We start from the raw sequence: 72089 nt of genomic DNA, 5'->3' as shown, positions 1-72089 counted from the left end.
ATTTTATTTTGTTTTTTACTTATGCTTATTGGCACTTTATGATTTAAGCTGCGCTGAAAGGCCGAGTGAAATCACTTACTAAGTTGCCTCCAACATAGCAACTCGGCCTACCATAGGCTCAACAAATTGCCGAGGTAAAAAGGTTACAAGATTACTTCCAATAAAGAAACCCGACCATATAAAAATAATAATAATAATAATAATAATAATAATAATAATAATAATAATAATAATAATAATAATAATAATAAAGAAACTGACTTAAGTCAGAGATGAATGTCCGTCGCAATCCAGGACGGATAGTGAAGCAAGGGTATCTTGAAATTGTGAAATACAAGTGTCCCTTACAAATAGGGCAAGGGCATACCTAGGCACCTAGCCCAGCCGAGCCAAGAAATTTCTAAGTTGAGATAATACTTGGGATTTCTCGAGTGTGTCTGAGCGATAGTTTCAACGGACCACTCACATAATGCCAATTGAACGGCCGATTAAATCTAATTGATTCGGCGTTTCACCTAGTCCAAGGGCAATCATTACTATGATTTGATTAACTTGCTAGTTGTCATACCCTTCAAGGCATAAAAACTACCAAGTCACTCAAACCACTCAGAGTATGGACTAGGCGAACGCCGAATAAAGGGGCATACCCCCAAGTTCATACGAAAGCATCAAAAAGCAAAAAACTGCGAAAAATTTGCTAAGTATGAAACAGATATAAAAAACCGCTCAAAAGGCAGACAGATTAGCATTGAAATAAGACCGCTCAGAAGGCGACCGAAATTTTTTACATTACCGCTCAAAACAGGCGGCTTCAAACAAAAATTAAAAAAAAATTGTTCAACAAAAGCTAAGGGAAACAAACTAAAAGCTGATAAAAGAAAAGCTGGAAAGCTGGGCAGACGGCCGATGTAGGACCTGAGCTCTATTTAGCCGTATCATCTTTGGCAAGCTCCTCCATCACAGACTTCTCTTCCTTAGCCGGGGTTGGGACAAACTTCTCGTCTTCTGGCTTTTCAGCACCATCGTCCGCCTCCTCCTCCTCATCACCTTCAACTTCCTCTTCGTCCTCTCTAGACTCTGGGGAAGTGACCACTAGCTCGGGAGGAGGTTGGTCGGTCTTCTTTGCCTCTTCCCTGAGGTAGACGTACGCCAGGAGCTTAGCAAAGCGTTCTTGGTAGTAGGCCGCCTCATCGTCGGCCACCATTAGCTCAAAGGCGTCGAAGAAGTGAGCCTTAAGCCGCTCTTCAGCGTTGTGCTCAATGCGAACAATTTCTTCGGCGCTAGGCGATCGAGGAGCCTTCAGCTTCTCAGTTAAGTCCGAGACGGACTTCTTCAAGGTTTCCACCTCGGCCCTCAGCACATCCACCTCATCCATAGCTGACTGAAGATTAGCCTGTGCCAAGGCTAAGTCGCTCTTCAGCTTCTCGGACGCCTCAAACCCAGCTTTCCACTTCTCTCCCTCTAGGACGGTCGTCCCTCTCTTGGCTCATAGTCTCCCTGGCCAAAGATTCTTTTCGAGAGCTTTGCCCAATTTGACTAGGTCTTCATTTTGCCACGCCGCCTTGTCGGACAGCGCAGTAATCTGGGTCTCCAGATGGACCCTTTGAATGGCGGTCGTCCCGGTGACAGCATCCTCGGCCTTCCTCACCTCGAGCCAGACCTTGTTCAACCGCTCATTTTCTTTATCCTTCCAGTCAAGGAAGGCGTTTAGGCGAAAGAAGAGCTACGGACGAGAAAAAAAAAAGAGTTAGCCAAAGGAAGAAAACATATGCTAAGTATTGAGAAAAAAGAATATGGTATAAAGAAGGAATACCTCGGCACTGCAGTTGATCATGGGGCCGAGAAACCCTTCGTTGATTCCCTGCAGCTTGTCTCGCTGCGCCTAGGGAACCGCGCAGACCATGGCCTCGCGCATGGCCTTCCTGTCCGCACCAGTAAGAGACTGGCCGGGCAGCTTCATGTGCATCTCCTCCGAGATATCTGCAAACGATCGTACAAAATGGTCAGATTAAATGAACATGTGAAACGAACAAAGACGTATAAAAAAGATAGAGATAACTAACCAGTTGAGAAACTCGGAGGAGAGAGATTGAAGAGAGGGGGCGGCGGTGGAGCGTCCCCCTCATTTCCTGAGCGGCCAGGAGTGTCGCTGGCCGACTGACTGGCGCGCAGCCAGTTAGATTTTTGAACTCTCTCGACATGCGGAGTCGAGAAGGGGCCGGTCGTTTTTATAGGGGACGACTTTCCCCCGTCGTCCGATTAGATGGACGCATCGTGGACCTGCTCAACAACAGGTGCCACGGACTTGGAGGCCCCGCTTTGTCCCAGCCGGGGTTGATCTCCTTGAGACTACGTAGGAGCAGTCTGCGACTTTGTCTTGGCCGCGATTTTGGAAGGGATCTTTGCAGCGACCGTCTTCCTCCTTTTGGATGCATCCGCATCCTGAGCCGACGTAGGCGGCTGCTTCCTCCTCGCCCTTGGAGTGGGGGTGGACTGCTTAAAAATATAAGTACAAATGTTAGCAAGGGCATAAGAAAAGCAATTTGTCCACGTCTGTGCAAAGTCAGGAAGTATGCACTTCCCAATACATCAAGGCTGACAATGAAAAAAAAAAGAGAGAGAACAATTGTTTACCTCCTTGGCTTGCTCGTACATCTTTTGCCGAGCCTTGTATCGAGCTAAGTCGATTTCGGACATCTCCACCTCACCCTTTTGTTCAGGGTCAAGCATAGTGTACGCCTCCGCTGCAAAAGGAAGAAGAAAGTGTTAGAAAATTTTCTAAGTAAAAAATTCATGTGCGTACAAAGAGTATATCTAAGCGTCCACCTTGGGGCAAGTTCTGGTACAGGCCGTACGCAGACATAAATGTAGAATCCCGGAGCCAACTGGATAGAGGAACCCAGTGGCGAGGAACGCGTACAGTATTGCCGCCTTGCTTGACCCTATTGACCTTAAAGTAGTCAAGTTGGTATTCTTGACTGGGGTGGACGGGTGGCTTGTCAGGTTTATGGTCCCCGCGTCAGAACTGGATTGGCTCGGGATTGCACCTATTCATCCGCAAGTTGAACTCAACGTCCTTAGTCTTGATGCGGTAAAAAAAGTGCTTCCATTCCCTCCATTTGCTGACACGGTCGACCACTACCATGTAGTCTCTGGTTGAACTCAAGATAAGCCAACCGTCCGTGTCCTATAGCCGTGTTAGTGAGTACATCTCACAAAAAACGGCAAAGTTTGGCTTGAAGCCCTTGCAGATGCACGTCACTAAATACCCAAAAACATCCAACCAACTGTTTGGCGACAGTTGGAAGAGAGCAATATCATACTCGTCCAGCAAGGTGCGAACGAAAGGGTGGAGGGGAAAACGCAGGCCGACGTCTAAAGCAGCCCGGTAGACGCAAAAAGATCTTTTACGCGGCTTCTCTTCCTTCCAGGCGGCCACAGCAAGTGACTTTCTGGGAGGCTGTATCTCAAATCCCTGCCCAAGGTGGAGGGAAGCCTTGTACTTGTCAAATTTATGATTTAGGTAGCCCAAGGCCGTGCTACACATCGTACAGGCGTACGGGTCTCTGAAGTTGTCAATGTTGGCGATGTCCTCTGCGGCCACCACCTCACCTTCGGCCTCGGGAGCGGGAGCACTCCCAAACTCAGAGGACAGCACTCTGTCCAAGTCAGCTGCCTCGGCCGAGCTTTGACCTCTAGAGCTTAGTACGCCTCTAGATGAAGGAACATCCTCTTCGACTAAGGGACCTTTGCCCTTGTCTTTGGCAGTGACCGCCTCATTTCCCGAAGGAGGAGCACTGCGAATAAGCAGGGCGAACGGTTCTCTGATAGAGATTTCAGTCCTTGACCTGTCCGCCCTGCCCTGTTGGAGAAGAGGTTGTAAGGAAGTTGGAACAGACGAACCAGCAGCGTCCGCCCCAGAAGGGTTAGGATGGTTGTTGCGAAGTAGCAACTCGGCCTCATCCATGACCGAGTTGGCATATTGAGGGAACCTAAGTTCCGGAATTGGTGCGGACGAGGCGCCTTGAGCTCTTTGGCGTTCCTCGAAAGATGAAGTTACCTCCACGGCCAGATGTTGAGAGCTCGTGGAGGTAGTTGTACGCGTGGTGGAGGCGGTCTCCACATCGGTACTGTTAGGGTTGTTCGGGTCATAAGGGACCCTAGGGTGAACCAGACTGCCGTCAGGGTTCCTGGCCGCATGAAATTCACGCGTACGCATGATCCTAGCCATATTCGCCTATAGGGACTGATGTGTTCATTTTATATATATATTTATCCCCGTCCCTTGGTCGTAATTAGTAGTGTTTTTGGCTCCTATGAGCCACTTTTATTACTAATTTGTGCTTTCCAGTGCTTTGGTAGTTTTGCTTGTGTTTTGTAGGAAATTGCATGCTTGGAGCATTTTCCCGGGTTTTTAGAGGAGCATCTACAAGTATTGGAAGACCGCGACCCAGTTCAATAGCCCAAGACCGATTGGAGGCATCAAATCGGTGATTAAGGGCTCGAGTATGAAGATCCAAGGAAGAAACTCGGATTGGGCCGAGGAGAAGAGGCCCAATCGAGTTGTTGGTGGCCCAAAAGAAGCCGCCCAAGAACCATGGGCTCCGCCCGGTGCACGCGCCCGGCCGGGCGGGCCAGATCAAGAAGCGCCCGGTGCACGCGCCCGGCCGGGCGCGAGAAAGCTTTTGGGGGAAGAAAGCGGGCCCGGTCGGGCGGCCCCTTGCCCGGCCGGGCCCGTGTGTTCCCTAGGGACGTTTAGCCTTCCGTTCAATTTTGTTTAGCGTTTAGAGCTTGCTTAGTATTAATGTAATTTTTATTAGGCAAGATGACTATCTCTGATCATTATTATTATTCTAGTTTTAGTTTTCTCTCCTTCTTCTCTCTACTTAACTTTCTCTCTCTAGATTTTATGTTCTTCCCTTGTTCCTCACACTCTTGTAATTCCGCCGTCTTGGTACGATTTCTCCTTTAATTAATCTCAGTATTTTATTCTTTCCGATCTCTGTTATGTCTTGCTTTATTATTATGCTTTGTTTAGTTTTAATTATGTCCGAGTAGTTTAATTCTAGGGTTTATAAATTGCGAGAGCCTGTTAATCATGTTATCTGTGCAATGTTAATTATTGATTGTTATGTTTTATCCCGGAATATAAATTATTGGTGAACCTATGACCCTAGGCCTTCTTATATCTGATTTTCTCCTTAAACTTGATCTTCGTAGTATAGTTTCATAATATAACAACAATTTGGTCACCTTGATAATTTAGACTATATTAATTAATTAGGAGTAGAAAGACTAGTTTCCCTGTGGATTCGACCCTACTTCCCTATCTACTTTAGTTAGAGGATTTAGGTATTACTTTTGATTAGGGGATACGACTTTACCCTGTCAAAATTTGGCGCCGTTGCCGGGGAAACGGTTTTATTTGTATTTCTAATTGTTTTTGTAGTCTAGATTATTTTCCTTCGTCCCGGAGAACATAAGTTCTTTGGGACAGTTCTCATATTTGTTGTCTAGTTCTTTGTTTATGCCCAGGTGTTCCAGATCAGGCTACATACCATTCGATCCTGAGATCGAACGCTCGTTTCATAGACAAAAGAATCTTTACAGGCAGATTTTAGCAGATTCCGGGAGTAGTGATATTCCTGGAAATCCATTACCTTCCTCTAGTGATTCGGAGCATTCTTCTGATTCAGAACTAGAGATGGGTACACCACCACCTCCACCTCGTAAGCTTAGCGATTATTCGCAACCATCGCTGACAGATTTTCCGCATCTTTCTCCTACGCCCGATCTCGAGGGAGTCCAGTTCGAGATCAAGCCCCAATTCATAACAATGATAGAAAGAAAGCAATTCAGTGGAGCGAAGGGTGAAGATCCTAATCTTCACATTGCAGATTTCTGTCAATACTGCAATACTATTAGGCAGAATGGGGTAACGCAGGATCAAATCAGGGAGATTCTTTTTCCCTTTTCTTTATGTGGAAAAGCTAAATTATGGTTTAATGGTTTGAATAAAGCTGCACTTGGTATTACTAACTGGGAGACTCTTGCATTGAATTTTTATAATAAATATTACCCTGCAGAGAAAACAGCTTTATTAAGAAGCGCCATCCAGAACTTTGCCCAGGAAAAAGATGAAGCATTATATGAAGCTTGGGAAAGATTTAAAGATCTGCAGAGAGAATGTCCTCACCACAATTTGGCTAAGTGGCAACTGATTCAAGCTTTTTACAACGGATTAGGAAATGCATCTAGGACAATTTTAGACTCCGCAGCTAGCGGTAGATTTATGAATCTAAATGTTGATGATGCAGGTCAGGTTATTGAAGATATGGCAATCCATAATTCCCAATATGGGAATGCTAGAGGTTTTGCTAACAAGGGAAAGCATCATGTTGATTCAGTCACTCTATTGCAGGCCCAGCTTACCTCTATTTGTCAGAAATTAGATAATCTTACCACTAACAATTCCAATTCTGTTGCTAATGTTTCTGCTGTTGCTAATAATGCTAATGATGCTTTTTGTGAAAATTGTGGAGTTGTAGGTCATTATGAACAAGATTGCAGGAGTTCAATGGAGCAAGTTAATGCTTTCCAAACTTACAAGCAAAATAACCCATACTCCAATTCCTACAATCCTGGCTACCGGAACCATCCCTACCTATCTTACCGTAGCACTAATGTTCAAAATCCGCCACCTCTACAACAACCACAACAAGCACCCCCTCCACAGCAGAAATATTACCATCCTCATGCCAATCAGAAACCCCCATCACAACCCCCTACTACATCTTCTGACCCTGCTTTATCAGAAATTAGGGCAATGCTGACTAATATGCAAAAACATATGGAGAGTAGAGACCAACAAATTGACTCGATTGTAGCCCACAATAAAGTCATAGATACTCAAATTGCACAGTTAGCCGCTGCTCTTCAGGTTCGCCCACAAGGAGCCCTACCATCGCAACCAATACAACCCACAGATCAGGCGTTTGCAATTACCCTCAGGAGTGGTTCACGCTATGATGGGCCTCCTATGCCCAAAGAAGATGAACCTATTTCCATAAAAATTGCTAATCCCGATTCCTTTATACCAAGGGATATTAACCCTAGCCCTGCAGGGCTAAAAGGTAGTACTAATATTTCTGATGTTATATTGCAGGGTAAAACTCCAGGGAAGGTTGTAACTCAAGACAGGAGTAATGATGTGCAACAACCAATTATCAAACTACCATTCCCAAATCGAAATTTGAAAACCAAGGTGGATAAGCAGTTTGGTAAGTTCCTTGACATGGTGAAGGATTTGCAGGTAACAGTTCCCTTTACAGAATTAATCACGCAAATACCTTCATATGCAAAATTCATGAAAGAAATATTGACTAGGAAAAGGTCTATTAGTGAGGTAGAGACTGTCGCTTTTACTGCTGAATGCAGTGCCGTATTACAAAATAAATCTCCACCCAAACTAAAAGATCCCGGTAGTTTTTCTATCCCTTGTCATATTGGCAATTTAATGATTGATAATGCATTGTGTGATTTGGGCGCTAGCGTTAGTGTCATGCCATTATCTGTGTGTTTAAAGCTAAAAATGGGTAAATTAAAGTCTACTAATATTACTCTGCAAATGGCAGATCGTTCTTCTAAATACCCCATAGGCATTCTAGAAGACGTCCCTGTTAGAGTAGGTAAATTTTATATACCTGTGGATTTTGTTGTTCTTGATATGGCTGAGGATTTGCATACCCCAATTATCTTGGGTAGACCCTTCCTTAATACTGCTGGAGCAATTATAGATGTGAAATGTGGTAAATTGACACTATCAGTAGGGGATGATAAAATTGTTTTTAATTTGAATAATACCCCTAAAAGCCCCATGCTAGAGGAGAAGTGTTATAAAATCGATGTGGTTGGTAATTGTTCTAATAAGCCCCAAGCGTTTGTTAAAGATCCCTTGGAGGCGGTATCGTGTGTTGCATCTTCTACAGGTACAACTAACCAATGGAAAGAGGAAGTGGACGCAATAGAGAAAGCCTTATACTGTGAAGGTCTTGCTTTCGAAGATGAGATGGTGGAAATGAGTACACAAGTTGCGGAAACTAAACCTATAGTGAGAGTGCCCCCAGATCGTGTTGTAATAGCTCAACAAAGTGATAAATCGAGGCAACCAATGGTCAAAAAGGGTTCTCAATCGAACAAGAGCAAAGAACCACCAGTTCAAGCCAATGAGGATCCACCCAAGAGGGTGAATTGGCGCCTTACAGGGCGTGTTAGGAAGCCGAGTCATGGTTTAAAAATCGCTCAACCGGGTGAAGAACCACCCGACCAGGCGATAGGCCAAGGGGCTTAACTTCCCGACATGTAGTAAGAGGGTCGTGCGGGACCTAAATAAACCAGCGCTTTGCGGGAGGCAACCCGTATTTTACTTGTTTTTATTTTTGTTTTTCTTCTTTTTCTTATGAGAGAGGAGAGGAGGGAATTTAATGAGTTTTATGAGTTTTTTGGTACAGTTTACAGGAAAAGAGTTAGCCAAATTTGGAGAAAGAAGAATCGTCAACCTTACTCTCGGGCCCGGCCGGGCGGAGCTTCGCCCGACCGGGCGCGAGAGTTGACGTATACGGACATTATTGTCGCCCGACCGGGCGGGATGGCGCCCGACCGGGCGCGAGAGCAAGGTTGGAAAAGCTTGACATTGGCCCGACCGGGCGGAGCTTCGCCCGACCGGGCGCGAGAGTGAGCTTAAAATTTGCTTAATAATCGCCCGGCCGGGCGAAGGAGCGCCCGACCGGGCGCGAGAGGAGATTCTGGAAACGGGTTGATCGCCCGACCGGGCGAAGGGGCGCCCGACCGGGCGCGAGCGATAAAAATAAACAGACAACAGATCGCCCGACCGGGCGAACGTCCGCCCGACCGGGCGCGACACCCCAGCCGCCCCCTTATCTTCCTTCTTCTCCTTTCTTTTTCTTCTTTCCTTCATTCTTCCTTCTTTTCCTTCACTTTCTCTCTCTAAAACTCTAAATTTCCTCTGACTTCTCTCTAAGATTTCTCCTCCTTCTCTTACCCAAATCCAAAAATTTTTACATTTTCTTACTCCTCTCTTCATCCTCTACATTCCTACAAAAAAAATTTTCACTTTCCACAAAAATTAATTTTTCGACTACTACCTAATGGCGGCTAAAAGGGCTCGAAGTTTGCTCGGGGGTAGCTCCAGCTCGTCCCAACAGTACGATCCAGCTCTTCAACTCGTTCAGTGGCCGACGATCAAGATCGCGACGGCAGAGCAAAAGGAGAAATTGGAGGTGCTCTACGGAAGAGAGGTAATTCCCTCACGGTGGTTACACCGTCCCACTGTAGAAGCTTTAGGTATTTATGGTTTTGTTAGAAGATTTTTAAATGATATTGGTATGCGTAAATTTGTAGATATGCATTATGCCACATACCGTGAATTAACTTGTGAATTTTTGTCTTCTCTTGTTATTCAAAACCATAAAAGTGGTCCTAAATTAATATTTAGGCTTAACAATAAAAATATCACTCTTTCTTTTGTGGAATTTTGTAAATTATTTGAACTGGAACCTGATTTGAACAGACAGTGGAATGCTGAATTTAAAATGGAGGATGTTTATTTAGCTTTAACTGGTATTCCACATGTGAACGCCCAACATGCTAGTGCTAGGCCTATTCACCACCCCATCCCCAAATTGTGGCAAAGATTTGCCGGTGTATGTTTCCTAGGTAGAAATGAACCCCATAACTGTCAGACCAATGAACTTGCTGTGATTGGCCATTACATTTCTAGGTATGAAAAACTGAACATCGCAAGGTACATTATTCACCACCTAGGTAGGCATGCTACGGCCAGCAACCACCACACTACCCCCATCCGTCTTGGTGGCCTTATCACTAGGATAGCCATCAAGAAGGCCGGTTTTGTAGAGAGTGGACCCCACCGGATGACTAACATGGGACCCGACACCTATATGACCTCTAGGTACCTTGAGGAGCTTGGGTGGTTGCGGGTAGACAAGAACCAGGTCACCCATTGGTGCATTAGGACAGGGACTGAACAACCCTTGCCCATTTTTCCTTTGCCCAACCCAGACCTGACCGCTTTTCCCCCAGGGCAAGAGTCTTACACTTATGCCCTGTTAGTTGCCCAGGCCAGGGGTGGGGATCCACAGCAGGCCCAACCACAGCTTGTAGGCCAACCCATTCCACACCCACCATCACCACCCCGACAGTCCTATTCCGTCCCTCACGGTGACTCTGACCCAGTTTGGGACTTGCAGAGTATTGGCCAGGCCTTAGGTCGCATAGAGCAGACCCAGACCGAGTTCAGACAGATGATTGGTTCTGTCGACCAGAGGTTAGGCTACCTAGAGAGGAACCAGGGTAGGGGACTCTACCCCATTTATGATGATTATGCTCGTCGGGGCAACATTCCCGACGATGCTATTTACCCAGACTGGTTCCAGCCCCCACCTCAGGGATACGATAGGGATCCCACTGCCCATGGTATTTACACAGACTATTCCTCGTTCCATGGGTACGGCCAGGACATTCCTTTTGGGGGACCGCCGGGGGGGACTTTTCAGGCTAACTATTTTGGTGGTAGCTCTTTTGGTGCAGATGGTGCAGGTTCCAGTGGTGGAGCAGGTGGGTCCTCTCATATGGACCAGGATGAGGATGAGTAGCCAGCTGGGCTACTTTCGAGCCAATGAGGACATTGTCCGATCTTGGTTTGGGGGAGGATTTTTGGATTTGGTATATACTTTTCTCTTTCCTTTTCTTTATTTTTGTTTTTTTTTTGGTGTGTTTTGTTAGTTTAGATTTATTGCTTTTTAGTTTAGTTTATTGCTTTCCTTATATGAAAAATACAAAAAAATTGAAAAATCAAAAAAATAAAAAAATACGAACCAATGAACTGTAAATCATGCTTCCCTGTGCCCCATACTTGAGAAAAATTGTTTTGATTCTTGGTATTTGATTGTGAGCATTGTGGATTAGTTGATCATGATTTGAAGTTTAGTTACTTGGATTCCTTAACTTGCGTCAATTTTGCCCAACTACTTGTGAATATAGTGCTTGACTAGTTGATTTGGTTAGGAATGTGTGTTTAGTTCCTGGTATGTCAATGAATTTGAGTATTGATTTGCAACGATGAGTAGTGTTTCATAACTCATTATTATGCACATGAGGAGGACGAAGGCATTTGTTCTTTTAGGTGGCCTTCAGATTTATTTAGATACATTTGTTCCCTTCTTGCTACCCATGTTGTTGCCTTGACCTTTTGTTGTTTATTTGCCACATTACAAGCCTTATTTGCCCCATTGGTTACTAGTCCCAAGCTTGGCTTGGGGGAGCTATTAGTGAGTGAGGTGAGGGAGTTTGTAGTGTGCACTTTATTTGCACAATTTGGGTGGGTTTGAGAAGTTATTTGTTCTTGATCATATTTTTATTTTGATGAGTTTATATTGTGAATATTTTTTGGAAAATAAAAGTATGATGAAAAAGAAAAAAAAAGAGAAGTTCAAAAAAAATAGTGAGAAAATAAAAAAAAAAGAAAGTGAACTTCCAAAGAAAAAAAAAGAGCAAAAAAAAAGAAGAAAAAGTGTTTCATGTTCAATTTATCTAAGTGAAGGTTTATCAAAAGGAAAAAAATTGAGTTTCATTGTAAATATTTGAGTTTTGAGTTCAAAGTTTGTTATTCACTCTTGTTCCATATTATCATATTTTTATGAGTGAATTTTGTAAGTTTTGGGATTGATTTATATTGATTGGATTATAATTGGTGGATTTGTGTTGGAGTTAGTTTTGTTGGAGATGATTATGATTATTTTTTGGTCATGGGTTTATTAGGATATGGCTCCCTTTATGCATAGCTTTTCTCTCACATATTCCCAAATTTATCCTACCCTTTTCCCTAGCCTTACATTACAAGCTTTAAAAGACCTTTTGACCTTGTGCATAGAGTTGTGTAAATATGAAAGTGTTGTTTATCAATGCAAGTTATGATTTGACATATTCCGAGTCGACTATTAGGTTGAGTGTATGTCTTTTTAAACACACGAGAGTTGTGAGTTTGGGAGGGCATTGTTCACATTAAAGGGGTTGGGATGGAGAGCGATCGAGTACATCTTTTACTCGCCACATAAATGAGAGTTGAGTGTGTGAGCACTAGTCTTGAATTCTATATGCTCTTGTGGTTTGCTCTATTTGACAATTGTTGGGGATGAAGTGTGATTAGATGGATAGGATTGGTTGATTTTGAAGCATGTTCACTTGATTTGCCTTGAATCGTTTGTGCTTGATTTTTATATTGGGGTGAGGCATGTTTTATTTGTTCATTGAGGAGCTCTTTGCTTAAGGACAAGCAAAGGTTTGGCTTGGGGGAGTTTGATGTGTTCATTTTATATATATATTTATCCCCGTCCCTTGGTCGTAATTAGTAGTGTTTTTGGCTCCTATGAGCCACTTTTATTACTAATTTGTGCTTTCCAGTGCTTTGGTAGTTTTGCTTGTGTTTTGTAGGAAATTGCATGCTTGGAGCATTTTCCCGGGTTTTTAGAGGAGCATCTACAAGTATTGGAAGACCGCGACCCAGTTCAATAGCCCAAGACCGATTGGAGGCATCAAATCGGTGATTAAGGGCTCGAGTATGAAGATCCAAGGAAGAAACTCGGATTGGGCCGAGGAGAAGAGGCCCAATCGAGTTGTTGGTGGCCCAAAAGAAGCCGCCCAAGAACCATGGGCTCCGCCCGGTGCACGCGCCCGGCCGGGCGGGCCAGATCAAGAAGCGCCCGGTGCACGTGCCCGGCCGGGCGCGAGAAAGCTTTTGGGGGAAGAAAGCGGGCCCGGTCGGGCGGCCCCTTGCCCGGCCGGGCGCGTGTGTTCCCTAGGGACGTTTAGCCTTCCGTTCAATTTTGTTTAGCGTTTAGAGCTTGCTTAGTATTAATGTAATTTTTATTAGGCAAGATGACTATCTCTGATCATTATTATTATTCTAGTTTTAGTTTTCTCTCCTTCTTCTCTCTACTTAACTTTCTCTCTCTAGATTTTATGTTCTTCCCTTGTTCCTCACACTCTTGTAATTCCGCCGTCTTGGTACGATTTCTCCTTTAATTAATCTCAGTATTTTATTCTTTCCGATCTCTGTTATGTCTTGCTTTATTATTATGCTTTGTTTAGTTTTAATTATGTCCGAGTAGTTTAATTCTAGGGTTTATGGGGATCCATGATTAATATGAAGGGGTAATTTATTATTATTGATTATTGACTTTGCATGATAGTTTCTTATTGAATTGTTTTAATTCTTTGCAATTAGATTATGAATCGAGCAGATGTGATTTAATTGTGAATGTTAAGCAATATTGAATTGATGAATCGAGCAGATGTTAATTCGATATTAAAGGCTATTTTCAATAGGAACTTAGATCTAGTAAATTGCGAGAGCCTGTTAGATCTATGTTGGTTAATAAATTGCGAGAGCCTGTTAATCATGTTATCTGTGCAATGTTAATTATTGATTGTTATGTTTTATCCCGGAATATAAATTATTGGTGAACCTATGACCCTAGGCCTTCTTATATCTGATTTTCTCCTTAAACTTGATCTTCGTAGTATAGTTTCATAATATAACAACAACTTGGTCACCTTGATAATTTAGACTATATTAATTAATTAGGAGTAGAAAGACTAGTTTCCCTGTGGATTCGACCCTACTTCCCTATCTACTTTAGTTAGAGGATTTAGGTATTACTTTTGATTAGGGGATACGACTTTACCCTGTCAGGGACAGAGAAGAACAAGTGGGGGTGAGTACGTACGCACTTGACATAGGCTCACTCCAAGGAGGAGACAACTCTTCTCCGTCCACTCTAGTCTCCTTAGTCCCAGGCGAACGGTCGGCCTCATGAGGAGAGTCGGACGAAGGCGAGTATGGATCTAGAATTGAAGTAAAGAAAAAGACAAGTAAAGAATTAAAAAGGGGGGAAGATGTAGGCGGCCTACCTCTGTACGTGTTGAAAACCTTGAAATGTTCTTGGTGTTCTTGAAGATTGACCGGAAAACTCAAAAAAACGTCCGGAAAATTCAAACTCACGGCGGCGCTCTCGAAGTTTTAGGGGGAGGATAACTTTCTCTCTCTAAAATGCTCTGCCTTCTCTCTAGAATTTCCAAAGATGTAAAGTGCCAGAATGAAGTCAAAATCCTTGTATATATAGGCTGAATTTATGGGGGAAAAATAGTAAAATCATCTCTCCCGCCTATACATTCAAACGGTAATTTTTTGAAAAAATTACTCGAAAATTAGGCGGATGGCGTTAGGGTTCCGTCAGTTTAGATGAAAACTGAGACGGACGAGTAACGGCGCGTCTAAGATGGCTAAATAACATAATCAAGAGCTTACATCTCAAAGACTTAGTCTCCAGAATTCTCAATGATTTAGTTGAGAAATTGCGTCCGTCTAGCTCCCAGACGCTTAGTCCAAAGAAAGCTGTCAGGCGGACGCAACATGGCTTGAGTACCAGGGCGTACACCCCTTTGATGAACGGATGATAGGCGTCCGTCTCACCATAGATCTTAATCATCCGAGGACGATGCTTTAGGAAAAAGACCCAATATGTGGTCCCAGGAAATTGCCACCTTAATGGACGGACACAACCTGTGTGCCCCTTTTTCTAGCCCACTCCAGGGTATGTGGACGTCCAAAGTAAGTAGAAAATCAGAGGAGGCGGCCAGTAAGCGTACGAGCCACCCCCTCTGAGGGGCAAATGTTTAGGGTAAAACTACCCCTAGTACGTGGCCCAATCTCATAGTGACACGTGGCCTATTGAGAGGGCGACACGTGTCCCTATGAGAGGATGACACGTGTCAAATGCCCAAAAGGGCCACCTAAAATCAGTAAAGAGAAAAGGCCTTTATTACATCAGGCCCAAATCCCGAGAAATATCCTTGAAAGCCGCAAAACGGCGCCCCCCATGACACGTGGCGCTTTCTGATTGCACAGCCAATCACGTCACGGAATTCTAGGATACAAACCCTAAAGGGGCACATGTTCTCACCCCTATAAATACCCCAATCATTTATGATGGGAGGGGTGGATTGTGACATAATATCAAAAAGAGCATTAAAAGAGCTCCAACTTCTCTCTACTTTCTCTCTCTAAACTTTCCGTTTCCCAATCTCCAACTTGATCGTCGGAGGCGAATATTCTAATAAAGGAATATTCGTTATTTTGCAGGTGTACGAGTCTCGTTGCCGGAAGAGCGTGACCAGTATCCAAGGAGATCACAAAAAACCCCGAAACAGTTTATGTACAACAATTTGACATTAAGTAGAGAGAAAAAACTATATACCATGTACTTTATTACTTTCTCTCTCTACTTTTTTTACAAACCCCATGTAAATTTATCTTTCCATTTTACTTTTACTCTTAATTTAACTTTCTTAATACTCACGAAATCAGCCCAAAAGGGTCGTTCTTTCGGGGACGGAGGGAGTATAATTTATAATGTGTGTGTTTAGAATCACCTTAAAATAAACACCGATTTCCCGTCTAAGTTGGTACCGGTGGTCCTTGTTCAGTTTCTTTTAAGGGCGTTTATCTCTTTGATCATTCTCTGTTACCATGTAGAATAGTGTAATTCTCTTTAGTTGGAGTATTCTCATTAATCAAATATATATAGGTATGTACAACCTTAATTATGAGAACCCTAATTACACAAGATATATCTTTACAGAATATTAACAAGATACTCCCTCCGTTTTTAAATACTTGCTCCACTTTCCTTTTTCGGCCGTTTTTAAATACTTACTCCATTTCCTTTTTTGAAAAATTTTTATAATATTTAATTCATTATTAACCTATTATCGATCAATTCCCATACACTAAACCTTATACCAAGTTTCTTTATGTGTATATACCTTTGGTATTTTAGTTATATCCCTATTTCAAGGCATGTTTCCAATTTTAGAATTGGCTTTTTAATTGGTTTTACTAACTTTTACTGATTTTGGATGTTGCAAACGGGGACAACAATGTTACATTGTGGAAAGAAGGCGGTGGATGGAGAGTGGCAGCATGTTTCAACTTTAGAGCCATATGTTTTGCAAATTTCTCTTTGTAATTTCTACCTTGGAAAATTTGCAAATTGCAGTTATTTGAAACTTGTATTTTGTAAATTGCAGCCATTTAAAAAAACAACTTTTGAGCTTTAATTTGCAATTTACTTTTTAAATGGCTGCAATTTGCAAATTTTCCTTCTACCTTACTACAATCTACAATCTACAATTACTTTTCTTCTGGACTTGACTGAACTAGTTTTTTAATCCAATTCTGCTGCAGTTTTGTTGTGTGGTGAATACAGTTGATTGTATGCTTTACTATGATATTGTTTTACAATATTTTCATTCAAGGTAGAGAAAGACATACTTGTGATCCTCTCTGCTTTGGGTTTTATACATAATCCAAGTTTATTGTTTGCACATTTTTTTGATTTATTTATTTCATTTTCTCATTAGTAATACCTGCAAATTGGCATGTCGTGTTTATTATATTTTGCATCACAATTCCTGTAGTCTATGAAGGTCTAGACGTTGCTTCTACTCAATAATGCTGCCTACAAATCCATGGAATCGTCTCAATTTTGGTGTGTGTTTACGATAATCATACCTCTAAATTTTGGTGTGTGCTTACGATAATCATACCTCTAAATTCAGTTCGATTATCATCATTATTCACCTATTTTACTTTAACATTCAACTAACCTCATCTTCTATTGTTTCTACAAATCTACAATACCATACATTAATCTTGATGCATGTTATGCACTTTCTATATTGATTAATCATTATATATGCCAATAAAATTTGGCCTACAAAGATATAACAATGTTCTATACATAAACAACAAAAATGAAACGTACAAACTTAAAATAGCTCATGCATTATATGATTATATCAGTTTGGTGAACCTTTATTATGCATCTGAATGTACATAGACACAACTCAGACAAGTCATTGGTTTGATTACCTAAATCAAGTACAAGTGTTAGCTGTGAATGAAAGGGGTAGATATGTTTACAAGGGGCAGCAGTAAAGATATATCTTCCACTGATTATTCATAAGTCCTGATATTATGAGTAAGTTGTTTAGTTTTCATTCGTACATTATTATTATAATATGTATATTTCCACATCAATCCTACGAAAATAAATTAGAAGTGTATTGTCTTAATACTCTAATAGGCAATATATATTCTACATCATCTTTGCCCTCAAATATTTAATCTTACTAGTTGTTGGCCCGCGCGGTCCCCCAATGTGATTTCGTCTCGTGATTAGTGTGTAATTAGTCGTATTTTATGTGTTAATGTATTTTAATTTTGCTAATGATCACTTTAGTTATAGTACATAATGATGCAAACATAGAGGCTAGAGTGGGCAACATCGGATGAAGGCATATGAGCATGTTATTAAGGGGAATGATTGGCGAGATATTTAGCATTTTGTTATAACAGAAAGATTGTACGAAATGAGTTATTAATACAGTTTTAGCATTGTAATGGCTTTATCATCAACTAATCAAATCATTACAATTGTTCCCTAATATTTTCTTGAATACAGTCTTGTTTTTTTGGTGAACATTCTCGAGTATTCCTTTCTTTCTGTAATCATCAGGCTTGATCCTCATCACCTAAATTGCGCATAACTAATGCTTGAACTAAAACTGGAGTCGCGCGGTCCCCCAATTTGGTGATCTATCCTTGGTGATTAATGTGCAATTATGCGATGATATATGTGTAGATTATTTATAACGTTTTATTTGTAACAAGTTAGGTATAGATGTTGGCGTTGATCAAAGTTGAAATATGATATAATAGATTGTGCTGCTAAGGAATTAATGTAATATATGGGTATGTTGATTAAAATCATTGAAAAGTACAAATTACATCAATGTGATGAGCCAGTGAGTGTGTGATTAAAGGATTGGTAAATTAGGTGTTGTGATTGGGGAATTGGCAAACTGAATGATGCGATAAAGGAGATTAGAGGATTAGCAAACTGGGTGGTGCGATTAGGGCGATTGGAGGATTGGCAAATTGGGTGGTGCAATCAAGGTGATTGGAGGATGGAAAAACTGGGTGGAGCGATCAAGGTGATCGGAGGATTGGCAAAATGGGTGGTGCGATCAAGGCAATTGGAGGTTTGAGTGGAGGATTGAAAAACTGGGTGGTGTGATCAAACTGATGGAAGGATTGACAAACAGGGTGGTGCGATCAAGGTGATTGGAGGATTAGTAAAAGGGAAGTTGCTTGCATCAGTTTAATGTGTTAATACCAACCCTTACTCAAATTAAAATGAACATAGACAAGTGTGGTTAGACTCCTAATTTAAGTATATTGTATATAATACAAATACTTATTGAGATTAAGAGAGGGAGGTCGGAAGAAAGATGGAGATAGAGAGAAGCTGAGAAAGACAGAGGGATCAATTACTTCATTCTTTTCTCCTAGACCCTCCCCCGACCCCTTCTCAATCTAGCACAATATCTTTGTTAATAGTGCTTTTAATTTATATAATTCATTTTTCACTATGAGATAATCAATAAGGTTATTTTAAATAAATTCATCTCCTTCTAATCTCTCCTTTTAGCACTTATATCAAATAAATCAATCAGTTCAGTTCAGCTGAGTTCAACTAAATTCAGTGAATGTGAACATGCTTTACTCTTCTCCCAATCTCTGCTTTTAGCACTTATTTCAAATAAATCCATCTTCTTCTCCCTCTAGCCTTGAATCCTTTTTTTTTTTTTTTTTTGAAACCCCTTGAATCCTCTTTTAGATTGACATAATATTCTAACTGTATTATTTCACACTGCAAGATATCTTTAAAAAATGCTTTTGATACTTATTGCAAGCTAATAAATCAGTTGATGACGATGCTAAGTAAATAATTATTTTAGGATATTCGTTAATTATAACATGAGTAGTTAGTTGAAATTTAAAAAATGATTGATCACATAAAGTTTTTAACATGCTCCGATTAGCAAAATGTGACGGAAGTCATACTTGTTAACAATAATGAATTTATAAATTTTAGGTTGTACTTTTCCCCCCTCCCCCTCTAAATACATTGTGTATTCTTTTATCTTTTATTGTAACTTTTTACATGAATACACATTTTACATTACTTTTTCCCCGTCCCTCTCTCAATATATTGTTGAATAACTGATACTTGAATTATTGCAAGTGTTTGGTAGGCTAACAGCCAGGTGAACTGGGAAGAGCACTCGACGAAGCAACCACACTCAACTCCATTATTAGAATTGTCAAATTAGGCTCCAAAAATCATTTAAAGTTCTTGCTTGAAACATCAATTAAGTAACAAATTTACTTGAATTGCTAAAAACTCTCATAACCTTAGAATATATGACAAATATTTCAATAACTATGTACTCCGTATTATGTTATTCAGCTCTTAAACATTAGGTTCATGATTTTGAGCCCAAAAAAAAAAGAATAAAAACAGAATAAAAGCCTATATCAACACACAAATTTGAGGTTACACCATTTTTCAAGAACCCGACAAAAATACTATCCATAACAGAAAAAATAGGCATAACATACAGATAAATAAATGTAAGAACTCGGAATCATGTTGGTGCTAACTCTTACAGCTTTGACTATCCAACCATTCCATTGCAAATCATCCATAAAATAAACACATAATATCTGCAATATTAAAAATCAGTGATGTAACTTGGATAGCAACTGCGTGATGCTGCCCCCCCCCCCCTACACATGACATGAATTCATCATTTGTATACCGACATGACTAAATTGAGTTTAATTTTACTTGTACTTCAGTAAGCTCAAATTTGTGCTTAATCAATTAGGCTCCAAAAATCACATAAAATTCTTCTCACTTTAAAATATCAATAAATCACTCGTACACTCTTTACAAACTTCATTAATATGATACAGAATATTGGAAGAGTAGATTGTGAAAACAATATAAGGTGATTAACAAAGACATCTTCACATATCACAACTCAAAACACAGAGCACAAACTATGAAACAATCATCAAACAAACGACGTACCATGCCTTTTCTTGAACTTGACTTAGAATAGCTGAAAAAAGCTTTTCTTTTTGAGCTGTCTTGAATTCCTGCACAAACATATTACTATTAACCCAACTTATTTATGAAAATCTTATATCCTTATTATTCAGCAAAAATAGGTAGTTCAATAATTAAGCTGGGACAGTCAAAAGGGTAAAGGATGTCATCAAACCATCATGAGATTTTAAAATCATCAGGATCCTGCTTCTATAAGAAGTGCAGACAGTACAAAACACACAAACAATATAAGTATTTGACATCAAAGGTGAGAATATAATCCTAAAACTTACTTAAGTCTATCTCTACTTGCTTAGTTTTCCCTTGTTCTTGCAGCTTCCTATATCTTTCATGAGCCCTCTCTGTTTTTCCAATTCCTCCCTAAAAAATGAATACATATGATAGTCATATTATGAATAGTGTCGCCATCTTCACTCAAACTAACTCAAAATCATGCATCAGATATAACCAACTAATAACATCACTTTAAGTTGAGCAGATTTTCTTTCCAATCGATAAATCTAGGCTGGTTGTTGCAAAGTGTTACAAACATGCCAAGCTTCATACACAGGGTGGTAATTTATATAGCCACACAACATTCTCATGAAACTCAGTCCCAATCTTGTATATGAGATGCCTACTTCAATCCAATTTTGATCGGACAATATCATTCAAAGAATAAGGTGATAAGCACAAATTAAAAAAAATATATGACTTGGTTACATAGACCACCATAGGACATACCTACAAGGCTGCAAATGTCTGCCAACCAATTTAGTGGCTTTTGATAGCCTAACTTTAAGATCAATGGAATCCAACATATGTAACCGCTCCTCGAAGCTTATTTTAAAACTTTGCAACAAATATATCTGCCAGTGTTCAGTGACAGATTCTTAAAGAACTTTTTGTCTTCCCACCAGTCTTTTGTTTCTGGAGACATGAAAGCATAAGTTTAGTACCTTACCGAGCATACTTTTTGAACAAAAACACATTTTAAAAAAAGAATAAAAAATTTAAAGAGGGGGTGTGTATAGAGGGGATGAAGGGGCCGGCAATGGAATAAAAAGTCCAACTAAACAAAAGGATGCCAAAATAATTATATGCATAAACTGAATCCCGATCGAGGTCAAATCCCAAAAACAAAAATGTACAAGCAAAACCAATTAAAGCAGCCAGAATTTTTCTTGATTTGGATAAGAGCATGTAAGTCAAAAAGATAAAATCAAACCTTCAAGATACCCATCTCAAGCCCTTCTAAGTGCCTGAATCCAAGTATTCTTACTCAAACATCAATCCCTTCTCCATAAGACTTCTCAAGCTTATGGACGTCTTTATCAACCACGTCAGAAATTTGTAGAAATGAATCACCCTTGGCATCCAATGTATGCATAGATAGCTTTTAGAAATATTAGAAAAAAAAGACGCATACCGTCACATATGCAGGTGTGGGAGCTGGAAACGATGGGATTTCAAGCAAAAGGCCCCAATCTTTATCTACTCTGATTACTTTCGAGTGTTCATAAATCTCTTGTGTCTTGACATGTTGCATACCAGATACAAAATTCAATAAAAAAAACTTATATAAGAAATGTTTATGAACATCATAACAAATCCTACACTTGTACATTCCAAAAAGAATTCAAGTCTGTAAAATCTTGGCAAAGAAGATGCTTTAAATTATATTACTAATCTTGATATATGTAAAAAAAATTCTGAAAACAATCACTTTAAATTAACCAAATAGCAAAACTAAACAATCTTTTTCATACCAAACCTAGTACATTGGTGCACAATATTGAAAGCAGCAGCAACAAGAAGCAAGTTAGAAATGAATTTTTCCCAAAAACAAAATTAAACCTAAATTGTGAAATTCATATTCAGTGATTAAAAAGAACCGATAATAACACTAAAAAGCTAGTTATTACCTCAAAGGTGACCTTCAATGGAGGAGAAAGCTAGAATTTAATGGAGAACTCAAAACAACAAGTAAATTGGCGATGAGCCCTAGAATTAGATCATCAATCACCTGCAATTCATAATTAAGGGTCATATGAAAACCTAAAACCCCTAGATTAAATGAGAAAATACCCACAATCTATGTTCATTCAAGCAATTCATCGAACACTTTAAGAGCGCATATTTACATGACAAAAGCACATAATATAACATTAAATTAGATTCGAATGAACTCACATTGGCAGATACATTGACAACTCAATCAAGAATTTTTTTTAATTCAATCTTGAACATATGGGTTTCATACAAAATCCCCCAAAAAATAAAATCAGAAATAATTAAGCTTAAGAAGAACCCTAAATTGACAATAAAATTAATGATGAACCCTACAATTGGTATTTGACGAAAAAGAAAAATTCTTACCTCAGAAGTTGATGTATTCTTTTCCGTTTATCATAATTATAAGTTTCAGTTTTTAAACAATTATCTAAAAGGTTTTTCAATAATTATAACATAGATTTCTAGCTATTGTATTATTTTACAAATTAGGTCTTAGGGCTATAACCAGTGAGGTAAAAATCTTCTATTTATCATATTTATTTACTTGTACCCTGTTTACCTTTTTTAGTAATATCTTTTATTCAACAATCTCTTTTTAAGTGGTCTCTTCTCTTTTTATTTGTTTTAACAAATTTCATAGTTTATAGTTAAGTCCTACTTGCATATGTACCTTATTCATTTGGATTCATGTTTATAAGAAATTTATCTAACTCAATTTTACAGTTTCTATCTCTCTCTCATAAAAACATTAATGTGCAAATCTAGCATGATTTTATTATACTTCCTCCGTTAATGGTTATTTGCAACAAAGGGGTATTATTTGTGAGATATAAAATATTCCTTTGTTGCAAATAACCATTAACGGAGGAAGTAGATTCTTATTAGTGTTGTCGTCTTTTGACCCTACCTTGCCTCATTTCACTTGTTTAATTGATTTCTTTCTCCTTTACCTTCTCCCCCATTTTCTAAAGGTTTTACAAATTTCAAAAACTATTTTTGAATTTGATTTTTCCCTTCCCTTATTAAGTACTTTTCATACTTGTCTTTTACGATTTTGCATATTTCTTAACAAATTTCATTGTTGGTTTTCCTTTTACTTTGTGTTCCATAAAATAAACCATACACTATTGACGTTCTTTATAAAAATGATCAATATCTTGTCTTCAAATTTAATTTTAAAATGGTCATAATTTTTTTTTTCTTTTTGATAATCTTCCTCCTAGTTTTTAGATTTGTTAATATTATAAAGTCAGTTCCCACTTACTCTCCTCCTTATCTCTCCTTTTATCACTTATTTCAAATTTGTCCATCTCCTTCTCCCTCTTACCTTGAATCTTCTTTTAGATTGACATGGTTTGAAGTTATACAGACTATTTCATATTCTATACAAAGTTGTATTATTTCATATTACAAGATATCTTCAAAATAAAAAATGCTTTGAATACTTATTACAAGCTAATCATTAAGTCGATGACAATGCTAAGTAAATAATGATGATCTTTAAGGATTTTCATTAATTTTAACATGAGTAATTAGTTAAAACTTAAAACTGATTGATTTGTATTTTTTTCTTCAAATTTTCCTCATATATTAAGAATTTTATTTAAATGTTCAACGAATGAGAAAAAAAGGTTAATTTTTAAAAACTTACATAATATTTTTTTTATAAAAAATAAGAATTTATTGAATTGAACAGCTAAGGAAAAATCGAAAAATTATAAAAGTTGTTTACATTACTAATGGCACATGTTATTTACAATTTTTCCTCAATTTTTCAAATTGAAATCTACAAAATTTCTTCTACTCAATACAATATGACCAGACCCCATCAATCTCCAAATAAATAACCAACTTTCTGACATAAACACCTCTTGGTTGCTCAATTAAATTGGCAGAATAATGTGAGTAGAAAAACCTGAAATATTGCAAAGAGGCAATTAGTCTTTATGTAGCTACAATATAACTTAGGAAACTCCAACTATTCACCTTAAGAATGGCTTAAGACATACTTCAACAACCACTAAGTTGTCACTGAACAATTAAGATATGAGTCTTCCAAAAAAAATAAATAAAAAAATAATAATAATAATAATAAAAAATGATGAAGATATGTTGTTAGCTTTTGCTACAGCTAGATATGTAGAATAAATTGTCCTTATTCATTTCCATAAGGAAGAAAGATATTGTTGTTCAAAATTCCAAAATGAAAACAAGTTTCGAAAAGAAGCAACCACGCACATAAACATATTTTTTTTCAAAAAAGACTTATCAGTTGAAGTAAGAAAAAGCTCTGGAGTCTTGAACTTGTGAACCAATTAATAATTATAAGAACATCAAGGTTAGTAAGGTATTACCTTTTTCTCTATTTTTTTTATACCCCAAAGCCTGGTTATATCATCACCACAAACAAAAGTTAGCCTTTTAACTCTTACACACACTTGGATCCACCTATACACATTTGCTTGCACTTGATCTTGAGAACTTAGACAACAACCCTGTATATATTTGTCTGTCGTACGACATAGCGTGTGCTATTAGAGCAACAATACACTTGTTCCTGATTCCAATCTTTGAATCTCTTTCGTTGCTTCATAGCTAAACCATTGTGTAATCTGCAGTCACAAGACATTATATTGTATATATATATAGAAGTGTATTACCTGACAGTCCGTCAGAATAAAGTCAAATGGAGGGAAGTTCGGCTTAGAGTTGAAGTTATACTTGCTGCTCCGCATCCTTCGGCATTTAGAGAGGATTTGAGAGTGTTTAGTGCATGTAATCCATATCCGACAGCCATCAGTCCAGCTCCTACTTTGTCCAGTATTATTGTAGCCACTCTCTGAAGATCTGTCTTTTGCAAGGAGGATCTTAATTCCTTCTAAGGATTTCTTCTGTTCACTCGAATTCGTTACAAAATGCACATCCCTCCTTTCTTTAGAACTACTGCTGATCAAAGTGCTTCAATTCTCGTCCTTAGAATTATCACACCCCCCACCCCCCCTCATCCTCCCTCTCTCTCAGACTAAGTATGACCCTCCCCCTCTCTCCCCCTCCCTCTCTCTTTACCTATCTCCTCCTTGCCCCTTTATATCTCTCAGCTTCTCTCTATCTTCCTCTTTGTTCAAACCTCACTTTCTCTCACTTTCTTTCTTCCTATTTTCCTCCGACCCATCTCTCTCTCTCTCTCTCTCTCTCTCTCTCTCTCTCTCTCTCTCTCTCTCTCTCTCTCTCTCTCTCTCTCTCTCTGCCATGTTTTTTCTTTACATATATGTATATATATATATATATATATTTCTCTCTCCTCCCTAGCCCTTTAGATCTTATTCAATCAATCACAAACAAGGATAGTACGCATTACAGAGTTAACTAAAAAAAACACAGCAAATAAGGTCTGATAGACCAACCTTTAGCCACAACTCCAAGTCATGAGGATCAGGCACTGCAGTTTTGGGGATCTGCAGGGAATTGACAAACCAAAGATAAATAATCCTGTCATATCATGTCCTAATAATGTATTGAATTCGATATAAGAGAGTTTGAAAACATGAATGTAATTATTCAAATCATATCTTACCATTTCACTGATGGGTGTAAGCGTGTCGAGTCCCTTAGCTAGCAGCCAGAAGAAAATGTGAAACATAAAGTTAGAGAAGCATCTTAAAGTTTGTTACAGAATTTCATGACAGGACCTTTTATGTTAATATAATTAATTTCCAATCTGATATTTGATAGAAATACAAGTTAATGTTATAATTTGTTAATGTTAAAAAATGAGAATATTACCTTGATAGTAGCTTGGAGTTCCTTTGCTGTCATATCAAGTCCAAGAGCATAACCTGAAAAGTCAAGATCACTGCAATTAGCTTTCTTTCCAAATTAAGAACAATTGTAGTTTTAGTTCATTAGGATACTAAAGAAGGATTCTAATTCAAAAGGATGTTGAAAAAGTTTTAAGTGGACTACTTTCACTCTTCCTACGAATTACTCGTATGCTCTTAAATAGTATGTGTATGATGTCACATGTTTCTCGTACCCCTTCCCCAAAAGACAATTATACATGAAAACATACGTAGTACAAGAGATAGTCTCGGTATTATGGAGTATGAAATTTCAATTACATTCATAATAACGAACTAAATCAATTGTGATCTAGGAGTATTATTTCGAGTTAGAAAAAATTCAGAGTATTCACCATACAATATTGAGCTTGTCATCAAATCTCATTGCTAATTTGCTTTGTGACAGACTTTTTAATAGTAATTCTATATTACTTATTATTGTACATTTAATTTAAAGCTCCAAATGTGTAAAAAAAAAAAAAAAAACAAAAAACAAAAAAAATTGAAGCTCCAAAATAGTGCAAGTAATTTTCTTTAGTCAATTCTCCCACATTTATACTCCTATGGATTAAGAATGGGTTTTGGGCTGCCAATTAACCTGATGGGCCTGAGCACAGTGGTCAGTCCAAAACTCCAAAAAGACCCCAATCATTTCATGACTTACCAAAATTCATTTTATAAAATTAGATTTAGATCCCAATCAAATGAATCAATTAACATTGATTATTAAACCAGAAATGAAAATTGCATTTTCAAATGGCTAACAATTATTATCGTTAAGCATAATTAAACATTGGTAAAAACTTTTATAGAAATTTTTTTTTTCAATATAATGAAAATTTGTGTTAATATAATGAAAATTTGTGTTAATATCTATTTAAGTCATAATCACTGTTTAAAAAAATAATAATAAAAAAAACTATAGTTAAGTTAATATATAAATCGTGCAAAAAGTCAATGTGTGTCAATTATTCTAAAATAGATAATGTTATAGTAGGTTGCGTTCATTTTCACCATATTTCTCAATGATTAAACTTCAATCAAATGCGGCCTATTATATATAAAGAGAGTAAAAGAGTAAGAAGGCGAAGAGAGACAAACCTCCAACGCAATCCAAGGCCTCAGATCCAGAAACATCGCGAGCTTTCTTGCCAATAACAACAGCAATCTCAGCTTCATACCAAACTTGCTGCATTGAAGCTGGGATTTCAATGGTTCCTCCATTTTCCAAGTATGATGATGTTGGCTTCAAGAACAACACTGGTTCCTATTCACCCAATAACAAAACAAACAAATCAATCCCCCATCACAAAATTATAGTCACGTACTCACGTTAAATAACCTTGTTAACATGTCCGGAGACAGTTGTCACATAGATTTACTAAAGGCTAAAATCACAAATATATCAAACTGTGGTTGATTTTATTGTTATACCCTTGCTAAAAAGAACAAAATTCAGAATAATATGCTTACTTGCACTCTGTTATAAGCAGGTCAATAGCTTTGTCCCTTTGTTTCTTGTTTCTGAGCAGGTCCTTTGGCACTGCTTCAAGGACTACTCTTCGTAAAATTTACACATCAATAGTCAAAGTTCATTCAAGAAAACAGATCATCCAATTAACTTAGACAATCCAAAAAGAATAAATAAGTGGGGAGAGAATCTACTCACAAAGACAAAAACAAATAGTATACATGTATATTTCAGTTTCATTATAGTTGCTATAGGCACTTAATTATTAATCCTGATACAAAAAAGTATGCTGGGCGGAAAAGATGAAGTGACATGCAGAAAGAAATTTGAATGCATGACTCTGCAATATGAAATTTTCATCCAAGTACAATAAGCTGGCCTGTTACCTGAGCATTTCCTCTCAATCTCAGCTCAGACATCCATCCTGTACCAGCATTGTGTCTTCCCTCGAGAACTAACTTTGTCCCTTGACTGACCACATGTAAAATAATATTTTTTTAAAAAAGGTTCAAATACTTACAAAATCATTGTCAACAAGAAGACTATAGAAAAAAAAAATCCACTCTTTTCTTTTCTCTTCATCTCTTACACACGCAAAAGAGGAAAAAAATGCAGATAAAAACATATAAATTAATTTGTGTTGCACCCAAGGAAATCAAAGTATTTAGAAGAGGAAATAGTATAAGAGCACGGCAATTGTCATCTACTGAGTATAAGAGCTAGCTTGAAAATTGCAAAATGTGTTCACCACAGCATACCTCTTAAGATCGTACCATACAGGAGATAGATGTGTAAACTTGGGGCAGAACCTTTTAGCTAGATCATAACCAGCCGAGTCCCTGCACCGTTTGATTAGGTTGCAACTATTAGTATTGGAAACTGGTTTAGCAAAAACAAAAATTTTGAGAAAGGCTTGATAGAAACCTAAAAGGAAACACAGCAATAAGAAACCAAGGCTAACTCAATCAACAATAATAAGGTTTATCATCTAATTGCAAAGTTTGAACTTTAGTTGAGTCAAAAAAAAAAAAAAAGTTTGAACTTTGGTCCTACATTTGTTAAATAGGTGCTAAATTTGTTGCTTAGACAAGTTCCAAACCCCATTCTCTGGAGCATATAGCGTTCTCCCAGAGGTCAGCACTAATCACACCAAAGCTAATCTGAAAAACAAGTACTTAAGTTCACGTCTCTTTAGCTCATTGAGCTACCTTTCGGATTAAGCTCGTCTAAATTTTTTAAAAAAAATAAAGAGCCATAACTAACCCAATAATGCAAATAATCCCAAGGTATAATTGAATTACTTGAAAACATTACAAATCAATGCAAAAAAACGGCGGTAACTATTGAATAAAACAAATTTAAGATTAGCAAAATGGGGTTACTTGCAGTTGAAACACAGATCAGCAATTTCACCAGATTTCAATTCCCAGCCTTTGCCTTTCTTCCATCAGACTGTAGAATTCGCCCCACAAGACGTGTTCATGCAAATTCTTGACCCCATTAAATTTCAAAAACCCAAAAAAAGCTAGCAAAACTCCACTCCAATTAATCTGCAATATTAAAGATTAAAACTTTAGATTAATAACAAAACGGTGTCGATTTAAGGAAAACCACGATCAATTATCCAAACGCATTTTCAAACAAAAAATACCAAAATTAAAAAAATAAAATAAAAACACATCACAATTAACAAACTTTAGACCCCAAAAACTTTCACAAAAATCCCAAACAACCCTCTCACACGTCACAACATCTCCCCCGCAACAACATCAGCCCACAAACCTCACCACCATTAATTCTCCACCTACGCCCAACAACAGCCACAAGCAGCCCATTAACCACCATCACCGACACTACAACAGCCACTGCGCATCTCCCCTACTACACAATCGCACACCCCCGCATTTCCCCTGCTACACAACCACATAAACTACTACTATTGCTACTCCTCGCCACTTCACGGTCACATTCTAACCGCAACCAACACAATCTAATGCCAAACAACAGCGGCATCAAGCAACCACCATTCGGCACCTCAAAAGTCCAATTTTATCAACAAAACCCACCACAATCCCTGATTATGAATAAAACCCATCAAAATAAACAGAACTTAAAACCCAAAAAGAATATGAAATTACCTCAGTAATCGAATTTGAGAAAATTACTCCATAAGATCAACCAAAACAAATTGAACATGTACCCTAGATTTTCGAATTGATATTAGATGATTATTAAAATGATAAAAAATCTTACCTCAAGAACCAAAAGAGAAAAACTGCTCTGGACCAACAATATTATGCATTGTAGTTAAAAAGCTAATACTTGGACATAGACAAATCTCTACACATAGACATCCCTCCCAAATACATACAAAACAACATAAAAATGATGTTAAAAATCACTTTGATACATGTACCCAAGCAGCAACTTAAGGTCTACTCTCCAAACCCAAATAATTCCACATTTACATAATAGGGTAATACGGAAGCTACAGATTTGGTTAAGTATGCACACCCTAGATCCTCCCATTCTGAATCACAAATACTCAAGACCCCAGAATAGTTCTTTATATGACCCAACTTATATCTTACATACAAAAGCTAGTTATGCTACCCTTTGTAAGTACTAGGGCAGCTAACGCGCGCATTTATATTTAGTTTTTTTTTGGTTTGGCTTTTAAATCACAAAATTAGTTTTTTAACAATAAGAGAAATTTTTCCTAAAAAAAAAACAATAAGAGAAAATATGTAATCAACTATATTTAGGTGGTATAAATGTTCAAGACAACTAACATTTATGAAAGCATAAAAGTACATAAATATTTTAGAGGGTATAGTTGTCTAAACACTATTCATTAAAATAGCATCTACATATTAATGAGGGTATGTATGTAAATACACATTTTAAAGGGTATAATTGGCATTACACTATTCATAAGAGTATGTTTCTACTTTTTATAAGGTAGGGAAATATTTCTAATTTCTAATAATGTTAAGGCAACGTATAAATTAACTATTTGGGTGATAATACCGATGTAACACTTAAGTGAGAAGCAGAAGAACAAAAGAGCTCAGGACATGAAAAACAAAAGGTGAAGGGAGAGTGTATTTTTTAACTTTGTTATTTGAAAGAATTATTATATTAGTTGTTTAACAGCTGTTCCAAGAAATCTTCACTAGTCATCCCTTGCTTTATATTAGTTATTTAACAGCAGTTCCAAGAACCAAAGCATAAATCAATAGCCCTAAGACAAATTGTTTTGCATAACTGGGCAGTCACACTCCATGGAGGTCCAAGGCAAGCAAAACTTCAACAGACTCAATTTAAGCACGTATATTGACAAAGAAAAAGCAATTGAAACAAGTCAAAATATTGTAAGCGTAACAAATATGATGTCTAAATTCCAATTAAAAAAAAAAATATTGCTGAAGCCAAAAAAAATACCGCATAAAACAAAAGCACAGTATTAATCACCTGCATGCACATCTTTGACGCTTCTACACAAGCTTTTAGGCTATCATCATAGTCCTCCAAGAACCCTCGACGACTTCAGCAATTGGCTGAATCAACACCTCGAGGGGCATATGCAGAAAGTCACTATAGATAAGCTACAGTAACTTATTAATCATTTTTTAGGGGTTAAGGAAATATGTTTTTATTATGTTAGTAAAACATTATAGTCAAAGTTAATAAATAAATAGTGAGAAAAAGTCCAACGTCCCACTTACTCTAGAATGGATATCCACAACAACAGCAAAGGGACCATAAACCATTGTCAAAAAAAATTAATCAATAACTTTTTTTTAAGGAAATAATCAATACTTAAACCAACAACAATTAATTTTTTTTTTTTTAAAAAAAAACAATTTATTGTAGTTCCATACCTAGTCAATTACATTTAATACCATAAAGTTATTCAATATCTTAATATACAGCAATAGGACAATATTAATGAAGGATGTTCATTAATATGAATATATGACATCCTTTGCTACTAAATCCTCATACGAAGTGCTTGTATTAGGTAAGAAACAAAATTGACGATGTTCCTCAAAACACTCCAAATACTCAAATAGCTTTGCATCTAACATTCTAACGTTTCCATCAGCACGTTGAACGTCACCATCTCCATCGACAAAATCTGCGAACAAGATTAAGGTCCAAAAATATTTAGAGGTATCAAAAACTAACATGACCCATAACCAACCAAAAAAAAAATCAAATTCAAATTTTGACTAGTACGAACATAGTAATTTAACATGACTCAAATTCAAAATAGACCCGACCCGCACAACCCAAATTGACACCTCGGTGTATTACACCACTTTGCATTATACAAAAGCCTATCAACAAGACATCAAAGCGAGACACAAGTGAACAAAAAGGTGCAAAAGCTCGAAAATAACTTCTCACTTATTAAAATGAAAAAAAAAAAAAAAAACAGTAGAAAATAGCAGGAAAACATTTACACTTCTTCTGAGTTCTGACAATAATCAAAAGTTCCTAACTCCATGTTTTAACACCAGTAGTTAATGAATAGTAATGACAATGAATGATAAAGCTCATGATTGTCAACTCCTCTATTTCAGCTAACAATTCATGGAATAGTAACAAAGTTCGCTGCAATTCCCGAATTTATTACCATATCACAGCAGTGTTGCAGGCTTGGTGGCTCTTTTACATCATCATTAGCAAGTATAGTCATTATACTCCTTTCATTTCATACATATACTTTGGAAACCAAATTATGCGATTCAAAAAACCATGTTCATCATAAACAAAATAAAGTTGATTACGAAATCTCTATTCTAATCCATTGAAATGCATCCATTATTGTAAAATCTACCAATAAATAATTATCAAATCAAGGAAGAAAGAACGCAGCAATGCATGAACAAACTGTCAAACTCCATATCATCAATTTTCCGCTTGGCATATTCATTGAACACGATATAAGCACATAGAGATGATTTATTAAAACTAAGAACCATTGTCAAAAATTCCTGACCTTGATTAAATTAAGAATCAATTTGACTGAACAAAAAAGAATTAAGAATCAATTTGACTGAACAAAAAAGAAAAAAAAAACACAGAGAGAGAACATTTCGTAAAAATCAAATATCGATCCATCATGATAAAGTTGCAAATTGAACAATCAATTCCATTATCCTTACTTAAACAGCAACATGAATCAAGAAAAAAAAAAAAAAAATTCCAAGCAAACAAAATTTGAATTCCATCATCACTATCACAAAAATCGATTCACCTATCAAATCATATTAAAGCTGCAAGGGCAAAAAGTCTGATTAAAGAGCATAAAATTAATTTATAACCAAGAATAAGATTATTTAAAGGTAACTCTCACTAAACCAGGAATAAGATTATTCAAGGGTAACTCTGGCACTAGTTGATGATGCCTTTCCTATCAACGAATTTAAAATAATTATACGTTCTCTAGGATTGAACTCTTTCTCAATGAAACTCCAATTCCAAGGTTCTGCACTACTATATCCTTTTGAAGTTTTGGTAATCACCATACAATCCAACATGAAAACACTTTGCAACAAGTAGATAGCAACTGGTATCCACTTTGTATGGAAATTAGTCAGCTTAATCTCCTTCAGATTCTTGTGGACATATGGAATCAGAAGTTCAGAGCTCTGACGGCCAGGACAAGTTGGAAACTAAAAAAAAAAAAAAAAAAAAAAAACTAAATGTCAAAATATAACAAAAAGATTACAGTCAAAATTACACCACATGAATAGTTCAAAAATAAATTTGTCAATCAATTTTATAAAATCATAAATTTAAATAAATGAAATGTAAAGGGAGTTTGCCATATTTACCCTCATCTCAAGCTTTTCCAAAAGCGGAAAGGATTTAAGAAGGCACGGGAGAGCCGGCACTATACTGCCATCATCATCCGCACTGGAGATGTATAGTTTCAAAACTGAGTGAAATGTTTTGTGTGGACTAAACGGTAATTTATTAACCTGAAAAAGAAGAAATTCTAGTAAATCAGACAATTATAAAAACTTAACCATATACAACGAGATAATCCAACAAGATCCACTTAACCATATAATCTCTTATAGATTAACGGGAAATAATAGTCAAAGTTATCAAAGTTTGACTCAAATATTAGCAATGGGGCAAACATGAAAATAGGAACAGAAGGAGTACATCAGTATATGTTAGCCAACACAAACATATATTCATAAATTCCACGACGCACCAGAGGATTCTTTCCTCGGAGGATCAGATATTTAATTTTGGTTTCAGCTGCAAGACTTTTTAACATATCTTCTCCTCCACCGGATCCCAGACACATATACACACTTTCCAAATTTGATACATTTTTAAAAGTGCACTTCAAAGGATTGTCATTAAAAATCTCTAATTTCTTCAAATTCTTGGCACTAAGTTCAAATTCTTGCAAACTTGGACATTCTCCAATTAAGAGGGAGCGCAAGCGGGGGAAATTATTGCCGATCTCCAACTTATCGGGAAGATTACACCTTCTCAACCGTAAACATTCAACAGTTGAACAACTAGATAAGATGTCCAGAATGCCCATCCCCTCTAGAGTAATGTTAGTTAGATGAAGTGTAGTTAAGTTTCTTGGTACAATAAAATCATTCTCAAGCTTCAGGATGCAGGAATCTAAACGCAGATGTCGTAAATTAGAAAATTGGGAAAGAAAGGAACCGTTGATAAGATGCAACCCTTTACAATGGGATTGGAAATAACCTCTCCACCTATCCATACATATAAAGTGCAGGGTGAGGCTGTGTAGACCCGTATTCGTAGCAGCAAAATTGATCCAGCGATCAACATCATCAGTATAACTTTTATCAAGACAACACGTAACGGTAAAAGATAAGATATTCTGACCCTTGTAGTTCTGCAGCACCTGATCCACACTTTTCACATATGCCTGCTTATAAGAAAGTTGTTCACAATGAATGCTATGAACCCTGTATGAATTTGGATTACCAGACAACACAAACCAATCCAAGTCAAGGGATGGAATGGTCAAGCACAAGTTTCTCCATCTTTTTGATAGCACAGCCATTCTTGCAACATCACGCAGCGACAAATATGAGAGAATATCTAACAAAACCCCATCAGGAAGCTCACTAAGACCATCTTTGACATTCACATTCAGATTGTCCACCTTGGAATTATCAACATCAATAACAACCTACATTGGGCGTACACACGTAGCATCTCAATTAGAATTACCAATACATTCACCTGATTATCATGGAAATAACTGAAAATAAAACTTGTATGTTTATATGACTTAAAATTATGGTCTCATAGAATATAACAAAATAAATTACCTTGCAAGAGTGTATTCGATTGGTAGCACGATAACTCCTCCATATTCCATAGAGTGCAGCAACAGTAGCTACAAGGAAGGTGATATCCACCTTCATATTCTAAAACCAAAACATCAATATTAAATCCTTAAACAAAAACATAAATAAAATACAGTTGTAAAAGGACCCCTATAATACTTATAATACTGAATGATTAACCCAAAGTCATCAACTGAATAACCTTATTGAGTATTAGGTGATTTGTTTGGTGAAATCACTTAAATTGGGTTTAGAAATTACAATTTAATTGAATTCATAAAACATTTGAAATTTAGGCACTATCATTTTTTTTTTTTTTTTGACGCACTATCATCTTTTCTTTCCTTGTGCAAAGTTTTCTTCAAAAAAATCTAAACTTAAATAAGCAAAATCAAAACTTTGATAAGAAAATCAAAATCATAAAAACAAATTCTGGAAAAAATTATACGGTATCGATTAATCCGGTAAAACTACATGAGATTTTAAAATAAAAAATTCGGATAACAATAGATCTGAAAATCCGATTGTAAAATAATCAAAAAAACAAAAAAAAAATTAAAGCTTTGACAAAAAATTGAAAGAAAAACTAAAAATAAAATAAAAACCCTAACTTTATTTTCTTTTAAAATAAAAATAAAAAATTGAAATAGAAATTGCAATTGTAAATAACAACGCTCACCTGAGAATAAATCATCGGCTGAAAGAGAATTCTTCGCAGAGGGGGGAACAAGAAGATGAGGTTTTCGGAACTTTTTTTTTTTGACAGGGTGGTTTCGGAACTTAACTTGTCTATCAAAACAAAAAAACAAAAATTATACTACTTGTACTTCCCATGAGTTCAGTTTAATTTCGGAGTACTTTTTTTTTTTTTTTTTGATTTTTTTTTTTTTTTACTTTTACAATCAAAAAATTGATTTTCGTGGTTAAGATTTCTTTTTGAGGAAATATAAGACGATCAGCCTGATCGACTTTACAGGCACATCAGGTGGCATTTTCTGTAATTTTAGCAAACTGCTAGGCACAACTTCGTAACTTACCACGGATGGTGCTACCACGGAAGTTTTAACTCCAAATTGCTGACTAACGGCTAAGATGGTCAACGCATTAACGCTTTTGTCTGCCGTTTATTCACTTTACCAAACTCACTCCTTCCATTAACGCATTAACGCTAAGATGCCAGATTGTAATTACTACCTACTGATACGAGATGAACAAATTTACATGTGTCCTAAATTAAATGATGCTAAATTACTCCTTATTTATGGAACACAAAACAGAATTGGATGTAAACTAAAAGGTACCATATCAAAAGTACAGAGTTTTGTTGACAATCATATAATTTCGCGTTAAGAAAAATCCAGTGAACGAAATATCCAAAAACAAATCTGATTCACAATAAGATTCAAAGTTCAGCGAACTAGAATTGAAAAAAAAAATGAATTGAATTATACCTGCTATACGATTTGTGTTGCTCGATAAAACTTTGATCTTAATGGAAATGAGAACTGGGATGTCATCGCAAATGGGATAATAAAAAATGAGAGTGGATAGGCCATTAGATCTGAATGAAATTAGAAATGGGATGACAATGGCGTTTGTTCTTTAACAACAGCGATAAAAGGTTCTGGCTGAATTAAAAAAAAATTATAAAAATCATTGAAACTTTGTGAAGCTAAAGACGTTAACTGCCAAGTTGTCTGGCCCACATTAACGGCACAAATCCATCCGTTACCATCATCCGTACAATTGATTACAATAATATTATATGGTACATTGTGGGGACCTCATACAAGACTGATTGACAAAATTTTGCCAATCAGCCTGATTGCCTGGGTTTGGCTCTTTCTTTTTCGTATCATTTCCTTACGTTTTACGGAGTATCATCTTTTTATTAAATTTATAGTTAACTTTAGGTGACGTAGAAGTCCTAAAAAGGGTAACATTCATTAATGGTAGTGAGTTGAGAGGCACAACTTAAAAATTTAAAAAAGCATGGGTACACCCTAGAAACTCAACTACCTTAGGGGCATAGTTTAGAAAAACCCAATTTTTATTTTACCACAAAAAAAAAAAATTTACCACCTGTCGTAAAAAAAAAAACCAGTAAACATAAGGAATATTTTAAATATTTCGATTTTCGTGCCAAACACATGGCCTTTTGGGGTTTTGGGAAGCATTTGACTCGTTGGGTCTAGTTTTATGTCAAAACTAGTTTTTGGCCCCGTGCAAAGCACGGTTTTACAAAGTATGATTTTTTAATAATAATAGTTTATTGAAATAGAGTTAATTAAAATTAAATGTCTTTTGTAACACTTTTTAAAAAATAAATAAATAAATAAAAATTGAATTTATTAATGTCTACCCTTTAAAAGTATTTATTAAAAGAATTTTAATTTTTTTTTAAAAAGGAGCATTTTGGAGGGAAAATATTTTAACAAAATTATGTCAAGTGTCCCTCTGGTGATTACTATATTATAGAAGTATAGATTAACAAAAAAAATTACTCCCTCCGTCCCTAAATTACATTTCTCCTTTCTATTTTAAGTATTCCAAAATTACATTCCTCCTTTCTATCTTTGGTAAGTTTTTTTTAGTAAATCAACTCTCTTTTTTTGTTTTATATTTAATGCTTTCTCACTCATCCTTACCTAATCTCCCTCATAATCCTTGTGCCAAATTACAATGAATATGATTGGTTAAAAATTTTCAATTAGAAGCATGTGATTGGTCTTTTTTTTTTTTGCAAAGGATTGATGACATGTCATGAGTAATAATTATTCTATCTTTGTACTTTCCATAACATTATCAAATCATTGTTATTTGTCTTACTCCTTCCTTCTTAATTCCCGTGTAAATTACCAAAGAGGAATGTAATTTAGGGACGGAGGGAGTAGCGTAAATGGCACGGTTTTCCTACTTGAAATACCACAATTTGCATGAAACATGTAAAACAAGGCATATTCGATTATTTTTTTGTCAATTATGTCCTCAAATTGGGGTCATAACGCTTTTTACATACTAATCGTCCTCTCGCGCGCGTTGCGCACGTTAGTCCAGCGTGTATATGTTTACCGTGATTATTTGGGTAATTAGATGTGATTAAGAGGAAATTGCTTTTGCTGCATCAATTTGTAAGATTGCAGTACATTTAATTTTGTAAATAATTGATGCTAAATAATGTATTGACGTAAGATCTTCAGAAGAGAGGTAAAATGGGAAAATGAGCATGAAGAAATTCTAATTTATTTTACGAATTCAAATCAAATCCCTACCTTATAAAATGTGGGAAAATACTCTTATGAATAGTGTTAGGACATTTTTAACCCTGAAAATGTTTAATTACCTTTATACCCCCATTAATGTTGTATGAGTAGTTTATGAATAATCAATGTATTTATTTTATTGCTAATTTGTTATTATTGATCAATTTCACAACATGGGTTTTATCGTTAATTTAATTGCTCACTTGTCAGTATAATCAATTTAGGATTGCTTTAATTATTCTATCCTTCATAATTTTTTTTTTTTAAAACCTAACCTTCATAAGTATGATTATGAGAGGTTTTGATTTTACATTCTTTTCTATATGAAGCACAAGGAACTATGGAAGCAAGCATTTGTCCAATATAGTGCAAAAGCAACTGTGTTGAAAAGAAATCAGGCTCAAGTGTGGGTTGGTGAATCGGTTATATTTCGGACAGTAAGAGAAAAGCGATGTCCATGATTTTGATATAAGTTTACAAGGGTATTGGTTCATTTAAAAAAAGTTCATGAAAGTGAAATCCAAAAAATCATATGAGTAGTTCTAAAAAAAAAAAAAAAAAAAAAAAAAAAAAAAAAAAAAAAACCTAGAAGCTAAGACAAAGGTTGGTCAAATACAATAACCAGAAAGTTCAAGAGATTGCGGTATTAATACCATTCAAATAGCTTAGTTAGTTTGGTGACTCTTAAGGTCCAAGCAATAATTGCCCAAGTTTTTACTCATTTGAACTGAAGACTAGCTTAGTAGAAATTTGAATTGGGAATGATCTTGATTGACAATTTCACAAAGTCAATCACTCAACATTTACTGTTATTAATCCTTGGACCTTATTTCTCCACTTAACTTAGGGTCTATTCTCATTGAGTGAACTGAGCTGAATTGAATTGAACGAGAGTTTTGATTAGTTCAAGATTTCAATCTTTATCTAGGGTTCTTGGAGCCTTCTAATCTTGCTACCGACTTAGGACGCACTATGTTCGTTGATTCCGAAAGCATTAAGATATGTGAACTGAACTAAACTTATTAGAGAAGAACTAAACTAAATTGAAATGAATACTTTATGAGAGAAGGAAATTAGGAGCTGAACTTAACTGAACTGATTAGAGCTGAACTGTACTGAACTGAAAATAATCGTATGAGAACAGACCCTTAGTTTTTGAGGTTACTTGGTCCATTTTGTCCATTGCATTTTTTACCGATTCAAGAAAATAACTTCATTATTTTTGTAACTTTAACAAAATAAATTAATGATTTATAATATTAATTTACTCTGTAAAATAAATTATTTACAAGGCAATCATTGTTAAATGACATTTACTGTAATTATTACGATCATAACTTTAACTGATTAAAACTTAAAGTGAGGTATATTGGTATCTTATATGAATACAAGAAAAATATAGACAAGTGATATCCTGCTAATTGAACCATTCCAATCTGTACTTTAAATATAGCAAACATTTCCATGTCTAGAACTCAATACTTTTTACAACTCCTTCACTAATTCTAGAGTAATTTACTAAAGTTTTTGAGCATTGCTAAGATACATGACATTCAACATATTAATCGCATATGTACAAATAGTTATAATAAAATATATGCAAACATACATAAGGTATTAAGACTAACTGCAATTACTCAACTTGAAATACTACCTATACCGCGCGCATCGCGCGCGTATGATCCCCTAGTATAAACCAAATGTATGATTTAAGAGTACTGATTTTTTGTTTTAAATGTACAATAAATGTTATGGACTCTAGTCTCATTTCACTATTATCATAAAGGTGCTTTCAGTCATTGTAGAATTATAAATGGCATTGGTCAATCAACTAAGGATGAACATATTGAAGTTAAGATATGTGTGTAATAGCACAAATCCAATTATCCAATCACTTTTGAATTGTTGTTTAATCTCAATTATTGGTCTTGGCAAGGGTTAATAGAGCTGTTGCATTGTCAAATTGTGTACAATGAACATTTTTTAATTGTAGATGGAGATAATTGCTATGTTATTTATAATCTGCTAAGCAATAAGAGTTAATTTATTAACCATAATGTAATTGTATTATTCGGTTTTCTTGCTAATTTAATGAATCCTATCGTAATTTATATACTTTTTAAATTCATTGCTTATACTATATTGGTGCGGTTGCTTATCTAGAAACAAATATAACCATTTTAAAGCATTATTGTACAAAATAATTGATAATAGTTTTCATCATATAGCATAGAGTTTTTATACATAAAAGATACTAAGTTCAATACAAATATTAATAGTGCACATCCAACTCCACACAAAAACTTACTTCCTCCGTTATTTTTTACTTGACCCGCTTTGACTTTTACACTATACATCACCCCCCTTTGACCGTCTTTTATGAATAATATGTAAGGAAAAATATATGCATGTGAGATCTTTTTGAATTCGTCTCTGTAAGTACTATCATAATATACAACTTTTATAAATTTTACTTATGGAGAAAAAAAGTTATTGATCGCCAAAGTTTGGCAAGCGTGATAAAACAAACAGGTCAAGTAAAAAAGAACAGAGGAAGTAGTTGTTTAAGCCAACCAAAATAATACAATAGCGAGAATCTTACACCCCTAGTCTTGGATACTGTTCTACTTAAATTAATAGGATATATTACATCATTAACTAACATACCTTTGTTTCTGTATATTCCAAACAGGCAGCATATAGGAATATTATATAACAAAAGTATATATGAATACGATGCTGCTATACATAGGTTTTCCAAAAGGCGTTATCTTCATATTATGAACTTGTTGTATGGAGCAGGTTTCAAAAAAAATAAAAAAAAAAACTTGTTGTATGGAGCAAATCCTATACCATCTCAAAACCATGTGACAACTCCTTGCTTAGAACATGTGATCTGATAATCCAATCTGAATGATTAATAATCTGTCTGCTTGATTAAAAGTTCACCTATGAACTTCTGTATTACAACACTTATAAGCCATGTGTTTTGCACTCTTTTTTGCCTAATATTACACTAAAGGTTTGAAAAATCTGGTGAATAATGTAACACAATTAAGTACTTATGTCGAACCACCTATACCGCGTTGTGCGGTTGTGCCATTGCCCATTGATGACTCTTGCACTCTTCTTTGACTAATGGCTCCCAACAATCTACAGGAGTGCCAGTAAAGAAATAAAAATTGCACCATGATACGAGGAAATTAGAATAACGACACAATACGAGCAAAGCAATAAGAATCAAATCTTTTGATTTTAAAATTATAATTAATTTCACTCCTCATCTAAAGTCAAATAAGATCATAAGCCAGTATTCCAAGGAAAAAAACTAACGCAACCTCCCTATACCCCTTTCTCTATGTCTCTCCATACCTCTTCTTTTGTCCCTTCACCATTACCATTCCTAGAAACTACTCCCTCGAGATGCTCATCTAACAATGGATGATAATCCCTCCGTCCCCAAAAACAGTTCTCATATTTCTTTTTAGGCGCCCTACATTGATATTCTCATTTATTTTCCATTTGGTCACTATAAAAATACCAAATTAGCTTCCTTTTTTCTTTTTTTGCCTTCATACACATAACTACCTAAGATTTTTCATATTTTCTCTAAATATTTCCCCCCACCCACGTGCATGTACTTTATTCTGTTTTATGAACTTATAGTGTGATCTATGTACTAACATTTCCTATATTATCTTTTGTTGCTTTACGTACTTTTTCCTCCCACTTCTTAATTTTTTTGATTTTTGACGTATGAGAACGGTATTTAGGGAAGGCAAAAGTAAAAAAAAATCAGCCTTCATATGTGCAAGTGTTAATTGTAGCTTGCCCTTACCACTTGCTTTCCCTACTACCTCTATTTTCCTTTCTCTTTTATGGTTTCTATCACTCAACCTTATATGATTTTGCGAATTTTTATAATCTTCCACTTTTCTCTATTTCTTCATCATGTTAAATTAATCTTTTCTAATACTCTTTGTTTCTTTCTTCTTAACACATGTTAGTGATACAATTTCTCTATCACCCTCCACTCCTTTCAGTTTCCCATCTACACCATCTTTCCTCCTTATTTTTATCTCCCTTTCACTCTCCAATTATGGTCTTAAAATTTAGCTTATCCTACTTGCTCTCTCCCTCACACTGTCATTACTTTTTTCTATCCTTCCTCTAATTTGTCTTATGTAGTTATGTGTAGTTGAGAATCTCTTCTTAATATTTAATTTTTTGTTACGGCATCAAAAATATATTTTATTCTATATTGGTCTCCTTTTTTACTTCTATCTTTTATCTTTCTTTATCATCTTTACATTCGCATGGTCACCATATTAAATCCCTCTTCCTCATCCCCTACATGATCTACTTTATTTCTGCATTCCTTTGCTTTGGTTGTATTATAATATATTTTTATTGTTTGATTTTCTTAAACGAAGACTTGCTTCATCGTAATAGATAATTATTGAACTATATTGTATAGTTTTTAAAATTTTATAAGGAAATAAAAATTGTGATGGGTATTATGGGAAAGGAAAAATTATTACCAAAAATTCTGTTTCACTTTATGGATTACAAGCTAATAGATGCATGGAATTTGAGTGTGTGAATATAAGCTACACAAACTTTTAAATAAAATGGATGTTCAGTAAATTACTGAACATCCGTACTGAACATCCGTTATAAAGTGACAATAAAATACGCAAAAGTTACACTAAAACGCATAAAAGTTACCCTGATATAAATGAGTTATTTATGCTTCATTGATAAATTTGACAAAAGTGACTAAATTTGACAAAAGTGACAAGAAATCTGATACAAGTGTACCGATGTACAGTAAATTACTGAAAACCGGATGTATACAAAAGTTTTCCTATAAGCTAATTGTTTCTAATAAGCTAATTGTTTCTAATAAGTAGGGGTGAAAGTTCGGTATTCGGTTTGGATTACACCCCAAACCGAATCCAAACCGAATTATTTCGGTTTCGGATTTTTGAAACCGAATCCAAACCGAATTTGGATTCAATCCAATCCAATCCAAACCGAAATAATTCGGTTTTGAGAATTAAATCCAATCCAAACCGAATTTTTATGGGCTGTTGTATTGGGCCTTAAAATCTGGGCTTTTATTGGGCATATAATTTTGGGCCTTTTGAAGGCCTAAATTTTGTACCTGTTCCTGAACAAAATTAAAGCATAAATTTTAACATACAACTTTCACAAGTCACAACCATATGCCATACTGCCATAGTAACTAAATTGTCCAGCCATACTGCCATAGTAATTAAATACACTTACACATTGTCCACATTGAGACATAAGAACTTAACAAGTCTTAAAACTAACAAAACAGTCCACATGATGAATTGATAATAAAACAGACAAACAGTCCACAAATGAACTAGTTCAACCAACAGGGCAGCTTCATTCTTAGGCTCTTGGCAGCAACTTCAAGTCTTCAATCAATAGGGCAGCTTCATTCTTGGCAGCTAACTCTCAATCAAGCTCAACCAAGTCCGGGTTTTGATCACCAATTGTCATATTCCTCAAGTCTAATAACATTAAAAAAAAATAAACAAGTTACATAATATATATGAAATAATGAAAAAAAATAACATGATAATTGTTGTTTTATGTTACCTTCTTCAAGATCTTCAACTTCTTGTAAACACTCTTCTATATTAGGAAAGGGAGAAGAACGTAGCCAATTTTGAGCACAAACAAGTCCTTCAACGACCCTTGGAGTTAAGGAGCTCCTAAATGGGTCTAGAACCCTACCACCAGTGCTGAATGCACTCTCAGAGGCTACTGTTGAGATAGGGACAACAAGTATATCACGGGCCATTATTCCAATTGTTGGAAACCTAGCACTATTAAACTTCCACCACCCCAAAACATCAAAATTTTCACATTCCTCCTCCGTTTCCTCTTCTAAATATTTGTCTAACTCAATTTTTGCTTCTCCATCTTTCTCACACTTATGTTTCTTATACTTACTCTTCAATACCTCAAGCTTCTTTTGTTTGGGAGAAAATTGGGAATTGTCCATACTTGAGGACACTTCCTCCCTAATCACATCACCAGAAGAACCACGATACTCCTCATACAATGCATTCAAAGACTCTTTCAAATTATTCACCAAAACAAATGCATGCTTAGAATCATAAATTTCAGTTAACATCCACTCAACATAATCTAACTTATAACGAGGATCAAGCACAACAGCAATAAAAATCAGCATGTTCATTTTCTCCGGATCACCCCAATATTTGTCATATTTCTCCTTCATTTTAGTAGCCATAAGACACATCTCCACATCATCATTTGTCATCAAATCTTTCAAAAGGACAGCAACACTCACCAATTCATGGAAAAATAAATTGGAAGTCACATGCAAAGACCCAGAGACACGCAAAGTAAGATCGTAAAAGACTTGTAAAAATTCAGAAAACCTTCTGACTGTTTCCCAATCCTCAGAAGTAGGGCAACCCTTGCCCTCCCTCTCATTTAACTCAATCACATAATGAGGGTCCTCCTCAGAGTACCTCTCAAAAGCATACTCAAACACCAAAGCAGCATCCAACATTAAAAAGGTGGAATTCCACCTAGTAGGCACATCAAGGCACAACAACTTTTTAGAGTTGATTTTTTCTTCCACAACACATTTTTTAAACCTTAACAACCTAGAAGGGGATTGTTTGATGAATCTTATAGCTTGTCTCACACGAGTAATAGACTCATTAACAATTTTCAAGCCATCAGACACAACCAAATTCACAATATGAGCAACACAACGCATATGAAGGAATCGGCCCTTAAGAACCCCAACTTTCCAACCATTTATTTTCCTTCTCATATATCCTATTGCGGTATCATTTGAGCTAGCATTATCAACAGTTATGCAAAATACTTTCTCAAGTTCCCAATCAAGCAAACATTTCTCAATTTCTTTCCCAATTTCCTCCCCCTTATGACTTGATATAGGACAAAAATTCAGAATACGTTTTTGCAAATTCCAGTCATTATCAACAAAGTGAACAGTCAAGCACATGTAATTAATTTGCTGAATAGATGTCCATGTATCGGTTGTTAATGAAACCCTTGAGTTACACTTTTTTAATACCAATTTCAGCTTTCTTTTTTGAGTTAAAAAAGTTTCATAACAATCTTTAGCCACAGTAATTCTGGAAGGGACATGAAATCTAGGCTCCATTACATTACAAAATTGTTTAAAGCCTACTCCCTCAACAAACTTAAAAGGCAATTCATCAACTATAACCATCTCAGATAAAGCTTTTCTAATTACAGTTGGATCATATTTCACATAAGACAATCCACTAGTACAACCACTTTCAATTTTATTGCTTTTGAAAGACAACAAACTTTGTTTTGATTCTTTAGGAGTATTATAGGGGTACTTACGGCATCTATTTATATGAGCCCACAATGGACTAGTGCCATTTCTCTTTGTACCACACTTGTATCTCATACCACAGTACTTGCAACGTGCTTCCATTCCAGTGGGTGTTTCTTCCTTGATAAAGTGCTCCCAAACCTCGGAACGATCCTTCATTCTCTTCCTCTTGGGTTTGGATTTTTCATTGTCAGATTCATGTTCCTCAATATTATCCATATTTGTGGACATTCTGATAATCTAATTTAAAACAGAAAAAAGAACTCACTCAATAACCAACAATTTTTATGCAAATCTATGAAAAACAATCAATCTATCAAAAAGAAAACATGCAATTCGAGCATAATAGTATAACAGAACAACATATATTCTGAATTCTGAAGGAATATCAGCAATTCGAGCATAATACAATTCGAGCATAATAACTATTCAAAGAAAACAATCTATCACCAATTCGAAAATAACAAAGAAAACATGCAATTCGAGCGAAAACATGCAATTCGAGCAGGAAAAGAGAAGTGAAATATGAAATATTGAAATTAAAGCATACCGGAACACTCCAACAGCCCAACAGGTGGTCAGCGGCGGCCGGCGTTGGAACACTCGAACGGAGTAGTGAGGAAAGTAGGAAAATCTAGGTGGTAAGTAGGAAAGCAGGAAGTATTGAGGTGGTGGATTGGTGGTGGTGGACGAACGGAGTGAGGTGGTGAGAGGGAGAGATGAGGGAAAATCTAGGGTTTTAGTGAGGGAAAGAGAAACGGTTGTGACTGTGGGAAATTCTGAGGGAAATTATTTAGGGTTTGGGTATATATATGTAGGAAAATGGGCTGAGATAATTGGGCTTATAAATTTCAGTTCGGTGTTCGGTTTTCGGTTTTTAAAATCCCAAAACCGAATCCAAACCGATATAATTCGGTTTTCATTTTCTCAAACCGATCCAAACCGAAAACCGAACAAAACCGAACTGAATTGCTTATTCGGTTCGGTTTGGTTCGGTTTTCGGTTTTTATCCAAATTACTTTCACCCCTACTAATAAGGTTCATGTCAGCTTCTCTTATTAATAAGACCTAGTTGCCCAATTGTTACTGTTATAATCCCCATGTGCAGCGTGTGAATTTTTATCGTATAGTTCATAGTGTGAATTTTTATCATAATTATTGATTTGAATATTTATTATTCTTATAATGAGTTTAAGAGAAATACTTTTTAGCAAGTGTATGTATTCTTTGAATTGTCATGTGTAAAGTAATTTGTCATGAGTTTAAGAGAATTTGTCATGATTGTATTTATTTCTTAATAAAGTAGGAATAATCAGATAGTAGAAATACATATTCGGGAAGTGGTATAGCACTATATTACAATGACAAGTTAACCTTGAAAATACAAGCACTATATATTCGATAGCATAGTGTCCCTCTATATAGTTGTGTTACCTAGTTTATCTATATGAAAAAAGCCAAGACATCGGTGTTGATTATCTATACAGGCCATTAGCAATTAGCATGCTCTTTCTTAGCCCCTGCTTTGAGATCATTCTGCTGAAATTGGATGTTACTTCTCTTTGAAAGAAAAATCAGAAGATAGGTTTGTCTCTGAGTCAAGGAAGAGAGAAACTAAAGCACAATCCTACATGTTAAAAGTTAGGTATCGCATTTTCCATCCTTGGATGGCTGTTTCAACCAGAGCTCTAGCAGCTTATCAAGTGCTTCTTGTAGTGCAAAAACACAACCTCACCAATTCTTAATTCTCTTTGCTTCCGCTGTTATATGTAGAAAACCAAACAAAAGATCAACAACAAAAATTAAAAAAAACACTACAACATGCTGAAAGTTTCAGTGTTAAATTTAACAATGAAAAGTTGCTGGAGTGTAGGACTGAAATTGAATAAAGTTTGTGGCAGTAGGATCATTTACAGATGCACAACGTTATGTAGAAATCTAGAGACATTACCATATTATGATGCAATGTCAAGCATGTAGCCCCCCAAATAATCAAAACTTTTTAGAAAAACTTTTTAGGCAATAAGACATTACCTAGTTGCAGATCATGGATCAGCTTCTGCATATCTTGTGATTTGAATCCTGGCCCCTGAATTCAACTTTAGATACTTTATCATATCAACATATTTTCCTATAAAAACTCCAATCTGAAACATTGCAGGATCATCAATGAACGAAATTCATCAGCAAGTTAACTACTCTCATTTTTATTTTATTTTTTTTATAGAACAAATAACTACTCTCAATTAATCCTATCAAAGTAGAATACTCTTATAGGTAAAATTAAGAACTAATGACCAACCTCATTCCAGCAATACTAAAACATGATCACTCATTCCAGTCAAATAATACGGAGTAGTAATAAATGCTACAATTCAAAAACTACTTAAATTTGGTCTGCAATCATGCTATAAACTACTTATAACGACTAGATTGGTCTGCAATCATGCTATAAACTACTTATAACGACATTAAACAATTGGCATAGGTTGCAGTAAGAGCAGCAAGCATCATGCATAGCTTTTGCATGAGGATGTTTACAAAGAATAAGCAAGTAAATGAACCTTTCATCCATTTTGTATTACCAAATTTAACTTATTACTTCCTATCAAATAAAGAAATCTAACTGACAGTGAGAACCTTTCATATTTAATAACAAAGTCACATTCACAGACAAATTGCTTAAACATATACAAAGTCTTTTAAGAATCCAAACAAATCTTTGAAAAATTATTTTCTTCACCACTTTGCAAATTGCATGCACCACCCCACTGAAACCACCTCTCCCTACATTCGATGTGATAAGATACACGAGAATACCCAATTCTCAATAAACTTAATCACACTTAGCAACCCAGTTTTTTTAAATAATATTTTCAAGACATTATAAATTGAAATTTAACTTGACTAAGTAAAATCTAATTGAGCACTATTACAAACCCAGTTATTATTACAAACCCAGTAGCATTGATAGCATTGATACCAACCCTACTGGAGAAGAATTCATAGCATTGATACAAACCTAGACATTTTGATCTTATTACAAACCCAGTTAATCACGCTGGACTATCGCGCGCATAATAGAATCATGATCCAATTCACAAGATAGAAACCAAAAGTGACCCTACTGAAAAAGAATTACAATCATGATTAATACAATCTATGTACCATGTTGTCAATCAAGAATACAATTAATATGAACCACAAAAACTTGCATAACAATAACATAAAGCATACCTTTATTAGTCCATGCAGAGGAACCAAGGCGTATCTAGCAACACCAATAAAAATAATTGTATTATCAACTTTTTTTTTTGAAGGAATTGTATTATCAACTTCATTCACTTAGATTGATGAACCTTGCAAAAATAAGAAGTACTTTGTATAAATATATGAATAAAATGAATAAAGAGTTACAGATTTCAGAGGTTGGGAACATATGAGGAAAGGGAAAGTATTTAAGAAGGAAAAAAGATACACAAATTTTAAAAGCCATATCTAGTATTAAGCTGACAAAGGCTCCAACTCTGGAAATTACCATTGAGAAAATTTCTAAATCCAGTGATTTTGATATCTTAAAACAAATATATCTTACCTGTGGTATACATAGGCCTGGAAAAAAAAGGTATAATAAATACACTATGAGTCACCAATAGAACTGGTGTCAGAAAACCATATAGTTTCCTCAGCTACAGAGTTGACAGGGTCCAATGATAGGAGTCCTGAATACATAAAAAGCTTGAAAGACAGAATTCAGAATCACAGTCCACTTGCAGATACTGGAAGATCCATGAAATTTTGTAGGGGAGCCAAGCATAAATATCAGACTTAGTAACAATATATATAGAAGAAAAAATGCTTTAACCCAATGTTTCTGGATGGTTGAATAGAATCTAAAGTTTGCCTCATATATTTTTCAAATAAACAAAGTTTCAAAAACAGGTAGAATCTGTAGGAAGGATACTTCTTATAAACTTATATTGCAATTCTAGAGCAGGTCCATTAAGTTCTAAAGTTTTTTCTTACCTGAAGATTGAACAAATATCGGGCAGTTTTTAATTAAAGCCAAAAGACACCTTCAATTGAAAAAGGGAAACCCTATTGGCTTACAGCAAGTCTTTTATAAATAGCTGAATCAACTGAACTTCAGAACAAAAGCTTGCTCAAAGACCATGTTAGACATACAACCTCAACATATCACTGTGAAGTTGAAAGTAATATATCCTAAACCATCAAATCACAACCTTTAAACTGGAACTTTCTGTCATTATGCACATTCATAGATTTTTTCAACCCCTAAACCAACACCTGCTCAAGCGTCTCATAAATCATTATCATGCTGGTGTACCAAATTCCCTAAACCAGATTGTGTTCAGCTGTGGCCCAGCTCAGCCATGTTTTTCTCATTTAGGAGCTCATAATGATAAGCAAATAAGTTTCCAAATGAGCAGGTTACAGCCTTGGGTATATCTAAAGCTAGTTACCAATTAGTCTTAAGTTCAGCTACCATCACAAGATAAAAAATCTCAGTGGAAGGAGAAGAAAAAAATGAGATTGAAATGAGAAGAAAAAATAAATCAACATATATTCAGGCATTGAGGTTTCCAAGCCATCTTTTGCAAGAAATAGATGAATAACAGAATTGAGAACAGGGTCGTAACCATGGAAGGAGAAGAAAAAAATGAGATTGCTTTTCATCTCATTTAAATCTATACTATCTATTAAAAGGCGTTCCTTTTAAAGGAACGGTGCCACGTGGCACTCTTCAACGTATATGAAAACATGTCACAATGCCACGTCAGCGACACGTAAGCTTGCGACTTCATTTGACAAAATTAATAAAATATGGTTATATCTAGATTCGAACCCTCAACCTCAAACAAATAATTGCTACACACTTACAAACTCAACCAACTTCTATTAGAGCTATAAATTTCACATATTTAACGTTATATATTCCTTTGATATTAGAGGTTATTTAATTTATTTATTTTTCACAAAATTAGAAAATAAATACATATGAAGGAAAAAAAAAACCGAGACAACACCCAAATCATACACTAGCTAAACAACAGTTAAACATAATTATCAAATTAAAGAAGTACAAACTAGCAATCCGGGGCATCGCCCGGGACACACACTAGTTCCAATTTATATCACGTGCTAAGGAAAAGGCGTAGAAGTGTGCGTATTGATGGATTTTAAATTGCATTTAGATAGCAATGGTGGAGGGAAGGAAAGGCTTGGGTGAGGAAAAGACAAAGTTTTCTGGCCTTCTCCTCTTAACAGTAAATGAAAGAGATAAGGGGGATGAGGAATATTCATATTCACTTGTTTGTTATGGACATGGGGAAGATAAGGAAAAGGAATAAAAGGCATTCATTTCCTTTCCAATTTAGGTAAGAGAAGAAGATTACAACTCCCCTCCCCTAACTATTTCCCTCCCTCTTCTAACCAGAAACATTATATTTTTTATCATCTTTTAAGGGATTTGGTGTTCACAATATAATAATAATTGAGTTTCCATTTACCTCCGTTTCCTCTGTTCCATATCCAAACAAAGGAAATTAGATCCATCACTCTCCCTCTCCTCCCCTTTCCTCTGATTAAACATCCAACTAATTTGTATAAGAATCAGTTTACTTGAAACCCTTAAACATGTAACAAAAGGGCGACAACAAAGAAAGCATCAATTTACCCTTTCAAGTTCCCCAAGCCCTATGTGATATTACTATAAATTTACAGCTCATTAGTGCCTATATTTGGACAATGAACTAACACTCCTTCAATTAATACCCAATCCACACACCCTCTTGTGCAAAGGGCATAGAAGAAACATCTCTAAGCATGAAACATTGCTGCTGATATTTATTAGCATATATATCCTTAGTCCTCCCAGTTCCATACCCCCATAGTCCCCGTATTGCATCATCCCCATTCTTCACAAGAGAATGTTATCCTTGAATGGAATCAAATGCTTTTGTCAAATTACTACTGAATTATGATCCCATCCATATACCTAAATTCTCTCCCATCAAATTAATGGATACAAAATAATGTAAACCACAATACAAAACCGCCTCAAACTTCATCTTTTTCATCGGTCAGTTCTGGATTAATACTAAATCAAGGACAACAAATCCAATAGAAACTAAAAGAATTCAATGTAGATAGAATGTACAAACCAAAAGCGTGGGAATGGCCGAGCAGAATAGCCAAGTCGTTGATATTGCAACCTGTAAACAGAAAAACAAACATCTAAAATGACCTTAAAAAGTTTTAGTTCTTGGTGTCTTATTCATTAAAAGTTGCTAAAGTATGATATAAGCTGTAAAATGAACATCAAATTAGTCATACTCGTACTAATACTATAAATTTCCAAAAAATACAATAAACAACAAACTAACAGGCCCTTAGTGTGGCTATCACAACCTTTAAACTAGAACTTTCTGTCATTATGCACATTCATAGATTTTTTCAACCCCTAAACCAGTACCTGCTCAAGCGTCTCATAAATCATTATCATGCTGGTGTACCAAATTCCCTAAACCAGATTGTGTTCAGCTGTGGCCCAGCTCAGCCGTGTTTTTCTCATTTAGGAGCTCATAATGATGAGCAAACAAGTTTCCAAATGAGCAAGTTACAGCCTTGGGTATATCTAAAGCTAGTTACCAATTAGTCTTAAGTTCAGCTACCATCATAAGATCAAAAATCTCAGACTGGCATGATAACAGAAAAAATAAATCAACATATATTCAATCACTGATGTTTCCAAGCCATCTTTTGCTAGAAATAGATGAAAAACAGAATTGGGAACAGGGTCGTAAACATGGAAGGAGAAGAAAAAAATGAGATTGAACTTACAGATTTTTCCAACAGTCAAATTGATGATTAATATCAGCAACAAACATAGGTTGTCAACAATTGCTAAAGCTTATCTTGACGAGCCGAAGCTAGCCATTGCTGAAGCTTATCTAGACAAGCCGAAGCTTATCATCCGAGCCGAAGGTGGTTCAGCCGAGATGAATGAGGTTCAGCCGAACCAAATTGCAACCGAGCCGAAGGAGGTTCACCCTTGCCGAAGCTTGGCTCGACTTCCAGCCGAGGATCACCCTCGCCGAAGCTTGATTCCTTGCCATGGTTCAGGCTCCCAGCCAAGGTTCACCCTTGCTGAAGCTGAAGCTCCTAGCCGAGGTTCACCCTCGCCAAAATTTGAGCTCTCAGCCGAGGTTCATCATTTTCAGCAAATTAAGACCACCGCAAAATCTTACACTATCATAGAAAATTTTAAAAATCAAAATCAACATCAAAGATAAGACAAACCCATAAGTCATCCAAATCAAATTACATATATTAGATCAAAGCAAACCCATAAAAAATCAATAATGAATAGTCAATTAAACTATTGTCTAATGACACTATATGTATAAATTAAATTATACATATATGAAATTAAACCCTAATTTGTCAAATTAATACTCGAGGATGTTAAAGAAGTAACGCTACCTGGAAGAAATGTTGATTCAATGGAGGAAAGCTCAGATTGATCTTCAATGCCAACCGAAATCCTCATCCTCCATAGAAGCAACATAACTCAACAACACCCAATGGAAAAAAAAAAGAGAGAATCTGGAGAATAGAAAAAAAAATGAGGAATCTGAAAAACGAAATTGCATTGGAAATGGAGATGGTAATTTCACAGTATAGCTTCAATGGTAGAGATGGAGAAATAGAGAGAGCAGGAGGAGAGAGATAGCAAAGTTATTTTTTTTATCTTTATCATCTATGAATAAATGGAAGAGCTTAAAATCGGGAAAATAGATACAGAAAAGAGTGGAAAATGAATGGAAGGGAGGAAAAATGGGAGAAAGTATAATTTAGTGACTCAACAAATTAAATGAAATTACATCCAAATGCAAGAAACTCAAACTCTCCAAATTTTGCCAAACTTGTGAACAGTAAAATTCATTGACTATAGACTCAAAACACTATTCCTTTCATGTTTGACAACTTTCTGCTTTTTAAGGGGTAGGGATACTCTACCCAATTCCTACATTCCTACCTCTGTTATCAATCACTACTTTCTTAAACACTCCTAATTAATTTTTTTCAACTATTGTTTTGACGTAGTTAAAACGCTGATGCTATCAAGAACACTACAACTAAACAAGTGCGGAATATCATAAGCTACAACTTTTGATTTCTTTTAGGAAAATATAGAAATAATAATCCCAACTTTCATCAATTTTGCTACAATAATCCCAACTTTTGTTTATTCAGGAATAATCCGAACTTTGGGGATTCCTCTTTTTCTTCAATCCTTAACCAGTCAACAAAAGTCAATGACTTATTATATCAAGTCACTTAACACGTGTCAAGCCCTGATTGGTCCAAAAAAACTAAATTTTTTTTTTTTTTTAAAAAAACCAAAAATCACAAAACCACCGGTCACCTCCCCTTCCCCCACCAGCCCACCACCCTTACCACCACCCCATAGCCAGTCTTCCGCCCCTTTCTCGCCGGCCAGCCGCATGAAACAACCCACCGCATTGTCGTCTTCCTCCATCCCCGTAACACCCCCCATTCCCCACGAAACCACCACCCCAAAACCCCGAATCCACCAATGAAAATCCTACCCACTGCCTAGGAATTTATGTTAGGTTGAAAGATATACGCAGACTTTTCTTTAACTATAAATAATCATTATACGGGAAAAAAATATATACTTACCTAGGAATTTATATAAAGAAATGGTTAGATATCTAAGTTGGTAAATATATTATTTTACGATATATATCCTAAATTTTGAAAGAAAATATTTTGCAAATTTATTCTCTAAATATTTTTTTATAATTTTTTTTAAAAAAAATATACTAAAGACACACCAGAAGATAACACGTGTCATTGTTGGTGTGTCTTTTAGTATATAACTAGCTTTTTGGCCCGTTCAATGCACAGGTTGTTACTTGGGTTAATTATATTCATATACAAAGTAATTGGTTTATTTCTAAAACTTAAAAAAAAAAAAAAAAAAGAAAAAAAGAGTGACGGTAGAAATGTGAAAGAACATGAAGGAATTTAGTTAGATATATATAAATGAAGAATGTGGGATATGAAATGACATATTAGTTTAAATTATATTTAAAGTATAGGAGATGAAAAGACAATTATTTTATTATTGTATAAATGAAACACTTTATTTTCTTAGTTGAATTTGTAAGTTGTAAAATGCATAAAGACATAAACATACATATTAAGGGAGGTGACATTAGGCATATGGGGTGATGAGTGACTTGTGAATTGTGATGCCATGTGTCATATGAAAAATTTGTGGTTTGTGTTTTTAAATACTAATAGAGTATAGATATAGATTATTGATTGATTATTAATATTTCTCCTTTTATGGTCCCACACTAACCCGCTATTATATTTTTAATATTTATTTTCTCTCACATTCATTATTTTTCAATAAACTATTAACCTTATAATATTTCTTTATTTTATTTAAGTCAAATAAATTGCCTAAAACTATAGGTTTTCAAAGTGTAACACCTACTAAAACACGTAGGAAGTACTGTAGTGGGTTATTACTAGTATCTTTGAAGGGAATAGTGGGTAAATTTATATTATTAAAATATTAGGGATTTCAAAATAGGAAGTGTGTCATTAGAAAAAAGGGGCAAAAAAGGCAAGCGTGTCATTAGAGAAAAACGGAGGGAGTATTCCTTCTAAATCCAACATAAGTAACACAATACGACATGACAGATTTCGGGTATCTGATAATATTATACACATTGAAAATACACATAACATGTGGGTTGTTCATGTGAACTCAACTTGAATACTTTCTATTAATGATGCGTGGTAAATATAAACGTTTTTTCAAGTCTTAACATTAGCATTTTGCTATTGCTTTTCCAAAAAAAAAATGAAGCAAGGGAAAATTTCTTGAGGTATGTTGTGCCTCTCTACCAAGCTGTTCTAGAAGGTGACTGGGAGATAGCTGACAAAATTTTCAAAGAAGCTCCATACTATATAACAGCACCAATCACAAAACGAAAGGACACTGCTCTTCACATTGCAGCAGGATTGAACAACCTTGATTTTGTAACGAAATTAGTGAAGCTGATGATTGAAGTAAACGATCATCTTGAATCGCAAACAAAACTTGGAAATACAGCCTTCTGCATTGCAGGCTTGCAGCAATCAGGGAATGTAAAGATTACTCAAGTGATGGTGGCACAAAATGGTAGACTGCTAGATATCAAAGGCAGCAAAAATTTGACACCTCTTCATATGGCAATCCTTCTTGGGCATAGAGAAATGGTACTATATCTTTTGATGTTAATTACTGACTCATTGTTGAATGATGATGATTGCATCGAACTGCTTACCACTGCCATAGAGGCTGATTACTACGGTACATGAACATTGAAAACACTCTTTCCATCTTATTAATTTCTTCCCCTGTTCAACATTGTAGGCCAATTTTTTTTTTTTTTTTTTTTTTATAAAATTTTGCATTGCCATCATTCCTCTAAACAAAGGTTGTCATTAACAGTAATTTAACTTATTAAAACAAGAAAGGACATTGGCAATATTGCTACTAACATGTGCTCATTTGATGTGTAGATGTAGCGCTTCATTTCTTAGGTAATCATCCCCATTTGGCTCTCACTCGGAACTTAATGGATGAAACTGTGTTGCACACCCTTTCTCGGAGGCATCCACATACCCATATTAGCAAACAGAGCTTATGGGATACATTTCTACGACGATGTATGTCTATAGTGTTCCTTTTTACCTCTTTAAATTTAGCAAATATCTTGTAATATACGTGAATATGTGATTAAGAATTGATATTTAATTTCAGTCACCTACAAGGGAAAAGATAAAAGAAAATACCAGATGTCACTTGCAGTTGAACTAACTAACAGAGTTTGGAATGAAGTCATCAAACAAGATGAAGATGAGGTGTCAAATCTGATTGGACGTCCATGGCGCCTACTATTTTTTGTTGCCGAAATCGGGAATGTTGAGTTCTTACTGACTCTAATCCTTTCATATCCTGATGTGATATGGAATGTTGATCACAAATCAAGAAGTATATTTAATATGGCTATTAAATATCGATAAGAGACGGTCTTCAGGCTCATACATGAGTTTGGAGTCATAAAAGATTTGATCGCTTCTTACACAGATGAGGAAAACAATAACATGATGCATTTAGCTGCAAAGATTGCACCTCCAGATAGACTCAACTGTGTCTCGGGTGCAACATTACAAATGCAACGAGAATTACTATGGTTTGAGGTAAATATTCTCACTACACCATTTTTGTTTTCATTTTGCTTATGGGAAATTCCAAGTTTATCTTCATGATAAACGTTTATTGTCAATCTAAGGGTATTTATGGTATTTCCCCTTCATTAGTTGAGGATAAACTTGTCAATTCCAGCAGCTGATTGGATATAATTGCAATGACTAAGCATCCAGCATGTGCAAGCCTACGCCTTGTTGGACTTAACGGCACATGCCCACGCCTTGTTGGATTTCACGGCTTCCATCAAGCATATTCTTCCGTTAGTCAAACATCCTCTTCATTAATTCATGCAAGTTTGTTGACATGTTATTACCCCACAAATGGCAGAATATGATTTTGCAAGAAGGAGGCATATTCCCTTTGTATATTTACTTTCTTCAATTCATTTGTATAAATAAACATGCAAATTTTGATTGACTTTCAGTAAAATTTATTTTTGTGTTATAGAAAATTTAATATGGTAATTCGGTATATTTGGGAAGAATGAGGCATCTTTCCAAAGTATAGTCACTTTCTTTATTTATATAAATCAACATCTAAATTAATATTGTAGTTAAATTTGTAAGGTGTTATATTTATCTGATTTTTTTTTAAAAAATTTAATATATTAATCACCATCTAAATTAATATTGTAGTTATATTTGTAAGGTGTTATATTTATCTGATATTTTTATTTAATTAAATTTTGTATTTTTATTATTTTCTTATGTTACGATTCAATGTAATTGTAGATATGACGACGAAATTAATACTCCCTCCAGTGTTACAGTTTGACCGGCACATAGTTTTAGGCAAATTAATTGACTTAAATAAAATAATATGTAACTGGGGTAGTTAGAGTTAATAGTTTATTGAAAAGTAATGAATGTGAGAGGAAAGATACAATAATAAAAAGTAGTAGTGGGTTTGGGTGGGGACCATGAGAGGAGAAACATATAATATTTTAATGCAGTTTTTTGCCAAAAAAGGAAGTGTAACACTTATTAAAACACGGAGGGAGTAATGAAAATTTTATGGTTTTTGTTTTGAATTGGTGGGCATTTAGTAAGAGATAATTTAGCAAAGGAAACTGTGTGTCGAATCAAATGAAAGTCAATTGCACTCAACCAATTCGGGTAAATGAATCACATTAAAGTCAATTTAGATGTTGATTTATATATTAGTATTTAAAAAAAATATCAGATAATATAACACCTTACAAACACATTCAAACAAAGTTTTTTGAATAAAGTGAAAGTCAAATGCATTTAACGATATCTAATTAAGTCAAAATAAAGTCAAACACATTCCAAACAAAACAAACCTATTTGAATCAAATGAAAGTCAAATGCACTTAACAAAAGCTAATTGAGTCAAATGAAAATGATTTGCACTCAACAGAGCTAATTGAATCAAATAAAAGTCAAACTCATTCAAACATAACTTTTTGAATAAAATGAAACTCAAATGCATTCGACAAAGATAATAGAGTCAAATGAAAGTCAAACACATTCAAACAATGCATTATGAATCGAATAAAAGTCAAACTCATTCAAACAAAGCTTTTTGAATAAAATGAAAGCCAAATGCATTCGACAACGGTAATTGAGTCAAATGAAAGTCAAACACAGTCAACAAAGCTTTTTGAATCAAATGAAAGTCAATGGCACTCAAAGAAGCTAATAAAATAAAATGAAAGTCAAACAAAGCTTTTTTAAATCAATTAATTGAATCAAATGAAAGTCAAACGAAGCCTTTTGAAATTAATTGAAAGTCAAATGCGTGAGTTGAATCAAATGAATCTCAAACACATTCAAACAAATCTAATTGAATCAAATCAAAGTCAAATACATTCAAATACGTTGAATAAAATGAAAGTAAAAAACATTCAAGTGATTCGATACCCTCAAGTGTGGGTATCATTGATCCCTTCTTAATCTTAAGGAAAGAGACCATTGACATACTATAAACCTCTAAAATTGAGTAAAATAAAAGTCAAACACATTAAAACAATGCTTTATTAATCAAATTAAAGTCAAACTCATTCAAATAAATCCTTTTAAATCAAACGAAAGTCAAATGCATTCGACAAAGCTGATTGAATCAAATGAAAGTCAATTGCAGTCAACAAAGCTAATTGAATCAAATGAAAAATAAACACATTCAAATAAGTTATTTGAATTAAATGAAAATGAAATTCATTCAACAAAGCTAATTGAATCAAATGAGCTATTGTGCACAAGTTCCTTGAATTTGATGAAAGTCAAATGCATTCAAACAAACCTTTTTAAACTAAATGAAAGTCAAATGTATTCACAAAGCTAGTTGAAAATAATGAATGTCAAACATCTATCAAACAAAGTTATTTGAATCAAATGAAAATGAAATTCATGGAATTCATTAAACAAAGCTTATTGAATCAAATGAATGTCAAATACCTGTCAAACAAAGTTATTTGAATCAAATGAAAATGAAATTCATTCAAAAAAAAGCTAATTGAATCAAATGAGCTATTGTGCACAAGTTCCTTGAATTTGATGAAAGTAAAATGCATTCAAACAAACCTTTATAAATTAAATTAAAGTCAAATGTATTCAACAAAGCTAGTTGAATCAAATGAATGTCAAACAGCTATCAAACAAAGCTAGTTGAATCAAATGAAAGTGAAACACTATCAAATTGTTTTTATTTATGAATATTTTGATACGAAATAATTCTCAAAGTTATTTGAAAAAAATAACATAATGTCATAAGCGGAAAAAAAAAATGGGGGGGGGGGGGTTGAGGAGGAATCGAATCCTTGACCATTATGCTTAGTAGAAAGTTGAGAGTTGCGAAGTATGTGGACCATTGGGACAGTGCTAGCACCGTGTTATAATTTCCCAAAGAAAATTATTTATACTTGTTTCCACATGTATTTGGAAATGGGGACACGTATGAAATATATTTTCAATAAGTACAAGTATATTTTCAAAACTGATAACATATATTTTTATAACCGAAATTTTTATTTATTTATTTTTGTTCGAAAATCAAATAAAAATTATTTGGAAAAAATAACATAATGTCATAAGCGAAAACAAATTTGGGGGGGGGGGGGGGGGGGGCGGGGGGGGGGGGTGGCGGGGTTGAGGAGGAATCGAATCCTTGACCATTATGCTTAGAATGTTGAGAGTTGTGAAGTATGTGGACCATTGGGACAATGCTAGCACCGTGTTATAATTTCCCAAAGAAAATTATTTATACTTGTTCCCACATGTATTTGGAAATGGGGACACGTATGAAATATATTTTTAATAAGTGCAAGTATATTTTCAAAACATATAACATATATTTCATAACGGAAAGTTTTATTTATTTATTTTTGTTCGAAAAACAAATAAAAATTATTTGGAAAAAATAACATAATGTCAAAGCGGCAAAAAAAAATTAGGGGGGGGGGGGTTGGGGAGGAATCGAATTCTTAACCATTATGCTTAGTAGTATGTTGGGAGTTGTGAAGTATATGGACCATTGGGACAGTGCTAGCATCGTGTTATAATTTCCCAAAGATATTTATTTATACTTGTTCCCACATGTATTTGGAAATGGGGACACTTATGAAACATATTTTTAATACGTACAAGTATATTTTCAAAAGTTATTACATATATTTTTACAAAGGGCTCAAATTTATATTTTTAATTTTTCGGTTACGCCTAAAAAAAATAATTTCAAGTGAAAGTCTTATGCAAATCTAGTTGAATTGAATGAAATTCAAATACATTCAACAAAGCTAGTTGAATCAAATGAAAATCAAATGCAAAGCTACTTGAATCAAATGAACGTCAAACAAATTCAAACAAGACCTTTTAATTTGGATCAAATGAAAATCATATGCATTCAACAAAGCTAATTGAATCAAATGAAAGTCAAATGCGTTTAACAGATCTTTTTGAATCGAATGTAAGTCAAATGCATTCAACAAAGCTAGTTGAATCAAATGAATGTCAAACACATTCTTACAAAACTAACCGAATCAAATGAACGTAGTGAAATGCATTCAACAAATCTAATTTAATCAAATGAAAGTGAAATGTGTTCAACAAAGCTTAATGACTCAAATGGAAGTGAAAAACATTCAAACAAAGTTTTTTTAATCAAATGAATTTCAAACACATTCAAACAAAGCTTTTTGAATCATTGAAAGTTTAATGCATTCAACTAAACTAATTGAATCAAATTAATGTAAAACATATTCAATCAAAGATTTTAGAATCAAATAAATGTCAAATGCATTCAACTAAGCTAATTGATTAAAAAAAGAAAGTCAACACTAGGCGAAAAAAGGGGTTGGCCACCGGTTCAAAACCCCCCTTTGCCACCGGTTTTGAACCGGTGGCCAGTGGGGGGGTGGCAAAACCTAGGACAAAAGGCCACCGGTTCAAAACCGGTGGCAAAAAGACTTATTGCCACCGGTTAACCGGTGGCAATAACACTTCCCGCTATTTTTTTTTGGGTATTAATAAGTATTGCCACCGGTTTTTCGGTGGAACCGGTGGCAATAATGGCAGAAAAAACAAAAAACAAAATTTTTTTTTATTTTTATTTTTTTCACTTAAAAATCAAGACAAACTCACATATAAATTAGTGATATAATCATAATATACTGCTCGTTTCTCTGCTTCATCCCAAAACACACAATCATACATTTCATTCAAACATAAAATATTCATCAATGAATAAATAAGTAATATTGCAAAAAAAATCAAAAATTAAAAAAAAATCACAAAAAATTACATAAATTACATATATTATGTAACAAAAAAATCAAAAATTACATATAATCATAAATTACATGGTTTCTCTTTGAATTAACCTGAATCTGCAAAAAAATCACAAAAAATAAAAACACAATTCAAAATCAAAATAAAAAAAAATCACAAAAAACTAAAACACAATTCAAAAATCAAAATAAAAAAAAAATCTGCAAAAAAAATTAAACATCAGAATTGATAAAAAAAAATTTGGATATGAAAAAATTAAAAAAAATAAAAAAATAAAAAACCACCAAAACGGCAAAACCCACAAACCACCCACAACCCACGACCCGTATGTCCACCACCCACAACCAACGACCCACCACCCAACAACCCACGACCCACGACCCAACAACCCACCACTAAACAACCCACGACCCAACAACCCACGACCCAACAACCCACCACCCAACAACCAACAACCCACCACCCACGACCCACGACCCAACAACCCACCACTAAACAACCCACGACCCAACAACCCACGACCCAACAACCCACCACCCAACAACCAACAACCCACCACCCACGACCCAGAACCCACCACCCAGAACCCTCGACCCACCACCCAAATTCAACGACCCACCACCCACAACCCACGACCCACCCCACCACCCACCTAAAACCACCGCATACGCAAAATAACAACCCAAATTAACTAAAATAGAAAAATCGAAAAATAAAATAAAAAAAAACACACATACCATCACGGATTCACACAAAACATTATTGAAATAGGGTTTACGAGGCCAAATTCGACCATGAAAACTCTAGATCTAGAATTTTCATGGTCGAATTTGACCAGAAAACCCGTATTTTTATCATGAGGAGAGAGAAAGTGCGACAATAAGCTTGGTGGTGTCGTTGGAGGCGGAGATGGTTGATGCGGAGGTGGTTGTTGTTGCGGCGGTGGACGAGCCGAAGGAAGGAGAGAGGGAAAGGAGATCGCGTGAGAGGAGAGAGAGGGGAAGAGGCGTGAGAGGAGAGAGAGGGGAAGAGGCGTGAGAGGAGAGAGAGGGTGGAGAACAGAGAGGGAGGAGATGCGTGAGAGGAGAACAGAGAGGGAGTAAGAACGAATGAAGGAGAGAGGTAGGAGAGCAGGAGAGGCGTGAGAGGAGAGAGAATACTAGGGTTAGGGTATATAAAGGAAGGGGAAAGAGAAGGGTGGGCTTTTTTTTTTTATTTGATTATTGCCACCGGTTCAAAACCGGTGGCCTTTATCATTTATGCCACCGGTTCGGTTTGAACCGGTGGCAATGTACATATGCTTAATCCCGCCCATTTTTTAAGCCACCGGTTTTCAAAAACCGGTGGCCATTGAGCGGTGTTTTTTTCAATTTTTCTACTAGTGCAAACACATTCATACAAAGCTTTTTGAATTCGAATTGTTATTTGGATGCATTCAACAAAGCTAGTTGAATATTAGGGATATGAACAAAATAACTTTATTTATAACTATTTCGATAAACGAAAATGAACATGTCCAACTATTAATTTATGCTCACGATTGTTATTTATATATTTTGAAATGGATTTTCGCTTGTGTTAAAATTAGTGTCACATCTCCTTTTTTTTTTCCCTCCATACCCTACATTGAATATTAATTTAACAATTCACATAGTCTTCATCAATACTCGATCTCTATGGTAATCGAGAAGTAATATGTATGTATGAAATGTGCTATCTCAATATCTTAGTTTCAATGTACTGTGAAACTCACTCGATTTATTTATTTTTCACAATAATGTTACTAACACGGTTATACCACATAGTATTTTTAAATTCATTCACTCAATTATTAAGATATAATTTAATTTTTGATCTAAATGAAACACTATTTAAAAATGAGGAGTTCATATTTTACTAAATGTTGTCAATATTATCAAATTATCAATCCCTTGCTAGTTTATTTCTCTTCTTGCAATGGCTAGATGTTGCAGAACAAGAAGTGGAATTTAGGTCTTATGTTTTTCACTCCACCATCTGGGCTTGAATCTGAGATGGATTTCTCATCATTTCAATACCTTTTAAAAAATCCTACAGAACCAACTGGTTTCACATGACTTTCATTAGATTTAGGATCTTTTACCAAAATGGCCATTTGTGAAGTTAAAAAAATAAAATAACTGAAGTAAATCGATTTCAACTAAAATGTATATAATCCTCTAATTTCAACTAAAATGTATATAATCGTACATGGTATTGTACTATTGCCTGGCTGTGACTTTGTAATAATATATAAAATTGAATTAGTGAGTTAAATTATATTTTATATCTCATTGAAATACGAATGTAATTGTAATATATTGAGTGCTATTTTATTTGAGAAAGTATCCAATTAACAAAAAAATTTATATCAATTATTATATCTAAAGTAAATTTCAATATTGATATCAATACATAATTTTGTAAATTATTCATAAGTAAAGTATATGTTTGTAAATTTAGCAAAAATCATTTTTAATACATTGTTTAAGTTGCTAAAAAATAATAGGTAGTAAACTAGTGATGCATAAGAAGCTAGTATGTAGTATAGAGTAGGTCATTTAAGGGTATAATCTACACTCTACACCTCAAACATGCAAAACTTTGTATTGGACATGCAAGACTTCAATTCAACATGCAAGAATAGTTTGTGTTCCACATGCAAAGCTTGTTTGAATTCAATATGCAAGACTATGATGACCTTAATGATGACTTTGCTATTATTGACTTCAACAAGAAAAGTTGAGTAACAAATGAAGACTTGCATAGTGTATTGTCATGGACTCATGGTATCATGCACCCTTTGATTTTTTTGTCCATTAACCAATAGATGATCTTGGCTCCTATGACAAGTTATTAGAAAATAATTAAATAATTATAAAACATGGTTCTATATAAATGTATATCATCAATTTATATTTGATACATGCAAAACCACTTCGGAAATGTGTACAACAAGATTATTAATCCATTTACTAAAAAGCATTTTTGCTTATTTGTTCATGGCATGATAGTAAGTGTACGTATATTTGTAATCAAATTAAATAATAATATTCAAAAAAGATATTAAATTTTCAAATAAAATAATTATTGAAACTTGATTAAATTTTTTTTGGTTTGATTATTGTTTAATCTTTTTTTGGAAACAGATTATTGTTTTATCTTAATTAAATGATGTTAGCAAATTTAACCTTTAATTGTACGGGATTAAGTGAGAGGTAATATCTCTCATTTTTTTTTACATAATTTATGTTAGCTTATTTTCAGGTAATGATGGATCATTTTATCACATACTGAAACACCTTAAGAAGACACTAATTTTCGTGCATAATTACTGCTTCATGAACAACTTTCTTGGTTCATTATCATTTTATTGTTTTTACATACCTTATGTCTAGCGTTTTTATCTTCTTTAGTGAGTAATACCTGCTCTGTAAGTTTAGTTTTTTTTCACAGATAATAAGATTAGAGATTCTTCTATGTAATATGCTCATTCGGGTATGGTGGTCTCATAAATTTGTTCTTTTTAGTATTTCATTCGTATTAAATACATTACTATTGGATTTAGTATGATACATATATACATTCTAACAACTGTTTTTCATAACAAAAGTAACAACCCTAGCTTATCATGTGCATGATTTATCCATAGTTGAAACTTGCAAGTAGCAGTCACAACTGACTGGAATGATTAGTTGTAAGTAGAAGTAATAATTGACATTTAAATTTTAAAATACAAAGGAGTATTATTTTTTTTTTTTTTTGTAAAAGTTGTCAAATTAGCCTTGTAGAGTTATAGTTCCAATCTATTACGGAGTATCTATTAATTAATGTTAATTAGGGTTGTCAATGGGTCGTGTCGTGTCGGGTTCGTGTTCGTGTCGATGTTAAACGTGAAAAACTCTTGACCCAAACCTAACCCATTTATTAAACGGGTTGAAAACCCTTGACCCAAACCTAACCCGCTTATCAAACGGGTTACCCTTGTAACCTTTTACCCATATAGCAAAAGTACTACAGGAATTTAAAGTTGGTTGCTTTAGCAGCACAGCTATGCATAAGAATTGCCCCAAGTTAACTGTCAAATTTTAATTAACAAAAGTTGAATTTATTTTATCCGCGAAATTAACCGCCAAAAATTACGTAAATGTATACTTGGTGCCAAGGCAATTTACAAAATTACAAGTTTAGAATCAAATTTTCCATTTTTTTACTACTTAATTAATAGGTTAATCGTGTCGGGTTCGGTTAGCGGGTTGTCGTTCAACTTATTTATATAATTGGGTTATGCGTGTCGGTTTCGGGTTGAAAATTTCAACCCAAACCTAACCCGTTTAATTTCATGTCGGGTTCATGTTGACCCAATTATGTAAACGTGTTGAGAATACTTGACCCAAGGCCGCTTATTTCGTGTCGAGTTCGTGTCGAGTTATAGTGTTGTGTCAGCTTTTGATAGCCCTAATGTTAATAATCTTATTAAAATGGGTTAGGTTGTTTGTTTGATAGATGGTAAATTGGCTTATGGTGTGATTTTGATTATTTATCGCAATTCAAATTTAGATTGTATAACGAAGGTCATGACATATACCCAACAATCATGACATATATTTGCATGGTCAAACCAACAATAAATGCAACTAATGACAAAACAAGTGACGGAGCCGTTAATCATTTCCATCCAAGTTGTATACTTCAACATGTGACTAAGATGTTGATTGGGTTGCTTACTGGACTCCCTCAAATGCAGCAAGCTGATGTGGCTGCGAAGATTGACAAAAAACGTTAATCATGAAGATTAACTTGGCAGCCCTCTTTGCTTATTGATAGTACTTACTTTGAAATTGATAACTAGCAGTCTAGTATATATTCAACTTACAATTTCTAATAGGCTGTCAAAGAAATTGTCCAACCTCGTTATGCTGTAGCAAGAAATATAATGAAAAAACCCGCCAGAAACTACGAGGACGAAAGTAAATCTAATAGTGAAGAGGATGGAACTGAAATGGACAAGAAAGGTAAAACTTTTGGACAGACTCCCCAAGCTATGTTCATAGAACAACACAAAGACTTGCTGAAACAAGGGGAGGAGTGGATGAAGACGACTGCAGAAACCTGTACCCTAGTGGCAACCCTCATTACTACAGTAGTTTTTACAGCGGCTTTTACCTTACCATGTGGTAATGATGACAAAGGTGGGTCTCCGATTCTACTGAAACAAGCATCTTTTAAGGTTTTTGCAATTGCGAATGCAGTTTCATTGTTTGCATCAGCAACTTCCATATTAATGTTTCTATCAATCCTGACATCACGATACTCTATAATGGACTTTCAAAAGGTATTACCTTCCAAGCTTGATACTGGCCTTACATTTTTATTCATCTCAATAGCATCTATGATGGTTGGTTTCACTGCTACATTCTTCATCACCTTTCAACACGATTCGATATGGATTTCGGCGCCTATTGCTATCCTAGAAGCTATCCCAGTTCTGCTGTTTGGTTATCAGCAGTATCCTCTACTGTGGGACATATATCGTTCAACATATCAATCTTAGACTTTGTTCCATCCAAGTGGCAAACAGAAGCTTAGCTGGAAAAGTATAAGACCAAAAAAAAAAGTTGTGTTAGAAGAAAGTACCTTATGATCTCATTTGGAGAAGTGTTGAAGGGGAGGAGGTCCTAAATTCCTAATTAATATCTAGGGGTTCGTTTGGCATTGTTGTGGTTTTCTTTTTTTTTGGTTTTTTTGTTTTCAAACTCATATGATATAAGTCATAATTAAACAAAAATCAGTCAAACTTATTTAAATTATGATAATTTTAAAAACTGACAACAGAAAAGTAAAAACACCTTTTTCTTGTTTCCTGTTTTTGGTTTTTTGTTTTCAAAAAAACAGAAAATTGAAAACAAAAAATCATGCCAAACAAGCCCTAGGTGGTATGTTTAGGTGATGAGTGGCATTTATGCCACAATTTAGTGTTCTCTTTACAGGTTTTCCCACCCATTTGTAGCTTGTTTGCCCCCTTTTCTCTCCTTTTTGTTCCTCTTTTCTTTGTTTGCCTATCTCCTTGTTTTCTTCGTTTTTGTTTTGTAGGAATCAAGACATTAGAAGAAGAGCAATTCACCCCAAACTCCCCTGTGTGCGGGCGCGCAGCACTGTGAGAACCCGCGCAGGATGGCTCCAAGAACAGAACACAAACAGAAGATTTGTGCGCCTTGTGCGCGCTTAGTGTGCGGGCGCGCGACCTTGATGTGTGCGGGCGCGCAGCTCTGGGAGAACCCGCACAGAACATCATCAGAAGCAGAATCAAAGTAGAGTGTTGCGTGCGCCATGTGTGCGCCTTGTGTGCGGGCACACACTCCTCAAGCGCGGGTGCGCAGTGTTGCTAAGAGAAGGCGCGCATCCATGGGTTTCATTCTCCGTACCCACAGATCTGCGGGCGCGCAAGATCTGCGAGGGCGCACACACAGCTTCTGCGCGGGCGCGCAGTGTATGTGCGCGGTCGCGCACCGCTGAGCTGCAGTCTTTTTATTTCGTATTTTTTGTTTCCATTGATGAACTTGGATATTGAAGAAGGAGCTTGATTGAATCTTTGTAAATCTTCATCTTCAATTAATGAGCAATCTCTTACTCTCTTTCTTTACTTTTGTATTTAGTTTTATTTGCTTATTTTGATTTTTCTTCATTGCTTATTGATCATGTTGATGCTTATTGATTTGATGATTGATATTGTTTTCAATATGATTTGTGAGTAGTCACCTAGCCAAGGGTGTGGGGATGGTGTAGTTATTGATTGATTCATGATTATGATGATGGGGTTTTGTTAATGGTGATTAAAGTCTTTGTATGTTTGATATTCTTTAATCTTCTTGCAAGTGCACATTGTTAGTTGATTAAAGGTAAATCTTTGCTAACAAGAAACGGAAGTTGACTTAGTTAAGGTTCATTGTTATCGATAGTTCTTTGATTGCACCTTCTAATATATGGTTCTAGTGTGGAAGCATGGAGGCTATGTTAGGAGAAATTGATTAACCCCGGAAGGCGGTTAGATTGAGCTTTAATTCGAGATTCTTGCATGCTTAGTTTACCATTGCTTTGCTTCCGTGTTATTGCATGATCAATTGGCAACTACATCTACCTACTTCCCTTGGTGCTTAGTTATATTGATTTTTAATCATTCTTAATCTCTAGTTTAATTTCTTAGCTTTTCACACTTCTCGTTCCGAGGTAGCTTAAGTATTAAGTAGTGAATGTGGTGTTTATGCATGTCTCCTTGTGGTTCGACCCCTATGCTTGCCTTATACTTGTATTAGGTTTGTTTAGGTGTATAAATTATATTTGATCAAGGGATAGATAATTGACGACACGTTAATTCCCTTGTCAAATTGGCGCCGTTGCCAGGGAGACGGCTTCCATTGCTTTTTCATTACTTTATTTGAGACTATCTCATTTCTTGTTTATTAGTATTTGTTACTACTTGTTACTTGTCAGTGCTTACGTTCTCCTTAGCTTTGTTGTATGAACAGAGGACGAACTCGCTCAAGGTCTTTGATTCCCATTGATCCGGAGCTAGAAAGATCTTTGTCCTTACTTCGAAGAGAGGCGAGAGCAAGGAGTAGAAATTCTCACACCCCAACGAAAGAAGGAGTAAGAGAATTGGAAGATACTCCACCATCTTCATCCTCAAGTGAAGACTTAGATAGCCCTAATTCACCATCAAGTCCGGAAATCAACCCCTTTTCCATCTTTAAGTCCGAAAGTGAAGAAGGTTCTAAAATGGGAGAGAATACACCTTTGAGTCGTCTTGGGGCTCCCGAGGCCTTTAGAGCGCAAAGTGGGATCCTAACCCCTACCACTCAAGCCAACAATTTCGAAATCAAGCCCAATTTGATTGCTTTAATAGAGAGGAAACAATTCTCGGGTGGAAAATTTGAGAGCCCTCATGAGCATTTGAAAGACTTTGAGAAGTATTGTGACACGATCAAAGCCAACGGAGTGAATCAAGAGTATATCCGCCTCAAGATGTTTCCATTTTCTTTAATTGGGAGAGGTCTAGAATGGCTAGAGAAGGAGGTGCCCCCTAATTCTCTCACAACTTGGGACCAAGTGACTACGGCTTTCTTGAGGAGATTTTATAACCATAGGAAGACCGCCGAGGCTCGATCTTTAATTCAAGGTTTTCGCCAAAAGAGTGGTGAGACTCTAAGTGCGGCATGGGACCGGTACAAGGAGCTTCAACGTCAATGCCCACATCATGGGATACCCAAGTATCAACTCATCCACACTTTCTATGGAGGTCTCTCACCTCAAGGGAGAACAAGCCTAGATGCCGCCGCCGGCAGTCCAATCATGAACAAAGGAGAGGATGAAGTGGAATGCATCATAGAGGAGGCCGCAAAGCATTATGATGATTGGTACGAAGGAGAAAGGGAGGCCACTTCTAGCAAAGGTGTCTATGCATTGGAGCAAGCCAACGCAATCAACAACCTTTCTTCCCAAATCTCCAAGATGGCCAAGCAAATGGACGAAATGATGAAAGAAAGGTCCAACCCTCATGGTAATACCTCCCCTCTTCTTATAATAAAATGCCTCAAGGATGTATGTTTTGCTCAAATTGTGAAACCTATGATCATGATACCTCCCATTGTGTGTATGCTTGTGAAGTTCAACCCCCTCCCTATGAACATGATGATAATGTAGAAGATGTCAATGCTATGAATTTTGCTCCTAGATTGGAAAATGTAGGGAACTTGAGGCCAAACTCCAATCAAATGGGGAATTGGAACCAAGGTGGAAACCGTGGTTGGAACCAAAGTGGTGGTGGTTATGGTAACCAATACCATGGTGGGGGAGGCCCTTCCAATTTCAATGGAAGAGGCTACTCTAACCAAAGGGGGTATGGCTACCAAAACCAACAACCCAACTCCCGATACCATGACCATCAAAATCAAAATTTTGGTGATCAAGGTAACATGGGAAACAATCGACAAAGCAATGTTCCCAACCAAGGCACCGGAGGCAATAGGGGCAAAAATGTTTCTAACTATGCCCAAACCAATAGGCCTCCGGATTTCCATCAAGCCCAACTTCCTCCACCTCAACAACCTCTTCAAATTGAGGCCCCTCCTAATGATCCCGTGATGGCTAAGCTAGATGCCATCATGAAAATGCATGAGGAGGAAAAGAAGAGAAATGAGGAGGATAAAAAGCGAGCCAATGCTCATATGAAAATGCTTGAAACCCAAATTGCCCAACTTGCCTCCAATTCCTCTTCTTCTTCTTCTTCCTCTATCCCTAGTCAAGGAGTCAACCCAAAACCTTTGTATGCCGTGACAACAAGGAGTGGAAAGGTAGTAGGGAGTGACCCCTTAGTTGAGGAGGAACCTCAAAATGAAGTAGAGTTGGAGAGGGGGGATGAGAGAACCAAGGAACCTTCTAATGTTGAGAGGGAAAAGGATGTTGAGGTGCAAAAGGAAAAAGAGACCACCCCCTTGCCCCTAAATCTCCAACCTAGAGAGGAGAAGCTACCTTTTCCCCAAAGATTTGTGAGAGCTAAGCTTGATGCTCAATTTGGGAAGTTTTTGGATGTGATCAAGAATTTGCATGTTTCCCTTCCTTTTGTAGATGCTATGAAACAAATGCCCCATTACTCTAAGTTTTTGAAAGATCTATTGAGTGGGAGAAGGGAGTGTGAAACGGTGAGCTTGACCGCCAATTGTAGTGCAATCCTTTCCAACAAACTTCCCGCCAAGTTGAAGGATCCGGGTAGTTTTTCCATCCCTTGTTCTATTAATGGCAATGAGTTTGACAAAGCTTTGTGTGATTTAGGAGGAAGTGTGAGCCTCATGCCCTACTCCTGTAATACCCCGTATTTTAACGTATTTTATATTTTATTATTTATTTATTTATAAAATATATTTTGGGTCAAACTATTTTAATTATTGGATTATAGATTAATCAAGTATTTATATTTGGGCCAACAAATATTTAATCCAAATGTAGCCCGTATTTATATTTGGGCCAACAAGTATTTAATCCAAATGTAGCCCATCTTCATTATAAGCCCAATCACCCTATTTTTACTTTTGGGTCACCTATTTCAACATTTAAAGTCCATGATTATATGAAGCCCAAACCTACACTAATTACCCTACACTATATATATCTACTAGATCCCCAAAATTTCCCACACAAAAAGGTTAGTCTTATTTTCTTCCTTTTTCTCTCCTCTTTTCATTCTAGCTATTTTGATGATTTTATTTATGGATTTTGGTTTTAATTATTCAAAGTATGTTTAATTAGTATCATAATTATGTTTTGATGATTAAAGATTGTAAATTTTAAATAATAAAGTGTTTTATTTTCAGATTTCATAAAATTATAAATTAGGGTTTTAAAATTATTAAAGACTTGATTTTTAGGGTTTTATGAACAATTGATTTAGGGCTTTTATAGTAATGATATTTTGGAAATTTTGGTGATTATAAGTACTAATTAGTTTAACTTAATCCTAGATTATTTT

General features: G+C 35.5%; 1 protein-coding gene, 2 long non-coding RNA genes, 2 other non-coding genes and 1 pseudogene across 7 annotated transcripts; 1 reads left to right on the top strand and 5 right to left on the bottom strand.

Annotated features, from left to right (window-relative positions):
* Nucleotides 1–6097: 6097 nt before the first annotated feature.
* On the bottom strand, nt 6098–6204 carry LOC145609861 (small nucleolar RNA R71). Its single transcript, XR_014106135.1, has one exon. It is a non-coding gene; the product is annotated as a small nucleolar RNA R71 (small nucleolar RNA).
* A 17620-nt stretch (nt 6205–23824) lies between these two features.
* LOC145609367 (uncharacterized) lies at nt 23825–25114 on the bottom strand. The gene is made up of 2 exons (XR_014106016.1): nt 24491–25114; nt 23825–24051 (listed from the first exon to the last, which is right to left on the bottom strand). It is a non-coding gene; the product is annotated as an uncharacterized LOC145609367 (long non-coding RNA).
* Nucleotides 25115–25202: 88 nt separating this feature from the next.
* On the bottom strand, nt 25203–35684 carry LOC145608161 (F-box/LRR-repeat protein At3g26922-like). Of its 2 annotated transcripts, XR_014105741.1 has the most exons (13): nt 35490–35684; nt 34793–34891; nt 33682–34650; nt 33293–33439; nt 32817–33130; nt 30921–31054; nt 28829–28996; nt 28205–28285; nt 27449–27917; nt 27077–27242; nt 25920–25972; nt 25711–25748; nt 25203–25591 (listed from the first exon to the last, which is right to left on the bottom strand). XR_014105741.1 is itself a non-coding variant. In XM_081663772.1 (5 exons), the coding sequence occupies exons 1-5, from the start codon at nt 35502–35504 to the stop codon at nt 32828–32830; spliced, it is 1533 nt and encodes a 510-aa protein (XP_081519898.1). In that variant the 5' UTR covers nt 35505–35683; the 3' UTR covers nt 32750–32827. The 2 variants fall into 2 exon arrangements, 1 of the variants encoding a protein (XP_081519898.1); XM_081663772.1 differs by lacking the exons at nt 25203–25591; nt 25711–25748; nt 25920–25972; ... (3 more) ...; nt 28829–28996; nt 30921–31054 and having other exon boundaries at nt 32750–33130; nt 35490–35683.
* An 11058-nt stretch (nt 35685–46742) lies between these two features.
* Nucleotides 46743–53259, bottom strand: LOC145608782 (uncharacterized). 2 transcript variants are annotated; one of them, XR_014105893.1, is made up of 6 exons: nt 52988–53259; nt 52346–52753; nt 51667–51717; nt 48719–48840; nt 47516–47628; nt 46743–47241 (listed from the first exon to the last, which is right to left on the bottom strand). It is a non-coding gene; the product is annotated as an uncharacterized LOC145608782 (long non-coding RNA). The 2 variants fall into 2 exon arrangements; XR_014105892.1 differs by having other exon boundaries at nt 48719–51717.
* A 1980-nt stretch (nt 53260–55239) lies between these two features.
* On the top strand, nt 55240–67211 carry LOC145607193 (uncharacterized; annotated as a pseudogene).
* Nucleotides 67212–69722: 2511 nt separating this feature from the next.
* Nucleotides 69723–69828, bottom strand: LOC145609802 (small nucleolar RNA R71). The gene has a single exon (XR_014106093.1). It is a non-coding gene; the product is annotated as a small nucleolar RNA R71 (small nucleolar RNA).
* Nucleotides 69829–72089: the final 2261 nt, after the last annotated feature.

This window comes from Chenopodium album, chromosome 23 (assembly GCF_948465745.1).
Source record: "Chenopodium album chromosome 23, dcCheAlbu1.1, whole genome shotgun sequence".
Lineage (NCBI taxonomy): Eukaryota > Viridiplantae > Streptophyta > Magnoliopsida > Caryophyllales > Amaranthaceae > Chenopodium > Chenopodium album.
The sequence above is the reverse complement of the archived record's forward strand: the minus strand, read 5'-3'. Positions and strand labels throughout refer to the sequence as shown.

Coding starts and splice junctions, on each gene's coding strand:
- LOC145608161 (XM_081663772.1), bottom strand. Junction 33,440..33,681: donor TCCGAGGAAAGAATCCTCTG/GTGCGTCGTGGA, acceptor CTTCTTTTTCAG/GTTAATAAATTACCGTTTAG. Junction 33,131..33,292: donor TGGAAAAGCTTGAGATGAGG/GTAAATATGGCA, acceptor TTTTTTTTTTAG/TTTCCAACTTGTCCTGGCCG.